Here is a 72089-nt window from a genome sequence, read left to right on the forward strand (position 1 = left end):
AAGGGAATAATGAACATGCAATAGAAATAACAAGCGAAGAACTCAGGAGCATACCCAATGAGCTTCTAAAATATGGAATATAAATAATAATTGAAAATATTGCTGTACGTTTCAGGAAATTTTAGATATCAAACGAGTACCAAACCAATGAAAAAAAAAATGTTTTCTATGCTTATTTTCCATACCAATACACAAAACAGGAAATAAAAAGGATCCTAGCACCTATCGTATGATCACCTTGATTAACACAACACTAAAATTGCGCTCACGAAGATAGTCGCCAATGATATCACTAAATAATATATAACAAGTGGAGAACAACCAGACTTCCGGCAAAACACGTCAACAACAGATGCAATTTTCATAGTCAGACAAGTTGTTCAGAGAGGAATTGAATATAACAATCCTTCTTGCTTCGTATACCTGACTAAAGCCTTTGATCGCGTTAGATTAGGAGATCTGCTAAAACTACATAAAGAAGAAAACCAGGCAGTTCAGTAGAGGTAACAAGAGACATGAACACAGCAAACAAAACTAAAATTAAAGTCGAAGGATGAATTGACATCGGAAATAAACATTAAGTCTGGAATACGGCATGGAGGTAGCCTAATTCCACTATTATTGAATTTATTAATGGACAAAATTATAGGAGAAACAACATAGGTAGGACGTGGATGGGGGCTTGGAGAAAAAGATATAAGCATTATTTGTTATGCGGACGACTCAATTCGGCTCTCGCATAATGAAAATAACCTACAGCGCTTGGTGCAAACCTTTAAAACGTCGGAATAAGCTGCAATATACAGATATCACCATATAAGACGCTGGTATCAACGGAACCCAGACGTTGCAAAATCATAATAAACGAAGAAATGGTCGAACAAGTTTCTAAGTTCGAATATCTTAAGAAAGAAATATCCGGCCTGAGAAACTGAAACCGCAGAAACAAAAATCACACTCTGCACATAAATGAACACATTACGATCAATAACGGGCAAAATATTGAGAGACAGAGTCTCGAACATTCAAATAAGAGAGCTATGTGGGACACAGGAAATCGTATGATGGGGAAGACAGAGAATACCATAGTGGAACCCTCATGTCTTCAACTAGCCGGAATATCAAGGGATTTAAAACCAAAGGGCACCAGACCACCAGAATGGCCCTTTAAAAGGTCTCAAGATAGCTGGCAGTCCACGTCGCAAATACCACTGCAGCAGTAGGGAAAAGAAATCGGAAGAGAACATACTAATGCCTAATATAAGAAAAAGAAGAAGAGGAAAGTACCAGGATACCTCAAAGACACTATTTGAAAGAACAAATATCTCGCTAGGCATGTTAAGAGTCACATACTTAAAGACAATTGTAATGCCAAAAATAACGTACACTGCAGATACAAGACCAGACACTGGAAGAACAGAAAAGATGATGGAAAAAATGAATCATTGCGAGAGAGTGCCACAAGTGAAGTCATAAAGGTCGCATGCAAAGTCACAAATATCAATGAGTAAATAAGAATAATCACATATCTAGAATGCCAAGGAACATGGTGATCAGAATTGCTAGAGACAAATCCCCAGCGGGAAGATCAGTAGGACGTCCAAGAAAAAGGTAGAACGGCAAGCTACTCGAGACGCACTTAAGATTGACATAAATAAGAAGAAATAGTAATATTATAATAACGCATTTCTGGTTCAAGTTTTGGTATCTTTGGACTTGTGCAAGAATGTGGAAATCGACAAAGACCACATATTTATTTTCAAAACTGAGAGCTCTCGCTCTGCTTAAAGCAGGCAGATTTTCAACTTTATCGCAAATTAAAATATATTCTTCTAGAAACTTATTATTTACATAAACACAGATAAAACATGAAATAATACACTGAATTTCCAAAAAATGCACTATTGGAGAAACCAAAAGAACCAAAAATCATCATTAGAGAAACCTCAACCTTGCAGATTAAAAAATAATTTCAAAGTTATTCCTATTTCATTACCAGAACTTGGAATTTAGGATACAAAACTCAAAATAGATTATTTTTCTACCTAACACGCATCTCACCGCAACTCTTGGCGTTTATTCCATCTCTAGACCTGGGTAAAAATAATAAGGTTGATTATTAGGCAGCTCACGATGTGATATTTCCTTAAAAAAAGTAAACTTATATATATTCATCATATTGAGTTTGCTTTATAAAGAAGCTTTTATCTTCTAAAATAAAATATCTCTAAAATAAAGTCGTAATTAGTGTCTTTAGAACAATCCGTTTTTTCGTCAATCAATAGCATTCTTGCTAATTGCATATGGTGTTGTGCAACAGCTACTTGAACCTGCGGGTTTGAAATAATGTACATAACTTTGAATATAATGGAAACCACAACCTAAGTTGTTGGATATTACTTGTATAATAATCCAAAGGATAACATAACATAACATTCCGCTTCTGGAGTTACTCAGGTGGTCTAAGTTAGGGATTTTTTTAGTGAGGATGATGTTCTGAATATTGTATCTTGCCGTGCAATACAGGATCAAAACTATACGTTAAAAAATCCTAGAAAATTTCCGTTTTCGTAGATAATAGAAAGTTGTATTACGTATTTGTAAAACATTTATTGACTCGATGATTGGGTTTTGTATATTTGAATCGCATTTTTTATCAAAGTCCAGTTAAGTGAAGGACCTGGTTCGTTGGCAAGCATTCAGTTAGTTGCAAGATTCTCCGATTTTCAATTACAGATTGTGACGCGTCACTAAAACACTAAAACTTAATTTGGCTTTACCGAACTCAAATAAAACACTATCTAATTTCCTGGTGAGCCAAATCGAAAACAGACCAGTTTTGCGCAATTACTTCAATCGTTTGTGCCTCAAATAAGGAGCGGGTTTGAACGTTCGATAGCTGCCTTTATGTCGTAGTCATCCGTTTTATCTAGGATTTGGTTTTCTTTTTCGCGAAACGGTTTAAGCCCGCCTCGGATAACCAGGCCGAGCTTTCGGGTCTCGCGAATCCATCTTCGAAATTGGGATGTAAAATGGGTGCAATAGTCAGTGATTTATCTATTCAGGCTCTTTACCTACTTCAACATATTTATTCAATAAACGTATATTAATGATCGTCGGTATTTTAAAACCAATAATATATTACCTGGAGATTAGCGGTTAAGATTAATTAAATATTATACTGCCAATAAAGAGCTTCAGAATAATAAATTAATCAGTTAACTCCAAGGCAACTTTCAACTGAAATCAGAACATTAACTAATATACTTAGTTGCTGTAAAATAGAAAGCAGATTCAAGAACTTATTTCAAGAGATTTCCAATATTAACCCTTGCAATAACAATATGCAAGAAAACCTTGAAAAGGAGCATTATATTAACCATACATATGAAAAAAACAGCAGAAAGATTAACTGTCTTTCTAAAGCACATGGAGATTTTGTACCATTTTATGACGGCCAATGGATGCTGAATTATGATACTTAAAAAACATGGTAAAGCACAAAATACTCGGGAACTTGTCCAGACTTGTGTTCATTTTGCAATGTTTAACCATTTACTTTTTCGTAGATATTTTTGACAAAGATCCCAAAATTGTTATTAAAACGCTATAGTATCTTTTTAGTGAATTTATTTAGTAATTATAATTTTCTTTTGTAGCTTTAGTCTAAATGGGTAAATTCCTTCTAGGTCATAGTTTCTGGATAAAATTTGGAAAAACAATTTGCCCTTTAGAAATAAAAACATGAACTCTATCAACTCGTATTAAAAGATACGAAGAAATTGTCTTTTTTAAAAATTAAAAATATTTGAAGCAAAATAACCACCAACAAATAAGGTTTGAAATCATTAAAATTAATGCATATGTATGCAAGCGAATGACAAAATTTATTCTTACTAATATCCAGTAAACATACAAAAGTTTCAACAAATATATCCTGTTTGGCTTCGAAGCGGCAGAACGCCCTCAATATTAAGTGTAACACACCGACGAAAAGGCTCATTTCATATTCATGAGATTACGACACTGCCATATAATATTTTAGTTCAAATGTATGAAAGTTTTGTACTGGAAAATGTCGGCAATAATTTTGTTAAATTTAGTGTTTGTTGATTCGAAGAAATAGGAAACTCAACTAGATGCCGCATTTAAATTCACATCTAAATATAAATGTAAGTTTCATCTACGATTTGCACAATAGAACTTTATTGCACTGCAAGACTTTCATGCACTAGTTTAGGATTTGTTAACGATGGTATTGTAAATTTGTCCAAAGGAAGTTAAGTCATTTCACAGCAGTGAAATACGTTTCCCGGGAATTGTTGAAAACTATTCCCAACTATGCACATTGGAATAATCACGACTAATCTTAAAGTGTCAATAATAAAACAATCAACAAGGAATTTCGTAAAATGGCAAAGCGAGAAGGTAAAACTACATCCAAGACAAAGTGGAAAATCTCAAAAGAACATCAAAGCAGCTATCGGGAACTGATTTGCTATTTGAAACCCGACAGCTACAACGCTATTGAACGCGAGAAATTATTTTCGAGCTAGCTCAGGGAGATGGAACAGATAGAATGGCTCTTAAAACTTGACTTCTTTTCAGCGCTTGGTTAACTAATAAAGGCAGGCAGAAATTTTGTGTTGACACAAAAAGTTTACTGGTTACTAAGAATTTGGAAACAACAAACAATAAAATTGTAACAAGCAGATTTATAGATGGAAGAAATACGAAATATTTCATACTCCCAGCATAATTGATAGGATCAAACAGCAAATATCGTATACATTAATTTAAAAAATCATATTAATTAATGAATTATTACACAATACAGTGGCGTACCATTTTTTTCTTTCACCAATTCGGTAGCGTGCAGATATCCACCCTACTGGCAGAAACTAACAAACTTATTTTATTGCTAAACATGTGTTTTCCCTATGTATTGATCGCTGGAAATGTTTGATAAAATATCACTATTCGCCTTCAAAAAAAAATTTAATTCTGCATTTTTTTATTTTTATTTCAACACCCTCTAAATATGTAGCATTTTGGAGCAATCGTCTATATGGCAAACAAGGGAAGATACATTTTCGGACCTAGAATACATAGTTCAAGCAATGTCCCTTCCTCATGAAACACCTTGTATAAGTGCCAAGATTCTATGGAAGTTGCTCTGCAAAAATATTATTCGTATTGGAGTCGATGGTGAATTATCAACTATGGGTTATTATATTGTTAACAATTTACTGTTTTCTTTGAGTCCCCTTAAACTTATTAGTTTTAGATGAGCTTAGTAATTTTCTAGTTTTAAGATAATAATTGATATTAGATACATTTAAAAAAATATATTGTTAAAGGTAAAAATCTTTATTCGAATCAAACGAGATTTACTTTTCCCCTCCGTTTCTAAAAATGTTTAGTAAGTAAATAAATAATAAAGTAAATTAATTTTATGGTGACTACTAAAAAGTGGGGGGTAATTGAATCAAATCAGTGAAATCTTTTGATCTTCTGATCTAAAATAAAACTCTTGGCACCTTCATAAACTTTTTAGGAAATGGCAAAGTTTTTTAACATTTGATGGAGTTATAAAAAAATATGTATTAAATCAGAAGATTACCTATTGAGAAATTAAAATATTCATATAATTAAATATTGCCCTTCACGCCTACTGTCCATTATGTAGTTATTTTCATGAACATTCTTCTCTGTACAAACGTTAATATATGAGTGTACCTATGCTTTCTAACTATGCATTGTGCAGATTTTTTCAAAGCTTCACAAAGTGTTAAAGTCACGTTTGACAAATAGGTGCCCGAATTCAATGAAAACTGTATACAAAAACAACACAAACAGAATTATTTAACTTAAATATTACCGTTTATAAAACTAATTACATACTTACAAGTTACGTAAAGTAATCCGCCTTTATAACGTTAAATGCTACAGTTCATTTTTAGAAGTGTGTGAGTTTTTAAGCAGCAGTGGCTCAAGATAATTTAAAACATAGTAGAACGAAGTTGTGTGTGATGTTTCTTCCAAGCAAAATAATTGTTGTCGGCGCACGTATCAATGAAAAATTTGCCAAATTAATCAGCAGCAAAAAAATCTTTTCCTCAATTTATTAATATAATCGACTTAGTTTTATCGGGCTAGTTGATTTAAAACGATTCTTCAGATTTTATTGTGAAATTGTAAAATATACAAAATCAAAATTTTTTTTTAGACTAATGTATAGATTCTGGTGGGAGTGTTATTAAGTTACCCATGAAGCAATCGCTATATTATTTACGCAATGTTAAGAAAAAACCCTTTTTGCTAATTTTCCCAGTTAGTTTTTTTAAAAACCTGTAAATTTTTTGTGAGACTGCTTGCTTGAATTAGACCTTGAATAAAGCCTTCACTTTTTTCACTCACCAATTTTGACAGAAAAATTGCGTGATTGGTTTCATTTGATTTAAAACTGTTTCTGCAAATAACATATTTTAGCGAAACATCTCGCATATAATTCACAGGACTTTAGTAGTTTTTGTCCAGTGATTAATAGTTAAAGACTGAAAGTCTACATTTATTCGTTCACGATCAATTTGCTGCGAGAATCATTATAACCACGTCATTACCCAGGAAATTTTGCAATGTTAACTATTTGAAGTGCAATCAAGCTTTGAGTTCGTAACCCTACATACAAAATGTTTTGCCAATTAATTAAAATGTTACAAATCCTCTGACTTGAATCAAAGAAGCAATACAAGTAACGTTTTGCCAAGCATTTCGCTTCAAAGCATTATCGCATTTTAATGTGTATTGTGCAAACCGGTGCAAACACACTCTAATTTCGAGTGCTTATCTGAGCAGAAATTAGCATTTTCACCCAAACAACATTTACAATTGTAATTGCAGTAGAGTGGACGACGTAGCGATTAGATAGGACGAAGTAGGCACTCTTGCAAGTTTCGCTTTGGACCGAAGCAAAAATACATTTCCGGGTCAGAAACTTTCCCTGTTATTCGTTATAGTTCGTACTCAACAAATCGCACTCGCTATTAAACCGCTGGAAGCAAATCAAATATATTAACGACCTGAGCCAAACTGCATTCTTAATTGTATGATAGCTCGTTTGTTTTGTGTCAAGAGAACTGCTAATTTGATCAGTGAAGTTTTGAAGTACATTAAATAGCTATGGACGAGTTTGAAAAGTCCATGTTAGTGAGATGATTCAGATTAACTACCAACGACGCCAAAAGCAATTTCGAGAGATACAATATCTCGTAGATAACATTTCCATTTGACTATAAGACAGCTGTAATCCTCTCCTATGTACATCCATCTTTATGTTAATTCAGTCGTTTGGAAAATTGCTTCATCCCTGTCGCTACTGAAATATCAAATCGGTTTTCCATAGCCGTGTTCAAATGTTTTTCAAATTTGTTTATGTACCTTGAATTCAAATGTGTTCCTGTTTTGAAATGGGTATATCGATCGGTTCAAGATTTCAAGGATCTCGATGTCTATTATTTCAGCATTTGGCAAGTTTTCTAGGCTTATTATTGTATGCCCGTAAACCGCGATACAGAGAAAAATAGAAATTCACCGCCGAAATCAAGTTGAAATATTATTTTCTCAATAACTTAAATAGTGGTGTATAAAAAGACTGGCTGACCAGACCTAATTTGCTTAAAAGAACAGAAAGTATTTATACTTGTAGGCATTTGCTCTATTGGCAACTTGTAAAGTTCTAAGTGTATGAAAAAGTGATATTAGTATTAAAAACTTGGCCACACTTCAAGATTCTTTAATTTATGAACTTGTATTTACACAATTATTTTGTTAAAATAGTTGCTATAGTTTGGACGTATTTGTGAACAGCTTATCTTTGCCTATCGGTTAAAAGATTAGTTACTTACGTAACCTATTAAAGAATCTAATTAAAAGTACCAAAGAAACATAGATGACTAACGTATGATTAGTGCTTTTGTAATTTTGGAAAAAAAATTCGGTCTATAAAACCGTCCATACGCATAACGTAAATTCAAAATCACCCTCTATTATTCTTGCTCAAAACTACATGTCGCATGGGCGATAAAACTCTGAACTTATCTGAAGTTCACTTTATATTTTCGAAAGGAAAATTCATCTGACCATATTATATTTATGTCAGGTTTCAAATAACGAATGAAACTGAGCTCTCGATTTCCTTCAGCAATTTCTCACTTGGCCAGGAATACTATTTGGGTGCTCTATTTGAGAGATTTGGAAATATGTCAAGTTATCGAAGCATTCCTTCTGGGAAGTTATGCTGATTGTCTTCGGTTTCAGCAAATAACCACAGGGAAAATGTTAGTTGGTCAGAAGCTTCACAAAATATGAATTTAGACGTCGAAATTATAAGTAAAATCCTGGTAATTTTTTAAAGAAATTTAGAAAATTGCAAATTCCAGTATACCTATAAGTTAATGAATTCACATGAGCTGAACAGACAAGCTTGATTAGTATTCGATTTAAGCGCTGATTCGCAATTTAGAAAATTTTCATCAAACACGCTGGTTGCAGGAAACCATATCTCATTATCTTGTGAACAGTCCATGAAAATAAAGAACATAACCGAATCTACTCGGGAACTCGTAAGCAAATCCCAGAACGGTCCACTTCATGCTCTTAGTAATAGGAAGGGTTTGTCGATGAATAATGCATGGTCTCCGGATTACCTGCTCTAAACTCCTCTCCTGGGCATTGTTAGCTGATCGAAGAAGAACCTTAAAGGTTTTGTGCAACTAAAGTAAAATTAAAATTTTTCGGTTGATGTGGGTTCTATTAGTAATAGCCATTTCCAGTCGAAAATTGTCCTGGCAAAATTGAAACAAATTGCACCGTGCAAAAAATCTTCTTTTAATATCCATGCATTGGAATATTCCGATCATCAAGCAATTAACGGATAATTTTTTTAAGACAGGAAATGTATTTACATCAAAATTTAAATCAAGCCTTTTAACTGAAACTCGCCACCAAAGGCGAGCAGATTAGTGAACTAGTAAGTTTAACGTGATATTAGGAATAATCGAAAACTTTAATCACAAATAAAGTAAAATTTTGATACTATTTAAAAAATATAAAATGGAATTTTTTTATATATATAGAATTTTCTTTATTGCATATCAAATATGAAAAAATATTAAATCAAAAAAATAAGTCGAACGCAATAAAAAGTGCCAGCCGAAATTACAGAATTGCAGACGACAATATAAAATTATCTAGTATGTAATATACATACATGTGCAAAACTGGGACTCAAATATAATGAATAATCTAAATAATAATCAAATGTTGTCATCTGAAGCACTAAACCTCCCCTTTTCGTTTTTCGAATTATTTAAGTTTTAAAGGAGTTAGGGATGTTGCCTATCTTAATACGAATAAAGTCCTTTATTATTGTTATTATTATTGTTATTGTTACCATTATTATAAAATGAATAATTTTCACAAATAGCTCTATTGAAACGATTTCTAGCTTCTCTAATTTCAGAAAATAAATAGATTGAATCCCGATTTCTACAAGTATTACTTCTAGCTGAAATTTTACTGGTGTGTCTCATAAAACATAAAATACTTCTCTATATGTAATTACAAACATAAATGCATCATATTCAGAAAKATTTCCAAATTGTAAATTATGTTAAATTTTKAATACTAGTTGGAACTAAAAAAMCACACAAAGTTASTAAAAAAATATATAATTACAGGTCTAACATATTTTTCATTTGATCCTCTGCTGGTAAAAWCSCAAGTTTTCRTCASAATTTCGAAACTGACTAGAAATAAAATTTTAAACGTTTACACACTTTTTTAAAATGGCATGACGATAAATTCSAAGATTTTRAACGTRYAWCAAGTTACTTACTACATTTAACGGACCCTTTRAAATTTATTTGTTAAAGCATTTTTGATAAAAAGATTTTCAAAARTTTAGTGATCCCCATAAMAGTGATCACATTRAATTTCATTAAATGTTTCAAAACTTGACTTATTTTGAAWTGCGTTTTTTTTTTATTTTTTTACATTTCCTCAGAAGAACACGGTTAAAGTCGTACGTTTTCAATCATTTGAACTTCAACTGAAAGTTCAGCTGTTTGAAAATAAACAAYCATCACACATCTGAAATTCGATACTCAAYTGTTATTTCTTGTCAAAAATTATCCAAATAAGTTATCTACAAACTTCTGGTACTGTTTTCCGTACTATTCGCATGTCAGAGAGTCCTAATTAATCYTTGACAAAATCATGCTCTAGATTTTTTTGCTCCAAGGGTACCAAAGCACAGAGTCCTACTACTAAATGTCTCCTTACATTTCCATTCCAAATATTTATTTATAAACGTAGGAAACTGCTAGGAGAATTGTGGAGCGTTTCAATTCAATTGCTGCACGTTCCAACTAGATCCATTATTTTGGAGAGTCTTACAAAAACATGATACAAGAACTGTCCTTTACGAATGGCATAAATTATTCATTAACAAACCCATCGTTTTAGCAGATAAGAAACAGGTTGGACAGTTACGTCCTTTCCATTTGCTTGGAAAAGGAACTAGATAATTTACTTCGGACTGGATGGTTTTTTTCAGCTGCTCTGCCGCTTGCCGCATCATTAGTAAAACAAACATTTATCGATTAAAACTCATCGATGCGTCTATTTTATAAACGTGTTATTTTTTAAGGGAACAATGGCGATATTAATTGCTAAAAAAATGCTTCAAGAGAGGCATTACTGCTCTGAAAATTACTTTAGAAATACAGCAATATATTTGTCACCTGATTATTATTATACACTTTTATACGCTCTAACATTGCATCATTTCATACTAAATGGAAAACATCAATTTTTAATATTGTAAGCAAATCAAATAAGAATTGATCTTATTTAATTTTGGAAGTTTTAAATAACTATGTAGGGACAGTTGAGCTACTAGCGTCCACAAAGCATGAATGCCTTCCAAAGCTCAACTGAAATTTCCGTTCGCTGTTCAATACTGCTTTGACTTGTCAGATTCGTATTACCTTCCGTAATTGTCTTTAAGGAATCATTAATGTTGATCGAATTCTCCTCAGTAAAGCTACATTAAACGAGCGATGTGGAAGTGACTTGGTTAAACGTAAATAAGCGGATTTCAAGGGTCCACATCCAGATTGACGGGGCCTCTTGTTATGATAATAGATTTCCTGTTTAAGCTTATCCCGTGGATCATTCAGGATAAATTGCCGTACATACAAAATTTGAGTAAATTTCCCCGGAATGCGAGCTGCATAGCGACGTTGTATCGCATATAAATTAGCAACGTGCATTAAGTTAAACATAAAGTTTGTTTGAAGAACTACCATTTAATACTATGCGAGATCTAGAAAATATTGATATACACATAAATAGGGCCCCGATACGAGTTATTAGAAAAATCAGACGTAAGGCGATGGTCTAGATACACCAAACTGTTACTTTTCTGTCTAAAAATGCATTAAAATGTAAATTTTATTTAATTGAATAATGAGGCACAGATCATCTCATCCGCACGGCATTAAATATTGCTAAAATATGTAGAGCACGCAAAGTGTAAACCATTCAATTTGAAAATCAACAATTAAGTAGAAATTTGCACAATTTATATTTAAAAAAATGTTATCTATATATTTATGAAAATGTATGTAGCTTTTTTCAAACAATTTTTATTAACGCCGGAACACAATGTTTCAATTTTAGATTGGGGTGATTTGACCTAGGTTATTAAACTTTATATCACATAAATTATTTTTTAAATGATTTCAATGCTTAAATTTGTATATATTTTCCCTTTTACGCACGTATAAACATTCAGGCGGAATGAGATGGCACCGTTTTATTTTTTTATCAGCCTTATTAAATTTCCGTTTATTATTTTAAAATGCTGTTGGTTTAAAAATATTTACATTAGTATCTATTAGGTCTACAAATTTATAGTGAATAATTTAAAGTGCACATTTGGATTTGATTTCAAAAATATTATTCAGTGTGATGAAATTTAGAAGTGCTGAAGAGTAGGAAACAGATAGTTGTATCTAATTAAAGCAAACTAATAATAATAATAATAATAAATAACAAAGTATTTTAAATAAAGCCAAAGCGTATAAACGTTTTATCATCTTAATATTTCTTTAATAAGATACAGCAAGTTATAGTATCTACTATTCTATTCAGTCTGGTAGTAAGGCATACGCATTTAAGCCAAATACAGAAAAAACTAAAACTTTTAAATCTAAAACATAAAAATGACACTTTCTCGACTACCATATTCAGGTAGAAAATATTTTTTTGTACATTTTTTATTTATTTTTTTATCAAATAAAATAATTTGTTGGTTCCCAAACTGCCAACAATGATAGGATGTGTGGATTTTAATGCGTGTTTAAGTTCGTGAACCGGTTGCGATCTTAGATGCTCCAGTATCGAATGTTGATTGTTTATTTATTAACTTTGCGCTGATGATATAAATAAAAATTGAATAATTGAATGTATTTAACATGTATTTAAGCAGCCAAAACTGCAAGTAAATTTTACAAAAGCCATCCTTTTGTTACTTGAATGAATCGATCCATTTCAGCTTCGGAGCATATAGATAACAATGGACGTTTAACAAAGTTCGCCAAACTATTTCGCATACTGATATTGGTGAAATCAATTAGTTTACTTTGAATTAAATTGTTATTAACTATTAGTCAGCTTTTAACAGCGCCAGAACGGTAAAGTTTTAACTCAGACTTTCAACAAGTAATACAAAATTAAAAGACAAACATACTCGTAATATTAAGCTAACATTTAACTGCATAATTAATAGTGGCTAATTTCCGTATCGATTGACTGACTCGACGAAAATTTGAAGCAGTATTAGTGCAGTTGCTATGAATTTCTGTTAATACATGAAGTACCTCATGCGGCTAATAGTGCTGAATCAAATATTTATAAATGGGCACTTAGTTACATAAATTTCAAATTACCAGTCAGAAATTGCTTAATGGCAATAAAAGTAGATGAGCTGCGCTTTTCTCTGGATCGCCGTTAATTAAGAAGATGTAAAACTCGGAGCAGTCACGATATATGAAACAGGCACCAAACGTTGGAACAAATTATAATAAAAACATGTTTTAGAATTTTCCAATGAAAAAACAATGACGAAATAATATATATCAATGGAGTTAATGAAAACGACATTACGTACTATCAATGTTTATTATTGTTTGTGCATTTGCACTGTGAGCCATTGCAGTACATAAATTAGATGTAGTTTTTACCAAGAAAACTGACTGACTGAAAAGACAGTTGCTTATAATAACGTGTTAATTCCTCTACAAAATGAAAATTTCAAAAAACTTCAAAAGATTCACGACAAAAGAAAAAACGAAAAGGCTTATGAGATACAATGAAAGTATCTGATGGCCTAGAAACAAGAGTTTTGTGACACTATTGCTTAAACAATGTTAAATAAATTAAATACAATAATGAGCAATAAACTAAATATGCATGCATAAATGGATTTAACTGAATAAGTCTTAAGGTTTTTTTTTCAAGTTTTTATTTAATCTCAACCCGACATACAAACTGTAAGTTTCAACATTTTGAACATGGAGAAATTGGAAAGAGGATAAGTATTTTGAACCATGATATCGACCATAGCTGATTGAATTCAATTATTTCTTTTGGTTTCAAAGTAGGTACCCTCATATGTATATAGAAAAACTTAAAAAAAGACTTACGCAAATTTGAGTTGAAAAAGTCGGACAAAATTGAGTTACATTGCGATTCGTTAGACTCGAGACTAAAAGTCTTTAAGGAAGTAGTTCAAACCCCTTAATTTCTTGACCAAATACCAAATTTTGCCAAATAATTAATTAGTTTATTTAACCACTAACTCGTTAGCTTTTATCTTGAAGTTAAAAAAAAATTGCAAAATCAGCTCTTTGATTGGATTTTAGGTAAAAAAGCATTGACATAAGCAACTAAGGACAAGTTTCAACAACAGCACACAATCTCTAATTTGACGCCATAGCTATAGGTATAAATTGTACTGAGAGAAAATTGAAAGAAACGGAAATTATATTAAATGCAAGCCGTTCCAAAAAAGTCACTTTCAATAACTAAAAAGCGTTTTACAACGCTGTTAATATTTTTAACTGAACGTTTTATAAATTAGACTCCTTTTAAGAGTCGATGAAATTTATACTACAGCACCACATTACATTAGGTACGTACCTGAGTACCTACTTAATGGAGAAATGGAGTAATTGTCTCTCATCTTATATCTTGTCATTAAGATTAAAATACGTTTTTCAAGTGTTTTCATTGTTCTTTGGAATACTAGCGGTAAACTGTACTTCTCACTACGTAGGTATTTACTAGATAAAATACAAAAATACCTAACGAACATAAATGATATTTCACATATGCTCTTATTTCAGACATGAAACATGTGTATTGTTTGACTCATATTACAGAAAGAAATATTGTATTTAAAGAGTTCCGAAATGTGTCGCATTTTACAGATGTAACAAGAAGCATCCTATAATTAGAACCGACCACCGAGTCAACATCTGTATAAAATCAAAAAATACCAACTTAGGACCTTTCCATTGAAGACATGTGTTGCATCGATTGCTTGTAGTTACGATTTTACTTTAAGAAGGAAACTATCCCGAAAATTTAAAAAGTCAATCCCAACCGGAATGAGCAAATAGCGTGAAAAGGAAAATCATTGAAAAATTACTCAGTGTGACCTCTATGGCTCTTTTGAAGTTGACCTTTTTCAAGCCTTCACAGATAACAGACACGTGATGAAAGCAGTCCAACTCCCCCAATTCAATCTGGCATTACGATTGATTGCCTTTACACTATGACATCGCACTGGAACAAATGAATCCAGCTGTGGATAAGTAGCAAATATCGATTAGTTTCTTGCAAAAAAATCTTATTCAAAGAAGTTATTGATGAAAGTAAAGACTTACTGCTTGATTGAAGGATTATTATAGTAATTGAGAAAACAAGGCCTTTTTCTTCTTGCAATTCAATTACGAATACCGAAATTCTAATCAAAGAAATCAAGATCATATAAGGTGCCAAGTAGTGAATATGCTGTATTTGTATCTCTATTTGTACACCAGGTTTTAAAAATCAATGCAGTTCATGCATAAGAATTTAGTACAAATAATTTAATGCTAATTTTCTAGTTTTAAAAACGTATTCATTCCGAACTAAGGACAAGTAAAAATAATTTTAATTTACTGATAAAATAATCGACTTTTCAATTAAATAACTAAAGACTGCATCTAAAATCAGTTCTAGACATTAGAATCAAATTTAACAACATCGAGCAAATAATGTTCACACAAATACTCACATGATGTACATATCTATGATAAATTGTGGATATGATTATTTATGTGACATATTTAATAATATTTTTAAGGTACTTTAATGCAACTTTTTCCCTGGCTATTTATATGTTTGGGGCACTAAGGAGCTTTCAAATACCATCAACAGTTTAATTACGAAACCTCAATTTGCATACAGCTTAAACTCACTTTTGAGGCTTGCAAAAATATGCCCGGACGATCCGTTTAGAGCTTGTAAATTAATTTGTACTCAAAGTAGTTTCCTCACTAATTAAACTGCGCTTTAACATAAAGAGATACTTAAATTCGGATTAGAGCGTGGCAAAACACAATATTGATTACACAAACATGACCAAATGATTTCATGTGGAGTAATGGATTGATTTAATGATTTTCGCTGGTCAATTCGGCGCTGGCTGATGTTTGTTGTTTACCAACTGAATGCAGGGTCTGTTGTAGCTCTATTTGAGCATCCAAACATATGCGGTAAAAATTATACTAAATACTTCAAGTAGATAAATATGTTGGTGGCGCGCTTAGAAGTTGCTAGAAATTCCTGACAGAAAAATGAATTTAATCTAAAAATATCGTTAAAAATTGCAACATATGACTCTCTGATGACAGTCAAAAAATAATCTGGCTCAGAATTGTCTATGAAAACAGCTATTAAAGTAACATTTATACAGCAGTAGGACAACTTCGGAAAACAGGCAAAAATTGTTTAAAGTATTCGCAAATGTTTGTTAAATTCTATACATTTTTGTTACTAACGGTTTGCAAAATTGTTAACAGAACAGCTAAGTACGCAAAGGATGCAAAAAACCCTAAGTTCCTCAAAAAGGAAAACATAAATGATTATTTCAATATTTTAACACACCGAAGCTTGATCAAAGCAGTAAACTGACCACTTTATAAACAACCGAATATAACAAACCGAACTATGAGTTTGTATAGATTTTAAATCTGATTATGGCGCTGTTGTCTCGCCGAAACGTCATGAAATAAACGATATAAAAATTTTTATTTCACACTTTGACTGGAACCCAGGAAGAAAAAGAATATAATAACCTATAAGATACGTTAATGTGGGAGACCAAAGATTCCTAATGGAACGTCTTGAAAAAGGGGGCCGCCAAATGCTTACCACCACTACGAGTCCAAAATAATTCAGGTTACTCGAGATAAACTATCGATCATTTATGAATTACACGAAGTAAACAGATCAAAATATGCGTTCTAAAAGAAGTTATTAACGAAATTTCTCCGTAAAGAATATTCAGATTATATTTTACCAAGTTCCCAGAAAAGGAGATATCTAATGTTAAATCGAGTTTTGTGTGGTAAAATAGCAATAACTAACAAAGGACTGTAACGGACACTTTTTACTAAAGAAACGTTCTCATAGAAATAACTGATGTGTTAAATATAGGAAATGTGCTACAAAATTTTCTAGTAAACAGATAGTGCAAATATCGAAGTGCTAGGATAATTTATAAAAACCCTTTGAGTTTTCAGCCCGTGATAAATAGATGGTATTTCTTACAACAACGAAGGCTCAAAATCATTCAGTATTTTCAAGCAATACATGTTTTCAATTGTGTCTAAAAAAATATTAAATTAAGAAAGTGAAATTTCAACTTTTAAACACAGCAAAAGTATGTGTATATTATAATCAGATACTTAGATATAATGAAAAACGAGAGACAATTATTGGTCAAGGAGCTTACTGATCAAATAGTCCGAAGTAAGTAGACATGGACACAGTACAACAAGAATTATAAATTTATGAATGTGTAGTATGTAAAGTTATTTTATGGGATGTGCCATTTATTGACCAGTAATGAAAGAACTATTTGAAAATTTGCAAAAAACTTTGATTCATAGCATATATTTCCTAAACTATTAACAGTTAAACTGACTGCATATGTTTATAACAATTTTAATTTATAAATTTCCAGATTAAAACTTCATGTATAACATTAAATACATTTTCATAATTTTATGTTTGGAATGAACATATAGCAAATAGAATTCGCGCACGAGATATAAAATTTGTAGAATTTGCTAGATTTAATTTTCAAACTGAATTTGCCAACTTAATTTATCAACTAAACTAATAGGTACACAATGTTAATTGGATGAAATTATTGATATTACGTTCTTTTTCCTAGATTTACCAAAAACTTTAATATTAAAGGTAAAACTTTCGGGTCCAGTAGCCTTAATCGACTTATTATTTTTTCTAACAGAAACTACTTTCAGCCACAAAACAAAATTCGCTAGCACATAGAACGAAGCGATATTATGACGAGGCTGAAACAAGATAAATAAATGCAGCGTCTAAATAAGCTATTAAGATTTATATTATTCGATAGCGTAGGTCATCACTGAAACAATTGCAATATAATGGCTGTGCTTCTCTCAATTTTCATCCATCATTTTATCTATGACAGGCACTTTTGGAGGTAATAGACTTAACTAATAATTCGTACTTAAACACAATTTCTGTGATTCTAAAGCTGCTATCTAAATAGAGGGGGGACATTTCGCGGCATCCACTTAAAATAAACTTAGGGCTGATGCTTTCTTATAACTAAGTGAACATAAACGCACTATATTAACTATCCCATAGCGAGACTGCTCAATAAAAACTAATCTCAATGCAACATTTAATTAAATATCTGCTAAGTATATAGCGAAAACAATTCAATCGAGTTTTTAATCTTGATCTAATTAACCCCATATCGCTGACCTCTGTAAAGCCTTAAAACACTTTAATCTAGTTACTCGACGCCAATTTTCATTAAATTTTCCACAACGCTTTTTCCAATAACCTTACCGAATCGAAAAAAGTGGCTTAAATGTGTACCAGGCACGTAAACCAGGTTGGAAGAGATTAGAGCTGATATTTATAGATATTGGTTGTCTGCAGTTGAACGAAGGGAAGTGCAACGCTCTAATCTTCAGTATAAATCGCTCGGTTTAATCCAAAACGGAATCCATGTTTGTGCCCTTTGGAGTTCGATGTTTAGTGCAGAGATTAAAGCGCAGAATAAAATCTATTGCGTTCTTATTTTACAGAATTGAGAATTGAACTGTTCCTGAGAATTGAATTTAAGTCGAATTAATTAATTTGCAGATAGTTTGATCTGATGATTATTCTTTATTAAATTACAAACATATTTTCAATTAAATAAAAAAAAACAATATGAGCCAGTGAATATGTAAGATCACATATACCTATTATTATTGACTGAATACTGGCAATGGAATTTGGGTGTCTAAAATTTGCGATGAACTTAAAACATAATTTTTTGCATATTATTTTTTGTGATTATCAATTAATTGCAAACTGACGGAAATTCTGGAGCATAAAATGAAAATGAGAGACTTTTCTCGCAATTTTCACTTATAGTGCGAGTCCTTGGGTACTTTCACCCAATTATATATTTTATGACACAATTCTTTAACACAAAAAAATATAATATATTGAGACTAAACATAGCAAGACTGGATACTACATGTAAAAATAGCGTAATTAGATTAAAAATGCTCGATTTATTAAAAAAAAGTTGACCGAAATAAGAAAGATATTAATTATTAAAAGATTTAATTATCGAAATAGTACAATAATTAAATGCTTGCTAAATTCCATTGCTCATCATTTAATTGATTAAATTTAATTGTGGAAATATGCTACTGCTATCAGGATCTTCGTGATAAGTGATAATTGAACGAATGCTGCAAAGCAACCTTGCAAGTTTTAAACTGAAAATACTGGGAGCGCCAGATAATAACAGAAACGTTGATGATGAACTTGTGGTAAATTGCTGTTAGAAACTGCGAGAAAATAAAACTTACAATAAGTTCAAAAGCAGTTGAGATTTTTGAAACCAGAAATAAATTTCGGGAAAGTTGATTGTTTTAGCTATAGACTTATAGAAAAGGTCTTTTAGTCTAAATATCAATTTGGCTTTTGCTGTTGCGAACACAAAGGGGGCTTTACTCAATAAATTTTCCCAAACTGCGGTGTTGTTTTCCTGCAGTATAATATACAAAATTTATTTCCTAATTATGGTTTATTTTGAATAGTAGCGTGCAAAACAGCTCCAAATTCTTAAGCAAATTATACAACTTTACCCCAATTAAAGGACCGCCAAAACAAGTTAAAACATAATTAATCCTTAATCTATAGCGTAATCATTATACAATTGCTCTCAGTTCAGGCCTCATTAAAAAGTCGATAGCAAAAATTACTCTGTTTTTAGTTAGTTAATTTTTGTACCTTAATACAGCTGATTATGATTGATTTTCGGGACACATTGTATAGTTTCTACATATTTCTGTACGGGTAAAAAACCCAGAGAACGCGAAATCACTCATATTGATCTTCCAATATTTGTTCAATTGATTTAAGTACCAATGTTATTGTCGATGTGCAGAGGTGTAGTTCACATATTTTATAAACTCAAAATTAGGCGTAATTCGGATCTGAATAAAACTGAAAAACCTGCATTTCGACAGTATATGGAGCACCGTCAATTTGAGTGCCCAATACACATTTAGAGCAAATTGAGATAAACTGACTTTCAAAAGAAAAATTCTTAAAAGGCAAATTAATAGTGTCCGTCCACTGGACTGGTAAATATTTACAAATTTTTAGTAATGATTTGCTACTTGCTAATTGACTCAAAATGCGTTTTTTTCGGAATCAATAAACTATTTTCAGAATTTTCACCAAAATACTAGACGGATTATTTAAAACCGAAAGTAGTTAAATATTGCGTGTATATGCGATTTAGGAATATTGCTATAAAAAGTCACACAACAAAGGATTTTATAACAGTGACAAGTTTTGTGCAACAAAATAAGGAAGGTGACGTAGTGTTGAAGTAATAATGGCTCAGAGCAATAAGGTAACTGATAAAACTAATTTATTAGAATATTGTTGATATTGAGAAGTTGGCCATTTAATCGAAAGTGATTAGTGCACTTATTTGATAATATTTCGATCATACAGTGTTATAAGGCATCTTTTAGGTGTTCGTACATTATACTCAATAGAGTCTACAAGCCAAAAGAAGTTTAAACTGCAATAAATTTTACTGTTAAAAGACACTTTCATTTTGCTAGGATTTTGAATGTTAATGAAAAACAAATTTTCTAAAATTACATTTACAAAACATCTCTTAAGAACTTGAATCGTTATACTGTTTCTAATCGTTTGCTTAGCAACTTAGCGTCTTCTTTCCTTTTGTAGCTTTAAAGCTTAATATTATTTCAAACATTTTTTTCTCCCCAATTTAATATATACCACTTTTTTCCAGAACTACATGCTCTTAGCATGTCTGATCCTCTGCATTATATCCGCAATTAATGCACTTCCCCAATTTGGCAATAGCGGCTTTGGACAAGGAGGTGGCGGTTTTGGTCAAAGCGGTCAAGGCGGTCAAGGAGGATTTGGAGGTCAAGGTTACTAATATTCATTTAAACAATCAACAACAAACCAAAAATGTTGATACATCGTTATGAAAATTATAAATTACTATAAAGAATTTTAACAAACTTTGTTTTTAGGAAGTAGTCAAGGAGGTTTTGGCGGTCAGAGTGGAGGAGGATTTGGCGGTCAAAGCGGGGGCGGTTTTGGACGACAAAGCGGTGGTGGACAAGGTGGCGGATTTGGAGGCCAAAGTGGAGGTTTTGGAGGTCAAAGTGGTTTCGGAAGACAAGGAGGATTTGGGCGATAAATTATTATCATGTCGGAGATTTCAACCTATGCTATAATGTTTAAAAAATAAAAAGGCAGAATATTTGTTAAGAAATACATGTATCATTGAAAGTTGTTTTTTCAGTTGTTGAATTTCCAACATGCGCATATAAAACTATCCGCACATTTCCAAATTTAGAGTTCGGATGGAAGAGGAGTCAAAAGAACGTTACCCACTTTACAGCTTAAAACAGCCCAAGTATTGTGAACGATTTAAGGTTTGCTGCAGCATTCTTACGTATTTACGAGTACAATTAGAGAGAACAGTCTTCTTGAAACTCAAGTCGCCTTAAATGCTGTTTATTGAAAGCTAAGCGACGCTTTCGAAATAGAAATTACGTAAACAAGAAACTAAAAAATCGGGTTTAATCGGAATCACTTAATAGATAACAATGTCGCTACATTTGTAGTGATAAATTGAATGTTCAAGTCAAAGAAAGCATTTTTTGAAATGTTGAACCAAAACTTCACAATAGTCCAAAATATCAAAGCGATTAAATAGAAATAAATAAGCAAAACCACACTGCAGAACAAATTAATTAAAAAGTTATTCTGCCTAATCCAAACATATTTTCATCCAACAATTGGATTTTAAGATAGGACGATCGGAACTTTAAAGTTAAAAACCGTAATAAAAGAAAAATAATATTTTTGGAACATTGAACAATCCATACAAACAAATAAAGAATGAAATTTGATTATTAAAAGCATTTTTATTTTGTATGATCTACAGAACAGTAGATTAAATCGTGATGGTATGCGAATAGACTTCGAAATATATGAGCACATGGGGACCAAAAAGCGTCTGTGAAGCACATATTAGCCGAAATAAAGTGGATAATAATATTGCAAAAAATTCCTTCGGAATATAAACCATCGCCTCAGTATAACAGGTGGAAATAAGTCGAACCAAAACCAGCGAACTGTAAATTTAAATTCCGACAAGTAGCAGTCATTCGCTAGATTTCTAATAGAATGAACAAGCATCAATCCTAAAGCTTTATTAAAAACCATGTTTCCCCATTTTAATAGATATATGTAATTCGAACTTCAAATTGCAAGTATGAATAATTAATAAAAATACCTGAATGCACATCCATAACTAATACGATGGGAAATTATATTGAATTTGTTTTCCCTGCTTGAATGCTCGTATAATACTAATCACATAAGAAGCAGCGCAGCAAAAGGAAACGAGAATAATCACACAAATAACACGACACAAAGTGTTGCATTATTACAGTTGTTCGAAACCAACTTAGATGTATCAATACCGCTCTCTAGGCTATAATTTTATAGGAAAGACATGGTTTTGGTGAAACAGAGTCGTTTTCAATTAATTACAAACTGCAGAGTTTATAGCGTACATGTGGGAAGGAAACTGAGATCGCGAATTGAACAAAAAGACAAATGGGGACGTTCTTTTATGGAGGAAGAGCGGTTATAGGGCCGGTTTATAGTATGTGAAGGAACGACGTAAACGTGATGAAATTTTTAAATGGAAAAACAAAAGTGTTTTTTATACTCTCTTTAATTGCACTAGTTTATGTTTAATTCCAGTGTAATTTACCTACAAGCAATAATAATCTAACAAACCGCTCACAGGAAATAGCAATGCTGGAATAAGGCCAGCGGAAAAAAAATTGCAATAAAACGAGTAATGAGGAAAACCATAACGAATAAACCGCAAAGGACCACAAACTGCAAAATTAGATGAAATAAAAAGCAAGCTAAACAGAAAAATAGATTTGAAATATTATTACCCATCATAACTGAAATAGGGCAGAATAATATAAAACCATATAATGCTYAGTCTGACGCTGAACCCAAGAAARCCAATTTACAATATGAAAGTTTAATGGAGCTACTTTAAGAAATGGGTCATTCTGGCTCTGGGCTGTTAAGTTAGWCCACACCTTTAAAGCATTGCATGCAGAGCAGTTTTCAAAGAGTAGCGTGTTTCAGCGAATTTTAAAGCGGTTCTTATAGTAGAACATATTTAATCYAATTAATAAAATTTGTCAGGKAAAAGAYCTTACATAATTTCAAGCCAACAAAAAACCCTTTAGGAATTAAAAAAGGAACTAAAGTCTGGCTTTGGCGGAAAAGAAAGTCATTTTGCACCATACGGTTCTGAAATAGCAACGCCCACACCAAGAACTTTTTTGTTTGTTGTTCGAAAATAAAATTTCATTCAAGAACCTCCTAATAAAATACTAAATATACATAGTTGTCTTCACAGTAAACACCACAAAAAACTAATCATCATTAACAGCCTTAAACCGTTGCAAAAACAAAAAGCTCTACACCTCTGATAAACTGAACATCACTAACCCTCTATCGGGTCTGCATAAAACAAGGCGGAAAGTTCTAAAAACAACAATAGAGCTTCTAATGTGGATAAATTCCTGCGGGGATATTCAACCAGGTTTTGTAGTTTAGTTGCCTCGTTTCACTTTACTAAGAATAGTTCTTAATTGGTAAAGGCTAGTGATGGATAGAGGGCATAAATAAAGCTGCTCTATGCTATTATTTAATGAAGTCTCCATGCCTTTTGTTCGGATTATCCAAGCCTTTGTCACTCTTGTTTCAGATTATTTTTGAATAGCCTTTAAACGGTAGGGAGGGCAGTTTCTTTATGTGTTGGATTCCAACTCAGTATGCGGAAATCTTGCTCTAAAATTGTCACGGCTTGAGCAGGTTTTTCTGTTGACTTTATAAGGCCTTGAACTAGAAAGATGGGTTTTGCAAGTGAGTTTTGCCATGCAATGCACCACTATTAAGTAATTTATTTTAGTAGTGCTTTAAAATTAATGACGCAGGTAATGCAGATCCATTAGCGAAAGGACGGACTACAATACAGATTAAGATCTGTCTGGCTTGTATTAAAAAGCTAGTACCAAGCAAATCGAAAACCGACCGCTGAAGCCTGCTGAAAATAGCATACACATACAATTTTAGATTCACTCCGAAAAAGGCAGCGTCAAACCGGAATTGTGAAAAAATACCTTTGTGGGTCTGGCAGTTCGAAATGTTTTCATGACGCGATAGTTATCTGTTGAAAAATCCAATTTACCATGGAAATGGAGTTTTATCCAGAATCCAAAACTGATTTATGAAAGCGAAATTAGTAGGAATGCAAATATCTAAAGCAATTTCATATTACACGTGCTTGAAAATGTGGAAAATATACTTCATTTTATTTATGAGCGCTTCAATTCTTGTTTGAAAACGATTCAAACTGAAATGATAATGAAACGGATTAAGGCGACATGCGAATATTAGTCACATTTGCTGTAATTAAAGGAAATTTTGTTTGAATCAGTGTCACACAAGCTTAACGAGCTATTAACGTATTATTAAATTTGATAATCAGTGCTTTACGAAATAGTCGGAACAATGATTTCAAAATCAAGTATAGTGAAAAGGGATTCAAATTAATTTGTTAGTATATAATTGAAGTGAGTGGTTTTCCAAAAAAAATTACGCCACGGTCTTCAGTGGATGAGTCCCTTACACATAAAATCCAGTAAACAAAGCCAAAATTTAAAAATTATTCAGAATTGAATGTTAAGATGTTCTATTCTTAGTTCTGATTTTAAAATAATTTCCTTACTCAAAAAATAATAGTAATTTTGGTTGGTGTCAGTAGTTAGCAGGGTTTGCTCTCTATATTCCAGATCTAATTTTCCATTAGTTTTGCTTTAAGCTGTTTTATTCCACGAACCAAAATCAATTTCAATTCACGAAGGTTTTTTCAAATAAATTGATTTGTTCAATTCAATCCCGATTTCTTGTGAAAAATGTTATTGTTAGAGTTTGAAAAACTACTGTAAAAAGACAGAGTGAATTGTGAGTTACGATACTTCTTCAGAATCAAATATCAATTATGGCAGTGAAAAAAAAGTATTTGTTGTCGATTCTTGCACAAAAACATTTTCTATTTGACAATATACATTTCATGGATATCAATAAATGTTGCTCGTACGGTACATAAAATGGTAAACAGTTATTCAGTTCAAAAGTTTCCGTTTTCATTGAATACTGATTTTAATGCTATATAATTTTTTACGTTTAGGCACTTGAGAATAAGACTAGAAGTTACCTAAGTTGTAGAGTTGTACCTAAATTTATAGTTAATTTTCTAGAGAAGATCGAAACCATCTCCAAAAATCATCACCACAAAGAGAACTAGTTTTTACGATATATAAACCCACCGTGGAATGATACAACATTAGCTTCCTGTTGCATATTTGGTAAACATTAGCAAATGTGATTCATCCTGAACCACATTAGACGTCTACTTAAAATAGGAATGTTTATTAGACAACATTAATTAACAATTAAATAACCTATAAATAAGACTCCCAGCAATGGGTCCACATTCTGATTTTGTACTTTGTATAGGCAATATCACATTAGCCTTTAGTTAGTTTACGTATTAAACGATACTTCTATTCGAAATAAAAAGCTTTTAAAAGTCTCATTGATGGACGTATCATTTAATTAGTTGCATAGCACTGCCATCAATACCTAATGCAAATTTAAAATGTTGAAAACGCCTAAAAAAGAAATGAGTCCATTTGGTTATGTAGAAAATTATCGCAAGATTCAAGAAAAATTTGCGCCAAAGTTGTTCGATTTGTCTAGTTCTATATTGCTTCAGCAATGGCAGGGAATGTCGACGAAACGCAGAACAAAAACCAGGTTTGTATTATAACGTAACGTTGTTTTATTTCCAATATTTCCAAAACTGAACATCACATCGGGCGATTTTACCGATAGGTGAGATTGTATGTCTGGGATGAATCGTTACGGTTATTTGACATTTATTTTCAAGATACGACTTTGTTCTTTTGAACTTATTACGGTTTATGAACATATCAAAGCATCAATCCATATTAATAAGTGAGCCAAGTTGCCATCGTTCGTTATCCTCTAATATTAAATTTTTTAATTGAAAAATATTATTAGCTTAGACAATAAATGTTGATTTACGGTAATTTTTGCAAATATTACTAGCACATCTAAGATCATTGTGCGACCGACCGCACTTTGAAAATGAAACCGGATTAAACCTTAAAATATTCTAAACTGGGCAGAAAGACCGATTGGGTCGATAGCCTTTTTCTGTAAGAAATAAAGATTATTTATAAATATATATATTCTAAACTTTTCATATTAGTATTTGCAGCCTACATGGATACTTTCCTTGTGAGATATTTCGCGTATTCTAAAAGAAGAAAATAATAAAATCTTAAACGATAATAAACTTTCTCATTTTAGAAACACCGCAAGCTATATTTTTTGAAATATTTGTTTCAATTGAATAATCATTATAAACTGTAATGTATATGGCCAAAACTTATCCTGGAGCGGACAAAGATATCTCATCATATACTAGCAGAATGTAGGCTACAATAAAAGAAACTGAATGCAAAACAAAGCGCACAACCACTTATGGTAGAAGGAAGATCAATAAACGAGAGGTAAGAACTCAGGCCATGAACCTAATAAGTAACGCCTTGCGAAATGTAAAAAACAGCGCAGAGCTAGAGGAAAAATTAGAGAAAATAGTCAGAGTCTAATAAAAATACTAATAGCAAATATAGACAAGAGGACACCCTGGATGAATAAAGAGATACTGAAGTTGATGGAAGAAAGAAGGAAGTTTAAAATAAATAATAACACGAATATATATAGATTTATCAACAACCAGATTAGAAAAGACATCAGAGAAGCAAAAAGACAATAACCCAAAGCCAAGTGCAAAGAGATTGAAATAGCACATTCAAAGCACGACACATTTGGTGTATATAAGAAGATCAGGGAAATAACAGGAAAATTCAAGAAGAAATGAATAGGTAAAATGGGAAATGAGCAAGGCGATACAACTGTAGATGTCGAAAAAATAAATTTAACATGGAAGGATTACGTGAAAGAATTGTTCTCAGGCACAAGAACAGAACAACAAATAACAAACGCCATAGCCGGACCGAACATCCATCTGGTCCAGATGAGGTACAGTCAGAGATTGCCAAACTTTTTGATAAGGATTGCAGAAGAGAACTAACTATCATATTCAATGAAATATACAACCGTGGAAAAATACCCAAAGAATTGCTGAGATCGAGATCACTTATTGAAATTATTTTTAAAAATCATACATTGGAGACTGTACAAACTGTGAAGAACAGATACCGTCAACACAGTGTTTGGCTTTATGAAAGCTCTTGGACCAAGAGATGCCCTTTTCAGTGTACAGGTGCTCTTCTAGCGTTGCAGGGATATGAATTTTGAAGTGTATGCTTGTTTCATTGATTATGAAAAATAGTTTGATAAATTTTAACACAACAAAATGACGGACGTCCTGCAAGATAGTGGACTTGACAGCAAAGATCTACGCATAATTAAGAACTTATACTGGAATCAAGCAGCTTCCGTTAGAATTAACCATGCCAAAATAAAGGAAGTGCAAATCTTAAGACGAGTACGCCAGGGATGTATATTATCACCTCTCATATTCAACATGTACTCAGAGGCAATTTTGCAAGTAGCCCTAGAATACACAAAATCAGGCGTACTAGTAAATGGCGAAAGAATAAAGAATTTCAGATATACCGATGACACAGTCATATTTGCACACGCTGCACAGGGACTGCAGCTTTAATTGGACAGAGTACTTGAGGTAACTAAGAAATATGGTCTGGAAGTCAACGACAGTAAAACAAAATTCATGGTAATTAGTAAAGAAATAATTGGAGTAGTGAAGCTTGCCATCAATGAGAAAGCGGTAGAACGAGTGCCAACATACACATGTATCGGCACAGTACTAAATGATCAATGGGACCACTACCAAGAAATAAAAACAGGAATTGAAAAGGCAAGAACAGCCTTCAATCAAAAGTCCAAATTATTCAAGACACATAATTTGAATTTAGAACTGAAACTCAGACTGCTACGTATTCTCCATCTTGTTGTACGGAGTAGAGTATTGGACCTTAACGCAGGCAACAACAAAGAGGCTGGAGGCGTTTGAGTGGTGGACATATAGACGAATCCTCAAAATATCATGGGCGGAATAAATATCAAACACCCGAATACTCCAAAACTAAATAAATAACATACACAGTAAAGCTGAAGAAAATTGGAATATCTGGGGCACATCATGAGAAACGAAACCAAAAGAAGCGTTGAAAGAAATCGAATATCCGAGCTGAAGAACTTGAAAACCTGGTTTGAAACATCCACCACGCGACTATTCAGAGCAGCAACAAATAAAATTATCATTGCTGGAATGATTGCCAACATTCGGCAACGGATTGGCACTAGAAGAAGAAGAATATGTATAATAAATGTTGCTTAAATGTGCTTATAGTAACTTAAAACGTGCCTGAAGCTAGTCGACGAGATATATTCAACTAGAAGTAATTATTATTACTGGGTATATCTATATAAACAGAGTTCTGAAGATAATTGCTAATTTATCCAAAACGAAGTTAATTAAGGACATACCGTAATATATGGTTGAACTACCAATAGGGTTATTTTTTTAGAAACAGAGCAACATATTATAAAAAATCTCAACTTATCCATTTGAAAAGAACCAAATGACTCTTGGGCGATGGTTTTTTTTTCATATTTCGATAAATGGTTTTTGAGATCAGAGATCAAAGAATGAAGTTTTATAAAAGATGAACAAAATCTATCATGAGTCCTTTTACTAATTTTATCTCAGGGACAAACACTATTAATGATTAAAGTGCATCTGCCTTAATGTTTAATGAATTACGAATACTCGGATGTTTAATGAAGGTCCTCGTTTGCATAAGTCGAATCCCTTGGCTCCTAGTAATGGATACACTTTGCATGTTGTGAGCTCATTTGGGGCGACTGGTGAATAGAATTCAACAGATGTAGTTCCACATTGAATTACAAAAAAGCATCCAATTCATCCTCGTTCAATATATGTGTTTTGTTAAATCTACTTCTACTGTCGGTCATAAGAAGTATAATGTGTTCATTAACGTAAAGTATTTCTATCTTTTCTTTCCCACCACATTTGCTGCTAATACTAACTAACCGATTCTAACTGGCAACAAAACTGGTCAATTTGGTAGTTATTTCCTGGAAATTAAGCAATCATTATATCTACGATTATCTCACGAGAACCGTAAGGCACAAAATGGTGCAACCATTTTACGTAATGGGTATTTCAGGTTTAGCATCTCTTGACTTTCCCTAAGCAAATTTTCCATTCTGTCGCGAAATATAAAATTGCTCGTAACGATGGCTAATGCCTTTTAAATTGGCAATCAAATGCTATTCAACAAGATAAAAGACACGTTTTTTACTGTTTCCCACAATAAATAAATACCCGAAAGGAATATTGTATTAGAATCAGTCCAGTACAAAATGATGTTGTAATCTTGCTACACCCATATTCTAGCGACATCAAATTAAACCAATGAAATGTATTATTTTGTCTTACCAATTTATTGTCTTGATCTCATCCGCATGTTGTTGCAATACATTTAAAATTCACTTACCTGAAAACAAAATGAATAAAATAAGTTTGTGTATGTAGTTTTATAAATAAAAATTAATATAATAATGTATTTTAACATAGACCTTAGCGAAGATGACGCAATAGAGTATGCTTTAATTCGTTAATCAAGTGGAATTCGACACAGTTTCTCGTGTTTCTAAAACGAAGGTTCAGAAGAAGTTCATCGCAGCTCTACTTCAAATGTATCACAGTATTTTGACGCAAAAATGCACAAAAATATTAGATAAAATCATGCTTCAATAAATGTTTTTATCTCAACTGATCACTCTAATTAAGATGTTTAGCTTGGTAAAAATATTTGTTAATTTTTATTAATCTTTTAATTAATTTAATGAATTAAAGATACAAAATTGCGTGGTAATATTACAAGGCTATAAAAAAACCACAGCATTTTGCAAATGCATTGTTTAGAATTAACAATGTATAAGTCTTCACTAATATTCTACGCAATATTTTTGAAAATTTTTAAATAATCTGTGAGAAATAGATAAGAGAAAAATTTTAAAATATGTTGGATCTTAAAATTTTTCAACTTTGTTCACTTGCACAATATGTATGAACTTTTGAAAATGTAGTCAATCACAGAAAATCCCAGTATTATTCACATACAATTTCGTATTAGTAGATCGGAAAAATAATATCTAGTTAAAGTAAAATAGTTCTGTATTATTGTAGCCACAGTTTTGTTTTACTGTAGTTGAATTATAAATGATGAATATAATATAAAAAGTGATTAGTGTAAACACACACACTTAATTAAGTTTCTGACGAAATTACAAGTTGCGGAATATTAACATACAATTATTTATTACCACTAAACCCAAATGGAGTAATTGAACATATGAAATAATTCAACTCAATGGGGTAATAGAGCTATTGAAAATGACAGGAATTAATGAACAGCTCGTATGAATTACTTTATGGATGACTACCAGGAGACTAAATGTTTTAATCCAACATAACAGTCAAAGAAATTCCATATTCAATTAATCATCTTCCCAGTTCTTCACTGCTAGCTAATCTGAGCTTTAGGGCACATTGTCTATCTTCGCTCAAATTGAACATGTAATTAGATCTATGTCTAGTAATAAATCTGTACAAATGTATAAATATTACATCCTCGTAGAAATAACATAATTGCCTTTGGTTTTTAATTTAAAAGTTATCTAAAAATCGATTTAATGAAAATGTAGAACCAATCAAATCATGATCTAGTATAACTTCTGTATTCGATTTTTTTTTCGTGATTTTTTTGAATTTTTTTTCAATTTATTGCCGTTAGTTTTGAATCAAAAATATATTAGCAAAAACACATTGGAATGTGGTATTCGCTCTTTCATCGAGCTTCTCTTCATTTAAAATGATAACCTTAACAGTAAATGAACGGTATCTAAAATAAGTTGAATCTTAAAAATTACGAAACAATATAATTAATATAACTTAATAATTCATTAATATGACTCATTTCTGAATAAAAAGTAGATGATATTGTCAACACTATGATCTAAATATTTTACGGTATTTGTGAGTTAAGTTAAACTCTTTTCAGGAAGGAAAATGTGCCTTTACCTTCTGCAATTCGCCAATCCCGTTATCTTCTTAGAAAGTAAAGCAATCAATTTGACAGTAAAAAAACAACAATTCCATCTCCAGCAATTCTTGTGACATTTTATAGTTGCGAAGGAACCATGGGTGACTTTTACACCAAATTTAATAATATAAATATGATGATAAAATCATAAATGTCTGATATGTGTATCAGACAATATTTACGAATGCAATTCAGTATACAGTGCTGTTACTTATTCTTTAAAAGGGGATCAACTTTGTAAAATATGCAAAAATTAATTGGCGTATTTTCAGTATTTATGTCTACTATTCGTTATCTCCTTTATTATCTTTGGATTTACTTCTCGCTCTAAAATGAGTTGCAGTAAAGCAATTAAATATAATATTGCACAACAGAGCAATGTGGACTTGCGGCTCAAGTTAATTAATTAGATAACAACAATAAAAAACAATTTTTAATTCGCACTTCAGCCACAATCCAGATTACAACGCAAAAATATGAATAAGAAAACGCATTTAAAGAAAATAAACGAGAAGTGCGCTTTTACTTTCGAAATCAACTTACATTTTTTGTCATTGAAATGATAATTGGAAACGCGTCAGAAGACTGTTAAATTATATCGTGGCAATATTCCATATCGACCGAATGTGTTTGAAGCTACATTTTCAATCCAAATTACTTCCTTTTGTGAAAATAATTTCCGAGAGCTTTTTAGCATATAAATAGCATACCGGTACATGTAATTTCCTTGAGTGTTGCTAAAAGGAAATTTGGGTATGCAAATGGTTTGGGTAAAAATTACGGACTATTTTTATTCCCAAACCAGTCTGTTCTGATAACATACATATGCACAATAGAGTTTTTCTTGTTTGAATTTGAAGAGCTCGAGATCGATTTGAATAAAAATACTCAGTACAGATCCCTCCACAGAACGAATCAACTCTAGTGCACTAAACCTGTTCGCGTGGGTATTATTAATAACTAGCTATGAAATCATGTACAAATGTAAAAAATCTGCCATCTTAAAAGAACTGTTGAAATATTAAATGCATTTGGCGATTGAAAATTGTCAATCATCTCTCACAATTGTTATCATGTCTTGGTCTAATTCCTTCGCTCGGAGAACAGTTCATTTTTGTTTCCGCAAGATGTGAAATAATTTTGTCATTAAGCAATATTCAAACTGGCTTCCAATTAAGTGGTAGTAAAAATTATCGCTCAATAAATGTCCGATAAAAAACAGACCGGCACCCGTGAATCCAGCGGATGGTTTCTAACAAGCAAATCGATGTAACATTTGTGGTTAGTTATTAATTTGTGCCATTTCAAACTTATAATATTTAACTTAATTAATGTCGCCTGTTTGGAGAAGCCTTTAAACAGATCATTGCTTTTACATGAAAAGCGAATTTCTAGATGCTGAACACAAGTGTAAAAATAAAGAGGAATTTTAAGGTTGATACAGTAAATAAAAAAAACATTTAATTTAATTCCGTTAGGCGTCAATTACAAAAATACATTACGAAAAGTTGAATTATTCTCAAGTGATATGTAGTTCCATCGGTAAAATAAATACTATTTCTATACTTTCACGTTATCTTTGTTGATTGAAGCATTTAAACATAACGTTTTWAATGACTAATGTTAATCAGATCAAATTCGTTTTTATTTTGAGCAATCTAACCGGTGATATTCGGTCAATYCAATATGAAAGTGACAATTTTTGTTAAATAASMGTCTGTTAACTTTTCTTSTTTACAGYATCGTTATCAACTGAACTTGTCTTTAATGAGGAACATTCMACTGCGACTCAGTCAACCATAGAGTCATCRAACKTCAGRACTTTCTCAGTYRAAAGTAATTATTAACTAAATTATAATAAATTGCTAATAATAAAACAACATAAATTSAAAAAAGTSTAAAATATGAAAACAGTGACTCTGACCGTTTAGTTGCCAGTGCGCCGATAGATATTTTTTTGTTCTAACCCCGGATGCTCTTCTTAAATTATTRTCGCTCTTACTTGTTCATWCTTGAAAATAATTGGTCTTAAAAATGGGCACATTTTTTAAGAAGAATATTTGCTGCTTGTTATAAAAYTAATATGACATACYGAAAGTCATCAATTTCAGTCATTTCATATAAGAACTAGATTTCCTTTGCTTCTGAACAAGCATAATCTGGTTTGCTTAAATTACTAATGGTAGTTTGGCATWAGCGATAAAATAAGGCTCAAGCTTTCTAATCACCGCATTGAACGCCAACAAAAAATACATTWAATGCCCAGACCGCTTTACAGTCGATACAACCCCAGAGATTTGAAAAGAGATAAGCAACCCGTCCATAGGCTCTTTAACAAAAAGGGGTGAACCAAGGCTTGACTTAATTCTCTATCAGAGGCAAGATAAATAAGTCGTTCTGGTTAAACATGCGAAATAAAGGCCCGTTGGGGATTTGAGTTTCGGATCATTATACAAGAAGTTAATTTCTGTGTTAACATTGAGATTTTCAGGTGAACCAAAACTATTCACTATAGCCAATTGGGTATACTTTCCACATTTAATTGAAGTTCAATTAAATTCGATTGTAAATGCTTTGATTTCTAAATTATGTTCTTTCAAGCTAAATAATCTTTAACCAAGAACGTAAAAATGTAATTCTTATATATCCTGCTGTAAAAGGAACTTTAATTACGGTCAATTATACACTTAGTTTGCGTTTCCTCACATGATACATATATCCGTGGTCTTGCAGAGCCCTACATATGGCTTAGTACATTTTTGTGGCGGTTTTTGTACTTATTCTTTGTCATTATTAGTTAAAGTTCTGAAGGGTTTTTTACTTTGGTTTACTTTCATTCTTACATTTTATKCTCGTCTAGTGAATTTTGCTTTTTATCTAATATCATACCTAGTTATAAGTGCGTTCGGACARCGKGTTTGGGACTSGACTAAAAACGCCTTTTAYTTTATAAAAATGACCGGGATATTGGAGAGTATGAGAAAAATATTGASARAAATCTTTTAAAACTCTGTTTTTAAGTATTTAAGTCTATGGTTACTGGAGGTTTCGATATTTATGAAGCAACAGGTATTTACGTAAAACAATGTCGCCGTCCTATMTGGGCTATCTCTATCTATCGATCTAGCTTTTTGCAAATTTCTCACTTTTTGATATGWACTATTTTTCCATTCCATTGTCAGTTTTTCGATCAAGTTTTCATAAAACATTGTAGTATTTGTTTCATACTAAAATAACTTTGATGCATTCTCATATTGCTTAACAAGGTTTTGACCTATAGTTTTTCATGATCTTTTATTCATTTCTTAGAATTGAGTTGTATGAATTGAGCAATGTATATCTGAAGAAGGTGGTTTGGTAAACCAGTAGGTTTTAAGTCGAGTTTATTACGTTTTATTATTAGAATGTAGTGCGACGAGGTAATTTGAATTATAATTCTGTTTCGGCCTTGAAATGTGAATTTATTTTCTTTTGATTCCACTTAAAACCTTTTTCGTCCATTATTAGGGTAAACAATAAAATGGCATTATTGAAATCGCTACAAACAATATAAATTCAATACAAATATAAATTGAACATAAAAAACAATCACAAACACTGCATAGTGTCGCATCGCTTCTTTAAAGTATCACATCGTTTGTTCTATGTCAGCGGGAAATTCCTTAAAATTTAAATAGAATCTTATTGGAAGGACCCGAGGCAAATCTTTTGATCGTGACAAAATGCCGCTACAAACAAATTTGCATAGTTTCAAAGGATTCGCTTCACTGCTTCGTTATTATGTCGGCTTTGCATTCCTCGAAAATGGAACGGTGATTAAGTAAAACCTACCATGGTGACAATGACGAATCCAATTTTAATGACAAATGTGAGGCAGATTATTGCGATTTGATGATGATCAAAACAAATATTGGATTGACGCAGTGTGTTCATTAATGCACGCAAATATTTTTTCCGCTTTTTTTCCAACGACCTAAATCTGCTCTGATATAGGTTGATTATGTTTTATGTTATTTAGAACGTGTGTATACTAACTATTTCGAATTACATTCAGCGGTGGAAAAGCGAATTGCGTTTCTGTCCGCCCTAAGAGCATCACAAGGACATACGCTGTAGAAAACTCAAACTCAAGTTGTGTACTCAATTAAAACCGCTAGACTGTTTTCTGCATACTTTATAAAGCCTAAATATTTGGTCAAAGTAAATGGCGGAAAAGTCGCGTAGCGACTGTTGAATAGGGTAAGAAGAAAGGATGTTTGTGGTTAGTTGCTCTGCCGACCGACGAGTCTGACAAACAAGCTATAATATTAGTTCGTCCTTTATTTCCATCAGGACTAGTAACCTCACACATTGTTGATAGAATCACTGCACAGTTTATAACTGTTGCAGTTTTATCAACAGAACTATCAAGTTATGAAGTAAAGTTACTAAGAATTGTCCCGCAATGTATAAAACGTTTAGACATTTTTATCAGTCGAAGCTCACAAAACACGCTCTTAGAAGGCAATAAAATTACAATTCCTGACGACCGTCAGAACTTGTTAAATACGGACATTTTTATTACATTTGCTGTTGTTCCTTGTTGTCCTTCAGATGTAAGAAGATTCTGAAAGATTTATAGAATCGCGAAATGTAAAAAATCCTTACAACTGCTAAGATGCACTAGCAGTTTTTAAGATTTCGATTAAAAAAATGTTAAGCTTTTGATAAATTTGGCATCTATTCATCTAAATGTAAAAACTTGAAAATGGCTCACAGGTTTGCAACTGTCTACTAAATGTTAATTTGTTTATCGCTAAAATTTTCATTAAATTGTCCATCTACTTCTTTAGAGGCGAGTTTCCGACAAAATTTAATAAAGGAATGATTCAACATTCAAAATCATTGGAACAAGTTCTGGAACTTTCTTGGAGAGTACGCAAAAACGGTTTTTTTTTTTATTTGGGTTTATATCTTGGACATATTTTCTATAGTACTTCAATGGAAATTTTCTAAACTATTAGTATAATAGTTTTGACATTGCAGAAGTAAAATTGAGAAGTTTGCCTAAGTTTGCTCAACACTCTTTTTCGACGTGACACGATTTAAATTATTTTAATTAAAAATCAAATCAACGGCCACGATGCATCCGGACTTGAAACGCTCACGGTGTGCTCATGGTGTGCTCTTCAAAGAAAACTGATTATTTTCTGCGAATAAGAGATAAAGTAAAAATGAATATTTCCCAGAAAAATGCTGACTGGTGTGTTCCAGTATCCGAACAAGATAGTTTTTTACTTACTACATAAGAATAATCTTATTTGTCTTCCTATCTGTCTTGGGGTTTTATTTCTCTGATTTTGTGTTCGAAGGGCATTTGGCTACAATTAAAAACCGATGATGGGTTTTGCCATCTATCTTAGAGATACAGTTAAAAAGGACATTTCTTACAGTCAATTTCCTATATCAGCCTATAAATTTAACAGAAACAAGCACCAAGAATAAAAACCAGTACAAGATATCGCTTCTTTTCTTTTACATTTCGTCAAGCTGTTTTAACAACTTTTTTCTCCAGAATAGCATTTTTTAGCATCAAGCTGCGATAGGAAAACAAAACTATCTCGGAAACCATGAAAACTGATGTAGCGAAGTGCAGTTGAGCAATTTCTCCATACATTTTTCCATTTTAAGATAAAACTACTATAGTCATTTATTGAAAAATTCGAGGAATTAGGAGCCCAAGAAAAGAACTAAATTTTGATTCATTGAATCATTCTCGAGGCTTCAGAATGGCGAATTTGGACTTCCATGAATAAAATGGGCGTTGTTACTAGGTGCCTTTTACTTTCACCTAACTATGATTGTACATAACGTTATCTTAATACATGTGTAGTTTATTAAGTTAATATTTTTCTATAAATTTCTCAATTTCCAGACAAGTTCTCCAGAGGGAAACGACAATTTTCAATAACAGTGTATAATGAAAGCAAAAGTTAAAATCATGGCGCGCTAATTTTATAGGAACGGTGCGTCATACTCTCTTAAATTATGTGAAATCTCTACACTCGGTTGAAAAATTCGGATAAAATTTAAAAACAAGCATTAAAATGTAGATCTCAAAATATTTTCAGATCAATATCAAAATTAAATGAATCGTTTTTGCTTTTATTTGCAATTCCGCACATTCATCTACTTAATATTTATGGAATAAATTCTGATTAAAGCCATATGGGCTGCTCTTCTGCTTTAGCACATTTTCATTAGCATTCATAAACAAGATTAGAATAGATTTAGTCTGTCCTCGTTCGGCCAGTAAATCACCGGAAAGCCTTTCGGCCCGTCTCATAACAAATCTTTAATTAAAATTATGTTAATTGCTCCAGCGGGAATATTATCGCAATTTAAATAGGGTCGTCATTTATCAATCCTTAGCGGGACATATTTTATCGGTCAGAATGATGGGTAGAATTTTATTTTCAGAACTTAAAAACGCTGGACGAATATTGAAGAAATATTGCCTTAGGGATTTCATTATTCGCAATTTTCGAACGCTCTTTTATTATTTTTGGTTGATTAATTCATACTTTTCGGGTAAATTGTGTAGATATGTTAAGTTAAATGTATCTTCCCCTTGTTTCATTTTACATGATCAATTATTAGGAAAATTTACAAATATTGTAACTTGAAGCGCTGCATATGCACCGTAAATTGTTTTTTTCTTACTTGCGACGTTGGCAGATTATCGCAATTTTAGTAAAATTTTGCTTAAAAACATTTTTATAGAAAACTTTATTGTAGAAGGAAAAGGAAGCAGTTAAAGATACGAATAATGCGTCTTTCCAATCACCACAGTTCCGTTAAGAATTCCAACATATCAATACATTGTACAGGGTGTTAACAATGTGAACAACTAAACTAAAGCAGATTTTTTTAAATTTTCAAATTATTATTATTTTTTTATTTTGAATTTTTCCACAACTTATTAAAATTGGTATATAGTCTTATGGCGATTTTGTTCTGTCTTTCGGTTAGTTTCATATATATAACCAAAAATGAGCCGACAACACATAAAATATTTAAGTTAAAGGTTACAATACAACAGCGGGTGCAAAGAGAATCAATTTGAAATTTTCACAAAAACTTCAGTTTACAAGTTTGATTAGATGTATTTTTGCAGATCAAAAAGATCAAGATTGATGTCAACTTTTCGAGTGAAAAATGCAATTTAATGCATTTAACAACAAGCCATGATATTCAGTACGTTTTCGCTTTAAAATGATTAATAAACATTTTACAACAATGTGTTGCATAAACCATGTTTGAAGTCCCATATATTTAATGATAGCGAGTTTGAAGCATGCAGCAAAAGTAATTAAAAGTGCACTTATTAATTATAAATTTTCCTGTCGTTTCGAAGGATGCGTGATCGTTATCTATTTGTGTAAAAATCGACCAGGTATATCCAAAAAAGACGGTATCAATTGCATGGAACGGAAAATTTACTTAGCCGCTAGATAAATGCCTTTCCTGGTTCCTTACTTGTGGGAAGGGAGCAAAAATTTGCAGCATTTCATTTATTAATGTTAAAAATCAAACTTGGCGACAAACAAAGAAACAACTTTCGTACAGGTTTCTTGTACAGGCCCGCCTTGGCATTAACTAAAACTTGAAATTTGTTCTCTAATTGCAGTTGCCGAAAACTGTTGTAAAGCCAAGTTTAATGTGCCTAGAAATAAATCCGACTAAGAAAATTTCCGAGTTCATATATCAGTTCCGAATCTAATCATGTCAACGTTGGCAAATTTGTAAAATAAATTCCCCGAGTGCCTGGGGCTGCGCCGACACCTTCATATAACTTTCTCCAAGTTAAACTTTCATAATTTGGAACTTGTTTGAAATCGTTTTCGTTCGACGACAAAGAAATAAGATTTAAGAGTCTTTACCTTCAAGTGTCTAAGAAGGGACCGTTTTAATGAAGGCATTAAGTATTCATTGAATTGGTAGATAGATAAAGGCATCGGAAACCCGTGGCAAAGTGAACAAGAAAACTCGGCAATTAAGACACTAAATCACTAACAAAATATTTTCTCAGCAATAGACTTTTGCAGCAAGAAAGCGCAGAAGATGGCTGAAAGTTAAAAAGGAACTCAATTTATATGTGAAACGTAGGTGCCAAAGCTATTAAGGCTTCAATGCTATTGAGTATTTTTATGTATCAATATCTAGTTCCATAATTCATATTTTATAAGATTTCATGTTTTTTTACAACTGCTTGAAAATACAATTTATTTTTTCAAATGACGATCGCTTATTAAGAAGGCCAAATCAAATCCATGTATTTAATGTTGGTATATGCAGACACCTTCGTTTGAGCGCTAGAAGCACTCAACAAGTTTTGAATATATTACTTCTCCTATTTTCTTCCCTAGAAATGTTGGAAAATGTGCGACAATTGTTGCGATGAAGTAATTCTTCCGACGAAAGCGAGTTAGAAAATGTTCGATAAGGTTAATTAACTCCTAAATAAATTTATCATTACTTAGTTGCTTACTAAAGTAATAAAATTTATTCTGGAATTATAATAAATCGCCAGTTTAGGAGTCCTAGATTATTTTGTGAAATAACCACATTAAGTATCATGAATAATAAATAGTTGAAGTTCAATCATTTAAATAAAGCAAATTTCGAGAAAACGTTTATTATAAATATCTAGATATGATGGCATTCATTAGACAACGTTAAGGATAATTTTTTGCATAGGAAAAATGTCAAAAATCTACGTAATTTTTTTAATTCAGATTAACGACTCTCCATGCATGCCACCCCAAGTGAATGCAATAAGACCAACTTCAATATCCAAATGGTGTCAAGTAGAGCGAACGAAAGCTACTATTGATTGACACTGAAAAACCTGAAAAGCGAAATAAGCCAACGACTTTCGAACAGAAGCCGAATAAATAGCTGGGATAAGGTGATTGATACAGTATTTATATTAAACGTTGGCATTCTCTATTCAATTTCCTTTATATTTGGGGATAATATTTTACTCGGATGTGGTCTCGTAAATAATGCCTTTCGCATCATTAGTTATCTCTATAAACGCTTCTTCAGCGGTATATAATTTTTGAATTTTATGTTACGGTATCTCTCATAAATTTCCATTTTACGATGCAGCTCTTCTTGGTCAAAAAATAGAGAAATACATTTCACGCACTAAACAAATCAATGTTACCAGGTGCTATTTAGAATTATGACTTTATAACGCAGTTATTATGTGAAGAGAGATTTGGTCGCTGCTGGAAATATTTGTCTTGATAATTAGGTCTTTTACACTTCTGCCGAAATGAGTGTTTTAAATCCCATATTAGAAACATCTATTATTCTGTCAAATATTGGCAATTAATAACTAATTACAACTTATGTAATGCAGATGAAGTATAGAAAATGCAAGGCAAGAAAGTGCAAGGAAATGAGGCGAAGATGAACATCATAGATAATTTTTGCTAAGTAACTTACAGTTACAACCAACATATAATTTAATGACATACGAACCGAACCGTTACTGTGCAGAAATAGAAAAGTATTGATAACAATTTTTTTTAGAAACGCCTCTAAACTTGCATTCGAGAAAATGGCAATAGTCGAGTAGTCGTTTTTTACTACCACTTCAAACAATAAGAAAATTATATATTTTTGAACGTATTTAGTATTAAAGTTATTTATTATTCGTTTATTATTAATATTGTAAAATATTTATAGCATCAACAAAATAGTAAAATATGGTATTAAACTTAATTAGCCAGCACTAAACATTAAATGCACGAAAGAAGCAATCACAAACCAAAATTCAAAAGTGCGTTCTCAATCCAAAACATTTTTTTTCTAAATATACGTTAAAGATTTGAAGCACCACTCAATCATGGTTGACAACATGTGATTAAAAATTGTGAGCTGTAACATTTACTTAGACATATTTTTACGGAAATTACATTTTGAGGAAAAGAACATACATTAATAATATAAACTAATAATTAAAGATTTAAATTGGAGACGGGAAATACGTAATTTTCATCGATATATAAAATTAATATGAAAAAAGCATGGTAATTTGTTGTGCATGAAAAATCATTCAAGCTGTTCCATATAAAAACTGCTTTAAATGTTACATACAGACTGAATTTTGATAAATTCTTATTTTGTATGGATTAATGCATTGAAAACAAAACAAACATTCGTTTTCATTTAAAAATGTACAACGAGCTCAAAGTGGCGGCCTAGCTTTACTTTTTTATTATAACAATCCTCATTAAAAAAAAATTATTTTGGTTCAAAACTGTCTTTAACAACCTGCCTTCATAAAAATTGTCTTCTTTATTTTACTTTGTTTGGTTTTACATCAAATATGTAGCAAATATCAAACAGTATCACTATCAGGCTTGCTATTCTATTGCTTTTAACAAAAAATATAATAAATATATAACAATATTCAATAACGTATGATTTTTATTTCACGACATCATCTTTAGATTAAAAACCTTCCTTCAGACTATTGCAACTTTGTTCTTCTGTAGAGAATGAAACATGGAAAGACGTTTAATGTAGTTGGCACTTCCTACTAAGAAAACTTCACTTAGATATAAAGGAAGAAACAAACAGAATTACAAACTAATTAAATAAGAACCGTAATTCTACGGTTTTTTTGTTATATTATATTATACATTAAAACTTTTTTTATTCAAAAAAAGTTCCATATCTCAGTTTAATTCAAAATGTCCCACAACTCACACATAATCGACAGCGAGACGAAATGGAACGAATGTATTCTAAGCTTGAATAAAAATGTTTACCAAAGTACATACAAATGCGATGTGAATGAAAGCTTTTTAAATCGATTTATACGCTAGGCAAAATAAATATATGTTTTTTCGACATCTAAATCAAGACGGATCAACCATAAAACTTGCAGACGTTATATATTTGTGCAAATATTGAAGGAAAATAAGAACTCCTATGCCGACGTACTTTGCCGGCTCATTTCATTACGTTGCGCTTAGGGAAAATGCACCGTTGTCTGTCTTTATTTGATATTCATTCGACGAAATTTGAAAGTAGTCTCTACCGATTGCAATGTATATTGGAACTCCATCAATGCAAATACGTATTTTCATAGAGTCGTTCTGCAGAATTCCGCCAAGGCATACAGAGAATTGCAAATAACATTCAATGTTCGTGTAATTTTGAACCTAGTAAACAACACATATTTCCGGCAACAAATATAAATGCATTACTAGCTACGTTAATTTACTAGCTTCTGGCACTTTACCCATAGGATTATAAAGTTTAAAATAAAAATTAATTTGATAAATGTGTTTCTTCATTATACTCATTTGTCGTGAATTGTATACCTATGCGTTAATTGCACCGAGATTTGTTATATTCTCAAGCAGCCTACCTGAAGTCTTTCTTTCAACTGCAAGATGTATCTAAACATAGATTTCTAGGAAAAACAAAATTTAATTTATTTCACTTTGTTTCCGATGTAGGCCAGCAGAAATGTTGACATATGAAATAGGAATGATTTAACAAATAAATTGGTCATGGAAACTTTATGGTTTACGTGACCTTTCACCCATACATAATATACTATATAATCCGTTTTCTATAAGAAAAAAGTGGCATCGAATAAATTTAAAAGTCATGCACTTGAAAAACCGCACAACTCTGACGGTTCAATCAATTTTTTATGGACGGAGACCTTTTCGTAGTCACTGGCTTGGATAAGTTTAGTGAAAAAGCACGTAACTTCCGGAAGGTAGAGCCCGGAAGCTTCCTTTTTAAATACTATAGAATATGTTTTCGGAAAAGGTTTTAGGAGGTTGTACACAAAATTGATTCACTTTTAAAAGTCCTTTTATAAGGTATAATTTATGCTTTTGCCACTATTTTAAGCAAAGCAAATTAAATATTTCATGCCCGCATGATTTATACCAGAAAATGTAATAGAAATTTTTCAGAAATGAATTTGTAATAATAAGTTAAATAGGGGATGAATTCTTGACCGACTGTCTTGCGAATTCGGTATGAAAATTTACAGACCGAATCCGCAAAACAACGTTTTGAATGAATTTAACAATATTACAGCTCACTTCGCACTTAATTTAATGGGTCAATGTGTTTAAGGAATTAAAGAAAAGTTCTAATAAAAATATAATGTCTGCTCATTACTTGGAGTTAATACTTCCAAGACGTTCGAAAATACATTTTAAATATCGTAAGCCTTATTTTCATTTGATATACGGATGGAAACAATTTTGTTCCAAAGACATTATAGGAATCGTGTTTCGAACATCATATTTAAACACACAACTGTTATTGGTGCTCTTGCCGCCAATTGCGTCTACTTTCTGTTATATTTACATGTTGAAGCAAATTTAATTTGGTTATAACTCTTTTTTAAAGTACACTTTTTATTTTCCTTCTTTCATTTGAAAATTGCTTTATTATCGCTTTTTTCCTTGCTTCTTAATGTTCACTAACCTTTAGATTTTTAACATTACCTGTTTCCAAAGTTTGGATTCAGTTGATTGAGTTGGATTGGTTAAATTTTCCAAACATGATCATGTTTGGCAAAATGTTAAAAATTACTAAAGTTATTTTAAACAGAAAAATTGTTTAATTACAGGAATGATTGCCACAGATTAGAACAATTTCAAAGCCAAAATGAGAACAAATATATTAAATTACACTTAATAAATGCAAGCAGAAAGTTTAAAAATCAACTAATATCCGTTACTTGTGGATATTTAGATAGTAATGTAAAGTTACTTTCTAAAATTTCGACTATTATCATAAAGCTAGAAAATTGCTCGTAAAAATGTCGACTGTTTAATCAAAAAATCTAAACTGCACCAAATAGGGAGTACTTATAAAAGAAAAAATTAAAGGTACAAAGTTTTGAAAAATAAATTCATGAACAAAAACGCATAAAATGGAGCTAAACCGCTTATTGTTGCAAAAGGAATTAACAATTAAAAATCAAAGTTAAATAAGTTACTTTACCGATTACCACAATGAAATGAGAAGTATGAACAGTAAACGGGAAAAAATAAACACATTGGGTCAAAGAAAGTTTAGTTTAGTAAACAATACTTAAAACTAGTCGTTAATATTTTACAGTAGGCTGACCAAATGCATTATTTCACAATAGTCAAAAAAATTGACTGTTGTTAATGAAATATTTAATATTTACCTTTGCTTTTCTATTGCTTTCTATTAAAGATACATTTTAAATGAATTGAAGTCTAAGCGAACCAATATTTCGACGAATTAAAAATGTTGATTAGTATAAGAAAAACTAACGGCATTAATACGAATTCTTTTTTTTATTTATTTTCCTGACTGTGTGTAATTGTCATTTTTTTTCTCTCCTCAGAATATCAAATAAATGATTGTTATTCTGACTGCTGACGGAAAACTTTTTTCACTCTGGTTTGGATCCATTTTGGAATTTTTGTCTTTAGAATGTTCGTATTAATATTATATTTTTTTTCCTGAGTTTCAGTCAAAGTGTGAAATAAAAATGTTCATATCGTTTATTTCATATAACGTTTCGGCGAGACAACAGCGCCATCATCAGATTTAAGATTCAACACAAATCCATAATTGTGAAACATTAGATTATTTTAGGTCTTGCCTGTCTTGAAACCTTACATTTGTTTTSCATGTGTGGAACTTTTTAACCCCATTCACACCATGAGTTGTTCTCTCGCCGAAACGTTATATGAAATAAACGARAAGAAAATTTTTATTTTACACTTTGACTGAAACTCAGGAAAAAAAATATAATATTAATACGAACATTCTAAAGACAAAAATTCCAAACATTCCAAAATGGATCCAAACCAGAGTGAAAAMAGTTTTCCGTCAKCAGTCAGAATAACAATCAATTAYTTTAAAGATCTCTTGCTGAAAAATGACAAAATTGAAATACAGGATTTTCAAATCCTGTGGCCTAACAATGTATTTTATTSAATACAACATCAATTAGTAGGTTGTGTGTCATGCAGCACTGTTTGCCATTGAAGWATTRATAAATAAAATTTAATTTAATTTGAAAATGATCAGCAATAACAAAAGAGAACAAAAGCCCCATATTGACATATTCGATAACCAACCTGAAGAATTCGTGCTGATTCATGATACCGCCGGATTGTATGTACGCCCGTTTTTCTATAATTTATTAGCAGGCCATAATACCCGAATTTATCCGTAATGACGTAAAATAAACCGGGAAAGCGGCGCGTGAGAAATGTTTGACAAAAGTAACTAATGCGACCAGAAGTATTATTTATGGGAGGCAGAAAAAGCACGTAACAAAGCAAACCGGTAAAAGGTGAGAGTAAATACACAGATAAAGTTAAGATAAACGAGAACATTGCATGCCAAAGATTTGCTTGATGTTGGTCATTTAACTTAACGCGAAAGTAAATGTCATTTGTATGAAACAAAAACAATGTTCACAGGAAGGTTAAATTCAATTTTTTCAGCCGCAGTAGCTTCGTATTTAAACTGCAAAATCTTAAATTACTTAGAAAAAAATAGAAAGAGATTCAAGGGGCTGTCAGATTTAAATGCAATAAAATATCCAGTACTAGTATTTAGTCATCGACATAAAAATAACAGGGAATTTGCAAGACCAAAAACCTGAAGGAATAAGCAATAATTTTTTTAAAACCTTTCGCATTCCAAATTATGTGTGAAGGGTCTTAAAACGAATTTCTCAGCAAATTCAATTTTGATTCATTGTACCGCATTTTTTACTTGAATGTTATTATCAGGTTTAGATTAGTTATGAAGCAAACAAACAAAATTACTAGGTTTACTTGAAGAGATGGAGCTTGGAGGCCAATACTGTGAAACAAAATCTACTTTTTCTCAAAATAGGATAGCAGCACAAACTTAGAAGAAAATTAACAAATTTTCTAGCGACATTTGTTGGGTGGAAAATCGCATCCGAGGTTGAACTGAACTGAACCAATATTAGATCTTCAAAAATAAAACTAGTTAAATAAACACAGAATCAAAAAAAGACCAAGCTTAATCATGGCATTAAACACATTTTTTTCTGAAAAACCACGTATTTTGTTTTTAGCGAGTTTTCCATACAAAAAGTAGGTCAGTACTATATACTATATATATATTATATTGTATATACAGGGTAATTCACAACCTTATGGACACAGAGCAGGGCCGTGTAGAGCACATCAAAAGAAGTCGAGTTTCCATTTAAGTTTTTTTTTCTCGTGCCCATGGTTAACGAGATACAGTTAAGAGGGTGTTAAAGTTTCAAAAAAATTTTGGTAAATTCTTAAATTGAACAACAAATTTAAAAATGTATTTGGTCAAAATCAGTAGCGCAGCACAAAAAAGTTCGGGGAGGTAAAATGGGATACGCCTAAGAACACCCTGCAGATTTTCCCAATCAATCGCCTTATCTACGGGTAAAGGGTCTAAACGTTAGCCTACTTAAAAAATTTGAGCAAAATATCTAATAACCTGTAGGAGTTAAAGAGAAAATASCAAAATTGTTTTGAAACTTTAACACCCTGTATCCTGTTAACCATGGGCCTGAGAAAAAAACTTAAATGGAAACTCGATTTGTTTAGAGATCCTCTATACACCCCTACTCTGTGTCTGTCTATAAGGTTGTGAATCACTCTGTAGATCAAATGTCCACCTTTGAAGTTATAACAGCTATCGGAAAAAAACCAAGATCATTTTAATGTGCAATATAGAAACCTAATAAATATTATAGCTTACTTCACAGCCCAAACTCTTAGTGATAGTTAAAAATGATATGATTCGTACTTAAAATTAAAAAAAAAACAAAAGCAAGACATTGTTAAACTGCAACAGTATTGTTTGGATCCCTTCAGAAAATCAGATGCCCAGTCACAGGCAAAGTAACGAAGAACGGCATTTTCAACATAATAAATACAACCCTCACAATTGGACCTTGCTGAAGTCTTCCTGCTTAATWCGACCCACCACACAAACACGTGTCGTCTTTCCAACCTGAAGCTTACTGGAACATTTTCACTTATAAATTATATATTTTTCCCACCATCAATTTCCAAATTAAAATTGTTCTGTGACAATTTCTAGCTGGTGTTATTTTTGTCATAGTTTATAATTCTCCACATAAACCATAGGTAATTCCCGGCAGAAGTGCTGAAGTAGGTCTATACTAAATACATATAGACTTTTTGTGTAACAAATAGAGATTTTTTTAACTACAACTAATCTTGGCAATGTTTACCTAAACTTCTAATCCATTCCCATAGTCATATTTTCAAAGCTAATATGGCGTGTCTTCTGCGTCAAAAAAAAAATTAAGAACAATCAATATCGACAAACTTATGACCAGAAAAAATAACTTTTATGAACAAAATTATCCGATATTTTTGTGCAAAAGATTTTCCTTTTAAAAGTTTTCAGAGCGCACTGGATCCCGACTGATTTATTACCAAGAAATTCGCGTGTAACTTGTCATGAAGATTTTGATTTATTTGCAGAATTTCACTTGTTCAGATCATTTGTTATTAAACTATAATACCCTATAGATGTCAGTATAGTATTGTAATCGAATGATTATCAGATATTTCCACCTTGAATGTAAAATTGCAAATGACGCTTTGAAACTCAAATTCTATTGGAAACGTAACAAAACTGAACCGGCAATATATTTCAAATAAGCTTTGCAAACACATTAAATCGTACATTCAAAACCGGAAAACTGAACAAATTAACTATCATTCCGGTTTTCGGTAAATTAAATGAAAGAGCGTAACAATTCTAAGAAACCATGGAATGGATAATGACTGTCTTCTATCCCTCTCTCGTGTTTGATACTTCAAAGAAAACTCCTCTGAATATAATGCGGGATTACGTGATAATTCGCAATTGGCCTGAACACGCCTTTCCATCAACAGCATCTCGCAAAATCTCAATTATCAAGGGAAAGCAGAACGAAACGGGGAAATATCGCGAAACACCCTTTTCTTTAGTTTGTTGGCGGGATTTACGTTGACATCCTCAAGTAGCAGAACAAAAGCATTGTTTCTCTGGAAAAACAAAAAGGCAAATTTATAGTTCCCGAAGCTCGCAAATAAAGCTTCTTAATGAGAGTAATGAACGAAGCWAGGGATTTGAAAGCACTTTGTATGTATTGCTCTTTTGTATGTACCGATTGCATGGCAATGTATCTMAAATTTAACTAGAATTCTGTTATCGCTGTAGTAAACGGGCTGCAATTATTTTGTTTTTCTGTACCATAATAGCCTTTTGTAAAGYATGATTRTAMATGTTCAAGATGCAAGTRAAATTMATGGGAAAACAGCAGATACTCGTGTAATGTCGGTATGCAAGGAGCYAAGCAGTTTGTTTTATTTTTCCTGCTGTTAAAGGTGCTTTATTATTTCAGATCACTTTATTCGCTRTATGGACAGCAGTATAGAAAAATGCTGCTATTATAAAAYTCAAGATCRCGCTCAGCAGGAACTAACTTTACCATTTGTCTCMGGAACTGAAAAAATCTYTTTCGTACAAACCCACTAGAATCAAAAGCGGAAATAAACGACGTTCCTTAAATTTGAAGTGTYTATCATTTTCGGAAAGAATGGCAACGCTTATTGTTCGTTGGTATTAAGCAAAATTAAATATGAAATARCAAATCCGAAAAATACCTACACCAAGAAGGAAACACGATGTCAAATTTCCCCTTTGTTTTATTCGCGAGAAATGTGCTCATATAAACAACAGCAGTGTTGTCTAAAACGCCCTTGCGGATTAGGCTCCCAAAAAGGGTCAAAGCATAAAAATATGAAGGAATACATGAAAATGCGGAAACAGAATTCGAGAGAGAATTATTCGAGTTTTGGGGCAAAAACGGCGATAATCCAGAAGCGTAGTAGCGGCGCTCAAGTTCCAGGAGATTGGGGTCAATGTAAATAAAAGTAAATAGGCGGGTAATTTTGCTCAATTGAACTTCAGTTTTCGCTTTAAAATAAACGTTCAGGTGTCGAGCGACGCAGTAGACATAACTGTGTTAGAGCAAGTTTATTTGAGAGCTATGAAGTAGCATTTTAACTTTAAAAAAATTTAATACGTTATTTCAATTGTGCATCTGAAAATGTATCAATTGGAGTTAAAGTTAAAACAGTGATACACCAATAACAGCGTACATTTTTTATTCTATTTAATATTGTCGCAAGTTTTAAATATTTGATTTTGCGAAAAATATGAATGAGTAATCAGTGACAATTTAACTAATTTCAAAGTCTACTTAAAATGTTTTATTTCCACTAAACACGTTATGTACAAACATGAAATGAATTTACAATAACTCAGTCATACAGATCACAGAATACGATTTGCTTACCCACAGATTTAAAAAGGTCCAGTCAAAAATATTGCAGATGTTTTATATGAAGCATGACATAACATAAGAAAAATAATTACGAAAGACCAATAGCAACATAAACATCAACCAGCAATTAGACGGTGAGATTTTAGAATTCCTAATATTCAAGCTAAATATTCGTATGACTTTTCAGACTTGTGCATGTACATTAAATCTTCTCTTCTAGCTTTTCTGAAAATTGCATGTGATATTTGATGTGAGTATCTAACGTCATGCGGCTTAAAATACCATTACTTTTTACCAATAATTAGTGAGGCATTTAAAAAGTCAATGTTTCATTATGCATTTTACAAGGTAGTTAATCTGGATTAGTTGGAGTTTGGAGCGCTCTGGAGAGTTTTCATTCATTCTTAATGATTTTCCCATGCGGTTAGGACTAAATGTAAATGTTTATTCTCAGGTACATTTTGTAATTGTAATTTACAAACTAAGAAAAAATTATTGCACAGTTGGTCACAAATTTTCACAATCGTCACCTCCCACGATTCGATACCTTTATTTGCGAGTATATAAAGCTTTTATTAGCGAGGTGTGCTATATATAAAAATAGGTGCATACATTGTACAGGGTGATTCAAAATTGGCGTCATTCTTTTTAAGAGGTAATAGGGGCTCACTTGGAAGGTACGAGAAAAATATTGAAATTTTTTTTCGATAATTTCCAGAAGTTGAAAATCGAATTTCAAGTTTGTTATTAAGCATTATTTTGAAAGTGTTTCATGTTTAATTGGGAGCATATTGGAATACTTAAGCATTCTAAAAGAATTTGCACAACCACTTACACTTTCACAGGCACCAAATAAATACCGGATACATTCCTACCACGTATATAAGATCACATTAAACCAATGGATTACTGAACTCGGGTATAAATTGAGCAGGAGTTAATTAACGGAATACTAAAAGCTGTAATTTGTAAACAAATTAATAATTCGAAGTTAAGAGTTTTGAAATAGGTTCCGACATTCAACGATTCCTGTTGAATTTACCGTTTATCCTTGTCTATCTTATTGTCACTTTCCTTATTTATCCATGGTTACCGGAGTTTTAAATAATTACGAAGCAACACTTATTTACGTAACGTTAGTTAGGCACATTACCTTGAAAAACATTGTTGCCGCTTTTCTAATATAGTGTTTTGCAAATTTCTCAGTATTTAGTAACAATTAAATGTTTTTAATATTTTTTCCGTACTCCTAAAACACCGCCAGACAACCAGAGGAATGACGCCAATTTTGAATCACCCTGTATCACATATATAGATATTTTGATGTGAATTACATGGATTTAGAATCTTTGTTCATTTCTTTAACATTTCTGTGTCTCTATATTCCTTGCAATTTGCCATTATACTGATTTTACTAAGGCCTTATTAACACCAAACTGACATTGAAAAGTATGTTCTTGCGCATCATGAGGAAATAACTCCCACCATTGATAATTATTGTGACAATTGTTAATTCCATCTGCAGTAAATCAACATTCCTCTGTAGAAACAGTGCTTTTTGAAAATCGCGAAAAAAATACCGTAAATAACACAATTTAACAAACATTTTTTTATAAATTCCCGCTGAATCATCCCGTACAAAACAAACAAAAAACAGCGAAATGTCATATCTAATGTTCAAAAGACAATAATTGAATATTTTGATCACTTAAATGGTGATTCACTTAAACGAGTACTCCAAATCGACCCCAAAAGACAGAATAATCGGATAAAAAATGGGGTATAATAATATCAGAATCAACGGTAAATTAATTAACTTTTGTCAGGACCTTTCAGGCGATATCTGTTTTTTTTTACTTAAAAAACTAACTGATTAGACCGGAAGAATTTATAAGGGCGGTTTGAGTATTTCAGCAATATATTTTGTGAACAGTTCATGAACGATTTCATTGCATTCATAAACATTGCAACGAAAATATCAACAGTAATTCAAATACACAGATATTTACTCTCCTCCTTGAGATGTAAACTCCTTGCAATCTAAACCTTCTATCGTCAATTAATTATCGATCACAAACGAGTTTTGTCCTGCTCGTAGCAGTAAGCCCTTTGATATTCTTCCTATATTGCAGCATTCATTTAATCAAAATACGTGGAACATTTTTAAAGTTGAAAGCATTTAGAAGCTTTTTCTTTAGGATGAACATGCCCAGTGAGTATATGAAATCTAATTCTGGGTTCAAAAGAAAACATCGGTGTTGAACAACAATCGGTCAAACGTGATCTCGTTCGTTTGAGGAAGCACGTAATCGAACTATTTTCTCTCGTGGAAAGGGCTTTTCTATATTGACACCTCGCTCTTTAGATCGCAACTTGCACACAATATGAGCATTACAGTTGCATCCGCTCCACTGATTGTCTTGTTTGTAGCCATATCGCTCCACATAGTTCAGAGCATCAAAGAATTTATATTTAAAATTCTACTCGTACATGTTGTAACATATGCAATTCCCTTTAGATTTGCAGTTCTGGGAAACAATGCTTGTTCAAAGTGCAATTTGTTCAGAAGGTTTAAAGTTTAATTTAACATCAAGCTTTCAGATTTGGATCATTTTTTTTAAATAACATCAGTAACATTAGATTAAATAAAAAAGCCATCTGAACTTTCGGTTCTAAGCGAAATAGTAAATGGTTTTCAGGCAAAGTCTTTGGTCTGATAAAGAACGATAATTAATAGTTTATATAGCCAACATTTATTTCAGAAATGCTGATAACAAAAAATAGAAATAAGCTATCCGCTATGGTGCTGTTCATTTTTGAAATCGGACGAAAAACTTAGAAATTTCCCAGATAAATTTCAGAAACATGGAAATCTTGAAAAATATAGTAATGCGTACATAATGTAATTAAAAAAACTTATTCACAGCTCGAAAGATTTTCCTTGCAGTTAGATTGTGTGCAATTTTATATATCTGATCTGACAATGACGAATAATCTTAAAACCAGAACAAAAGGACCAAATTCTTGCATTCAGGAAAAGTCTGAAGTCAGTAAGTATACATTTGAAAAGTTCTAAAACGTACACTATATATTTTAGATTATCAAAGATAATTTCCATTTTAATTTCCCTAAGTAATTTGTTAATAAATCCGAATATAATCCCGAATAAATTGAGGCCATGGTTTCTCTTCTCTCAGTGTACGATCATTAGGAGAARATATTAAGTAATTTTGTGAAGAAGTCAATTGTAGTGTAGGAGGTTTTTTGACAAATCTTTCTATAAAGCGGACACATTTTTATCCCTACTTGGATGTTTTCTCAAAACTCAAACTCAACTCAAAAATCTTAGATCATCATTACACTTTAACTCAAAATACTTATTAAAGACATCCCGAAATTCCAAGTTAAAAGCTATAAAGATAAATTAAGTTTCGTTTCGTTCCAGGATTTTAACTATAACCAAGATTTAAGTGGATTATTAGCTTCATCTTCTATTATCAGCCACCGAGAGGCTTATTTCCCAAAATCTGCTGGTGCATCATTTTCTGTATTTTTGTTGATTCGATTATCGTCTTAAGTTATACCATTCGTATTCATGTCGGTTATGAAAGCAGACCTAACGGTCGCTTTCAAACGACTCTTTCTGAACTACCATCCATTTATGTAACTTCCGTCTAAGATTCCAACTTTGAGATTTTAAGCTCGGTTAGCCTTAAGCTCTAAGAGTGTGATAACAAAGGAACAGACATTTAAATCTTTGTAATACCTTCAGGCGGTCCGGCAACTACATAATGCTGGCAGAGTTTCAAAAATTATAATAATAATAACATACAGCATTTAAGAAAGGATTTATTCAGAAATAAGCTCATAAAGCTAATATGCTGAAAAGATAAGAAACATTTTCAAAGGGCTCAGTGTAATTATTGCTCTATTTGGACATGTGGAACATCAAACTTGTGAATATTGAAACCCAATATGTAAAACATAAATTAAATCACGCGCCTGTTATCTAAAGAAATTAGAATATCATCTAAAGCTAAGGCTGATTAGAGATTAAAGGTTTGTATTAATATTTGAATGCCTATTTTTAAAAGATGGCTAAACATTCCAGACCCCTAGGCAAAGGAGATCTGAATATTAAAAGCTAGAATGTAATACCGGAAATTAAAAGCAAGGTCTCGCTCGACAATTTTAAATTCAAATTAATTAAAAACGTCTGAGCCCTTTGCAGTGTGATTTATACTTTTCCATGTTTAACTAAAATGAGACACCTGTAAAGACTATAAAGTGAGAACGCATTAATAATTACATTTAGACAACTGCAAAACTCTGCAGTAAAAATTTTAATAGAAAAGCTGTTTTTAGTTAGGGTTTTTAATTTGAAACAAACTCCTTTAATTGTAAATTTAAATTACATTTTCTTTCTCCGTTATGTTCTAAATTCTTTCATAAAATGTAAACGTTAAATGTGAAAAACATTCATCTATCTCTCTATTGGCACCAATCATAAAGAATTTGTTCAAGGTAGAAAATTCTGACTATTTGCCTTTTGTATTTTGCGTCGATTTCCTTGACTTTACAGCTGCTTGCACACGCCATAAGCAAAACATCGGTTTTAAAAGTCTTACACAATAAAAGAGACAACAATCAAAGATGCAACAGCTTTCTTAATCTCATAAAACTTAAAAAGCAAGTAAATTAGGTGTTTCGAGTTCGTAAAGATTTCAATCATTTGTATAAATTGGAGTTTTATTTAAAAATCAAGCGTATGTTAACTCTCGTAAAATTATATGCAAGCAAATACACCGTGATTATTCTAGAATATATATTTTTTTACTTTTGCTTTTAATGGTATGTTGATTCCTTCACATCTCAGACTTTTATGAGCAATTTTGTGTAATGCCGCCAATTTATGAAACAGCTGGTTCCAAATTTGACGAAAACATACAGAACTTGAACACAATTAACATATTTGCGTAAATGTAATTTTAAAATCTAAAAAAAAATGGTCTACTAAAGAAATCATTAAACAAGTTAATTTGTTTTTGCACTCTTAAATTTATAAATATACAAATTCTTCCACAAAGTTCGCTTTAACTACATTTAATCAGCAAAGAACTGCATGTTTTACTTGAAATTTCCAGCTGTTCTTAAAGTAAAAAAAGCTATAATTTCCGTGTGCCTTAACGATTTCGATCATAAATCCTAATTAGGTCTTAACTCCTTGAGTAAGGGGTATAATCTTTTAGCATGGCAATTAAAAATTTAGTTTATACCCGCTTAATTGCTGCTGTTAAAAGTTCCGAGCTGTTTACAGTAATTTAATGGAAGTGCATTGATATTAATGGACAGTACCATTTAAGAGCAATTAAAATATATTGTTGAGGCTTTCAGTGCTTAGTGAAAAAAAATGTGCATTAGTTGAAATTTACACTTGCTTCATTATTTCTGTTCAAAGTGAACTCAGTTTGCCAGACATTTTCGACATTCAAACTTGTCCTCGCATGGGTTAGATTTTCAAACGAGGTGGAAACAATTGTTACTACTTACTCTACTATCTTTGAGAAATGAATGCCAAAAACCTTACAAATGATCCTACAACTCATATTTACAACTGAAAATTTAGCTGCAAATTAATGGAACAAAAATGCCTTTACACCAACAAGATAAATGTTATGCTTATGCTGCAATCGTTGAGTGCTTAACATGTACTGGAACAAATTAAAACATTGTTCAGTTATGTTTTTATATTCATTGACGACGATGATTCGCTTCGTGGAATTAATTTGTCAAAATATTTCTCAGTAAATTTCTCAGTGTAATAGGAAATTTTGGCAAGGGAGCAAACCTAGACAAAAAGACGATGCCTTTAAAACTGCACTGTTGACTAAATCTGTATTTTGTTTAACAAGTTTTGGGGATAAAAGTGATAAACATATCAGTGTGGTGGAAATATTTGATACTTCAATATCCAAACGGCGTGGTTTACTGAAAACAGTTTCAAGTGGCACAGTTGCAATTGCTAACAAATATGCAATGCAATTTTTGTTAATTAACTTGCTGGATTAAATTGGTTATTTGGTTTTTTTAATGTATTACAAAAAGCTGTAAATTCGACAATTTGGTACTAATAATTGCGACTTTAATGTCCAACAGCAAAAAATTTCGTCTATGCCTAAACTGTCTGAAACTTGGATTTTATCAGTTATTACTTGCAGCCGGTAAATTTAAATTTTACTACCAAACGTATGTTGAAGGCGCAGCCGTCGTTTTAGCACCACTTTAGATGGGGTCTGCATATAGCTTTATTTATTTTTCTATAAGCTGTGAAACGAATTTAGGATTATACTAATGATAACAAAGGGATTATTGTCAAAATCTCGATGTTTAGCCTATCGAATTTGGTTTATCCATTAAAATATGAGTAGTTTAAATAGTCCTCTTTTATGTAACGGAAAGTGTCAATAAGTAATTGTTTATGTCACCTCGATACAAATACAAAACATAAACTCGGACCCGAAAGTTAACATATTTTTCTCGAAATAGCGCTCATATTTGCCAGGGCAAAAGTAATTTGAGTTTGGAATATATGCCACAACCCTACAGCATGTAATTATATTGTTACCTTTGTTAAAATAATTGCGAATTTTGCTTTCTTAATTTATCGCATTTAGCCGAACTATTATTAATATAGTTCTGTTATTAGTGTTTTTTCTGTGGTAGTTTGGTTTCAGTGGTGGTAGTGGGATTCTAAAACATCTTCACACTTTCGGGAGCAAATAATTCATATGCAAATTGTTATAGGGAACATGCTTGCTCAAATCTGAATGAATTTTGTATACAGGGTGAGTCCGAGTAAGCGAGACCCCCGAAATAACCGGTTTCTGTTACTTTGAGAATGCAGGGTAGCTCAAAATAAAATTATGACAGTCAACTTTATGAAAAAAAATGTTTATCATAAAAGTAAATGTGAGGTTTCAAGACAGTCAAGACCTAAAGAAATCTAATGTTTCCCAATTATGGGCTTGTGTTGAATTTTAAATCTGATGATGGCGCTGTTGTCTCGCCGAAAGGTTATATGAAATAAACGATATGAAAATTATTTTAATTTTTTTTAATGGAATAGCCTACTTTTTGATCCAGAATTATGTTCTATATTGAATTCAAAGTATTTTTTGTATAACATACTATGTGATTGAATTCAATAGTTTAGGACATAGCAGCGTTTAAAATATGGGAACGCAACAAAAGTAAACTCTATGATCATTTTTTTTATTTAATAATAATTTTAATAAGTGATATAATTGAAAAGGAATATTAAAGCAAATGTTCCGTTTTTTGTTTAGCTCTGCTCTCAAATTATATCGTTTATTTTATTTAAAAAAATAATAAAAAAGATTACTTTTGTTGCGTTCCCATATTTAAATGTCGTTATCTCCAAAACTATTGAATTAATTCACATAGTATGTTCTACATAAAATACTTCGAATTCAATATAGAACCTGAATCTGAATTAAAAAGCAAACTGTTCAATTAAAAAAATTAACTTGATTGTCATAACTTTATTTTGAGCTACCCTGTATAGTTCAAAGTAACGAAAACAAATACTTTGGCGACAACCACATCACTTTTATATGAACGTTTTTTTAGTCCCTATTTCTGACCGATCGAAGAGAATGTTTTCGCTCCGCTCACTCACCCTGTAGAAGTAAAATGTTCCTCAAAACTCTTAGAACGTTAACTAAATCCAATAAATGTTTCAGAAAAGTCTTCAGTTTTTAAATTCTCCCACCAAAAGTGATAAATAAGTCAGTATAGTGGGAATAATTGTCACGTTAATCTCCAATAACTAATTGTTGCGCCAACGGAAATATTGTAGAAAAACGGATTTTTTTTATGTAGGTATGTAAAAAAACTTGTCGGCTTGGCTTTTCTCCAATTTTCTCCAAATTTCCTGAAAAGTTTCAGCTGTTTTCCAATTACTCTTCCGCAAGATTATGTTACAACTTCAATCCTTTTACAAATAATTTTCTTCCTTGCTCTACATTGGTTTTAAACATTTTTCTTTAAACTAACTATAGATGAATTCAAAATGTTATAACATCAAAATAGTTTGATAAATAATGATCACAATTAACTAGTTCAGTATGCAAGAAATGTTACTGCATTATGGCAAAATGCACTTATAGAGAGCCAGATGGGTTTTAGCACATAACAGTCTGATATAATAGACTAATAGACAAAGTATACTTTACATAAAACTTATTTTCAGTAATTCGTTAAAATTATCACGCACGCTTATAGAGGGTTAAGGTGCATTACACACGCACATATAAATAAGGTGTTATCTACTAAGTCATAGATGTATTCAAATATCCAATTTAATCAGCTAAATTTTATGACAAAAGACGGTTTTATCAATTCGTTTTCACCTGCTTTAATAAGGCCTTTAGTATCATTCTAATTTACATGATGTAAATCAACCCATAGCCATTTCATCTTCACAATGCTGAATATATCTTCAATTTCCAGATCGCGTGACTTGTATATTAAAATATCAATGGAAGTCGAACAGAGCAATATGCCCTGCAAAGTAGAAAGCAGAAGCAGCTTAAAACAATATATTATATGTAAAAGAACTTTTCGTGGGTTCTTTATATGCCTCCATTGTCGGAAAAAAATAAAAAAACACATTACTGTGTTTGATGTAAGCAGTCGTAAAGGGCATAGTAACACTTGAATGAACCTTGTTTTTCTAAGAGAATATTGAACATCCCCATAAATGTGTACATGTATTCATTCATTATTTTAATAATAATGTATTGTCATTGATTTAGATAAGGTGTGGCATTCTAAATTGATATTATAACATCACTCATTATATTGCACCACTAACACCAATGGCTCACCGAATTATGCTCCATAATGACGGTAAAACCGCTTTGAATAATAACTATTGGTTACTAATATCGATCCACTTGTTTGATTGAAATTTGCAATATTCGGATATTCGCCAAGGAGTGCTTCTGGCAATAGACGCATTAATTACCCGTACAACTGCAACGCTAATATATTGATGTTAGAGCTCCGAGTTATTGATGATAGTTATTTTAGACTGTCAGCAATTAAATCTAGTAAGCTTTGTTGTTTCGTTTAAAGTTCCTGAAACTTACGTTTTATGGCTTGGTTAATATGGCAAGTTTCTGTCGCTTTTAATGTAATGAGGAAACGTGTTTCCAGTTTGTGCTGTTGCATCGTTTTGCACACACTTTCTATATCAGTCTTCATTTAAAAGCATCCTTTCAACCTATTCTTGTCTGGTCTAAATGTAGTTTTTAATGGACTTTTCAATATCCTGCCTGGTGGGTGTAAATTTTACTTGGGTAACAACATTGTGCTCTTTAAATGTGATACAAATGTATTATTCGAATCTACTCTGTACAGGGGGTGAGCCAGATTTTCATCTTGCAACAGAAAATGTCGATAACGTAAGAAATACTTTTGGTTTCCATAGACAAATTCAAATGGGTTGGTTACTGTCGTTTGTTTTCAGTAAAAATCACTTTTGTAGTCTACAGACATTAAATTATATTCAATTTTGATTTAGTTTTGTGTGTGGAAAAAGAAAAGTTCAAGTTCCAAGTTCAAGTTCCCGTTTTTCAAGGGAGTAAAAGTTGTTTGCCAAGTTTTCAATTCGCATGTAAATTAGATATTTAGATGTGTGTTTAAGGATTAAAAATATGCGATCAATTTTCGATTTTTCATACCGACTAGGTGATGATAGAATCCGTTTATTTCTTTAAAAAAAATGTTTGGGTTTTTCCATTATTCCTCTGGACTCTAGGGATGTAGAAAGTACAGAAAAAATCGTACAAGACACACTGCTCATACAAAAATTACCTGCTGTTTTCTGCGTAAATCAACAAAGCTAATAGAAAAGATTAAAATACGATTTAAAATAATAGGACCGTTTTACTAATTATAAATTTGTTTCTCCTTTAATCGGCCGGGAAAAACTCAGAGTTTTTAAATTCAGTTTTTCAGTTAAGTACCCAAAGCAATGATGTAAATATCTGCGTATCTTGAGTTTTATTCATTAGCACCTTTGAAGTGAATACTTCACTATCACATTCTTCTAAGTATCAATGCGCTTGTAATAAAGAACACGCCGTGGATTTCGCGAATTCGGATATTCTAGATTCGACCAAAATGCACAAGATATGTGAACTTTATGTATTTTCCTCATTGTTTTACATTTAGGTTTTGAAGAGCGTAATGGAAGAACTAATCACAAACACGAGGTAACGCTAAGGAGCTTTTCAACAAATTAGTGCTTGCTTGCCGATACGATTTTTACCAAAAAAAAACTCCCAAGAAGAATTTCGAATCTATACGATTTTTCATTTTATGATTTAGATATTACAAAAAATTAGTAGGAGTTTTATCACCCTTAGTTAATATGAATACCTCCGCCGCCAGTTTTTGAAATGTCCATGTCTTTAATAGTCCTTTCTTAAAAAAACCCTCTGCATTTACCTGAGGCTGCAGAAACATATGTGTTTTTCACCAATAACCTAAATATAATTTGAGCACATACATAAAACGTTATTGATTAATTTGAAAGTTTGCTTTTTAAAAACGATTTATTTCCAAATTAATACAAACAATAGACTTTAGTTCCAACTGAACCTTAACTACTTAGGACTCGTATATCTTAAGACTGTCTTCAGACTGACTAAGGCCCGGTTGCACAAAAGCAAGATCAACGGACCGGAGTTCAATTTTCACGGGTTGTACCACGCCGATCCGAGCTCGGTTCAGTTGAACTCGACTATTCAATTTTTTCCTAGGGTTGGCACTTCCCAATGTCGGTAAAATGTGGTATATTTGGTTTTCTTTGATTGGCAACTATGTTGTCAGTCCAGCATATTTGAACACCACAACCACATCCACATGGTCTGATACTGAATTGATTGAAGCATTAAAATATATTTTTCTTTAGTTCAGTAGATTCAGTGAAACATTTTAATTATGGAAGCCATTGCGAAATCCGCCCGGTCTACGAATTTTACGTCGAAAGAAGAAAATATTTTGCCGATTTCAGTCGTTCAGCTGAACTGGGATTTGATCTGCCGTTCAGGCTTGAATGCAACTGGGACAACCGAAAATTTACGTTGAACCACGTTCACCGCTGAACTGTCAGTAAACTTGGATTGTGCAACCGGCCCTTAGATTGACTGTAGACTATCTGAGACTGAATTCTCGTTTCTGCTGTGGCTTCTTTGATGGTTAAATTATGCTGATCCTAGCAGATATGATACTACGTCTTATTTTATAAGAATAGTCGGCATAAGTGGCCATATAACTATAGGGAAATTTTGCGATAACCCTTACATGACATGAAACATACAGGAGCACATTCCAGTTTTTGGTTTAAATTTGCAAATGCAGATTGAAAAACGCAGTGAGTTTCTTAAATCGTTGTTACAGTTATCACTTGGGCAATTACAATTCTGGAACGCAACAATTCCGCAAAATCTATACCTAACTATTAAAATACATGTAAATCGCACTTTCCCATGTCATGACTYCTTTTGACYCAACAAATTCCCCCATATACATATCTCAGGCACTTGAAAAGCAATTTGGGCATAATGAGATGGTGAAGTTTAAAATATCTCGAAATTYGCTACGATCTGGGCTCGAAAAGGTTCAGATTATGAGCTCATTCGCTCGCTCTCTTCSTGCCAATAAGAACCGCATATTGAGTCATTTRCAAAATTAATTAATTTTTACTTTTCTAKAAAATCGACTCATTTCGTATTCCAAACGAAGTAATCTACTTGCCTATTAAAATATTTATTGATACGCATTTTTTTTTTGAATATACAGCAATATAGTGGAAATGCACCCAAAAAAAATAGCCTGAGATTATGCACGAGGAAAGTTCACATAAATAGTAGTTTTCCGAAACCTTAAAAATAACAAAGCTGCAGGGCTGTAATCGGGGCGCAGCTTTTAAAAATATTTGTCATCAAATATTTTGTGTTTGTTCATCGATTATTTTTAAAGTTAGAATTATTTCTGCTAATATTTGAGTCAATGATTGAAATTTATGTGCCAGCTAAAAAAATGTTTACTAATAAACATTCAGAAGCCGAAAAAACTATAAAATTTACAAAAAAGGGATACTTTTTTACAGTTCCTTCCAAAACAAGTTCATTTTTGAGAAAAATATGCAATTTTCCACACCAGTAAATTTATGTTTTACAATGTTGTCAAAAAAGTTCAGTAAAAGTTCAATGGTTTACTGTTGACAWCAAAATCCTGGAACACATCTATTTTCTATATCTGCTACGGTTTTTCGCATAGGTATACAAAATAATAACTCAACAGCAACTTACAACCATTCCTACGTCAATTTTGAATGTTTTTCACAGGCACCCACTTTTCGTTTAATGTTTAAAATCTGGAGCGAATTGTGAACWACTTTGAGGGTATGTGTTTTTTGAGCCACTCTGTWAAGTTTGTTCCAACCTACTTGKTTGCGCCGTATATTAAYTAAACCAGTTAATGTTGGATAATTTCAAAAGTTGAGCTATACGACTTTGAGTTTGCATAAKGAGTGGCTGAACGTTACGAGTTCAATATGATATAGACAAGGATGTATCCATTTTTAATTAGAAACTTTGCAACACAATATTAATATCCACCGATTGACTTAATCAAATAATGCTGGCGCTGCAAGGGGTTTGCCGTTAGACTCGTTAAAGTTTCAATCTGATTTAAGTGAATTATAGTTCACTTCCTTGTGTTTATACCAACAACATTATACGGATTATAATTATTTTATAGGGTCACTGAAAGGCTTAACGTCAAGCTGCTTGAGCTTTCAGCAGAAATGTTAATTAAGCGTTGAGAATTTTTAAAGACTTTAAATAAAGTTAGTAAAGTTATTGTGTTTAAAATTTCAGAAAAATAAAATGCACATTATTATTAATCCCACGCTATAAATTATATGAAATATGTCGTGTTAATTTTAATGCTGCAAACTTTAGGCGGCAGTTTTATAAAACATACATATTTCAGCATTTCAATTTCCATTAAACATGTTACATATTCAAATATTTGCAAATATTAATTTGTCAAAATTACATTTTTCGCATATGGGAATAAATCCAAATATATGCACAATTTAAACATGGCGTAATGAAAAATTTGTATTCATTTTACAAAGAAAAATATTCAAATCGAATTATTTACCAAATACATTCCAAAGTTAATAAATTAGCTTTATGGAATTTCAGTAAATCGAAAGATTGTAATAATTTAATTGATGGGCGAGCTTATTATTCGTGGTGTAGAATATTGACCCAAGMCATTCAATAAAATATATTTACATTAAGTATTGATTGAACTCTATCCCCATAGTTTGGCATGAAGACAAGAGATGTGAGTTCAAACTAAMAACAATCACAATATTTATGTYCTACAATATAAAATAAAAAACATAAACAATTACCCTCAACTTAGCTTTTGAAAACTCAAAAATTACTACAGYTTCGAATTTCTGCTGCTGATACAAAACTGTGGTACTGTGACCTAAAAATAATTTTGCTTGTACAAGATGAACCAAAAAGTATGATATGAAAACTTGGTAGTTAAAAAATTAATAGCATAACACTGTAATTTAAAAGATAACAGCTTAGCTTGTTAACAAAGCTAAGAAATATAAGGTTAGAAGTGAAAAGTACAGCTTTTATAATTTTTAATATAAATAAATAGTTTTTTTTTAATCGTACTGTAAACTGAATGTTCGCATTTAATTTACAAAAACAGGTCCTTCCAAAAATTTTCTTTCTAACGTTCGTATCTGCTAATGATCTAATCTTGTGTAAAAGTATGCCAGGAGAGGCAAAATTGAAAGTCATGTCTACCATAGATTCACAGCTTAACACATTAACCCCTATTAGTTCAATACGTTTTAAATTTATACAGAAATGCAAGCGTATAAAATACGAATTCAGCAGGAATTATACGATGATGATCCATATTTATACTTTTAAACAAAAACTGAATGTGTGGGCCGGAATCATTGAAGATGCATTATAGGACGTTTTGATTAATGGTAACTCGGATCAAACGCGTTTTAAAAAAATTATATTGTAAGATTGAGAATTGATCAGCTACCGACTCAAGAGGACGAGATTGGCTAATTACACCTGAGCCAAAATTTACTGAAATTTCAACAGCTGGAAGTACCGCCCCATTTTTACAATTATCCAACGGAATCAATTTAAAGAAGAGAAGCAATGAATGGCCCTCGGAGTCTCCCGATCTTATCCTGTTCGATTTCGTTTTGTGAGAGGAAATGTATTTTTTGTATTTGATTAAAAGCTTAAAAATTCGATAGATGCTATTCTCCAGAATATCAGAAAGTCATTTTGGTTTTATAAAACTTCATTTGAGTTTTGTTAAACTGAGCAATAATGGTTCATAAATTTTAGATTTTTTTCAGATTACATTTATACATGGTTGCAATTGTTTTTTCACATTTAAATTAACTTTCTGACAACCTCTAAACCTTCTAGTTTAGAATCATCGACCAGCATTCCGTGCCAAAATAATAACCCATTTTGGGGACATTCTTTCGTAAAATTCTAGCTCGATTTGAATGCTGTCTCCCTCGTTTGTTTTTACTCTGGGATTGCACCCGTGAGATTTTGTTACAAAAAATCCGACAAAACGCAAATCAACGTCACGAGTTTCTTTAAATTATACAAAATCAATTATACCTCGGTCTTCTTTTTACTTCTATCAAATAATGGGTCTTTTTCGTATTGAAGTGTGTAATTAACGGTCATTTTTAAGCCTTCAAAGGTAGGTACATTCAGCCTAGCGCTTTCGCCTTATTCAGTCCTCTAATCCTCTACATTACAGAAAATAAAACGCTTAGTGTACTAATAGGTGATACAAAGTATATGGAAAATAACTCACTCGTCAGTCAATGCACAATTGACACCATTGTGAGCATCATCAACTCCATAAGTTAAAATAAAATAACAGCACGAACAGATTAAATGAGTTTAAAATTGTCTAAAATTGTGTAAAATAATGTAAAATGGTGTAAACCGTTTAACGTTTAAAAAAACCGAGCTCTCTTGCTTCGTCAAGTTCAATGAATGATTTGAATATCGAACGGAAATGTCAAGCATTTTTTTTCGTTTTCGATTTTTTTTTTTAATTTTTTTCAGAATTTGTTTTTACTTTTACTTTACAGGCATTTTATTCGATTTTCCAATATCGATACAAATTGTTAAAAAGTCGCAATCGAAAAAATAAAACCATTTACTAGGCATTGAGTAGAAAAAAGGCAATACAACTGATCAATAAATGTTTATGTTTTGCAATTCTAGATCAACGCTCACAGTGCAAAATACATAATTTTAAAATTCAATTTCCTGGGTTTTCATTAAAACGCAACTGCGAAAGGCATTGCTTTATTAAGCATAGTTTAACTTTCACCGTTAGATAAAACCAATCAGAATTAACTGAATAGTTAGAAAAAACCCTGGATTGCTTTATAAACGATAGCCCAAGAATGCTTGGATGTACAGGGTATTATTTACTATTAAATTTTATTAGAAAATACAAAATATGTAGTAAATTTCTTCAAAACGCATAGAGCTATTATACTGAAATTTTCCAGAGATCAACAGTTGGGGAAGACGCATGTTTTTCAAAAAAATAATGTTAATTTCTGCCAATGACGCGCTTCCCTGCACGTTACCGAATTCGTTAAAGAAACAATTTATGAAACTTCCTTGAAACACTTTGTATAGATTTCTGATGATTTGTTTCAAATAACAAATAACTGGCTCAAACAAATTTGCTAAACTCCTACAATTTTAATTTAAATTACGACTACAATATACCACCATTAACTATATGCGAAATACGTTGATAAGTAAGCGAATGATGAACCAGCCCAATCACTTAGAAGCAAATGAAGCATTGCACTGAGCACATGAAAATGCATTCGCTAAGTGGAAAACTTTTGTCGCCAACTGAGGTGGAACTTTCAGTGGTGGAATTGTGTCATTGAAATGTATTCGTTCCCAGGCACAATCATATTTGGACTTAATTCAACTTCAAGTAATTGAGTTGAAAAGAAAAGGAAATAAATTAATTCAATTAAGAAATGTGTTGTCCAAAAATCCTACTAGAAGCTGGAGCATCGCAAACAGATTTTGACCTGAGAGCCATTGCAATTAATTGGCTTACTCAAACATTATTACAGTTTGGAAGGGCTCACGCTTTAAGCCGTTATATTCTCAAGTAGGTTGTATGGGACGTTACCCTGTATAATAAAGCCTGGCGTGAACAGGACTAAGTAATATGGCTTTTAAATGCATTTACAGATTTTTTAACAGCAAATTTTCTTCAGCAGTTTTGTCGCTATTTTTGCTCGATATCAGAAAATGCCAGCATAATAAAAATCAACTAGATACAAATTTAATTGCTATGATGATTAATTGAATGTAAAATACATAACATTCAGAGCTGCAAGCATTCATGTAAACCACCGGTAATTTTTCAGCATGTTTAGTTCACTTCCAAATAGTTCACTCGTGTAATCTAATGATTCCATAAGGGAAGTTAAATTATTCCAAAAATTACAATGGATATAAATCGACTTATCCAATAAATCTCATATACATTATTTATTACCATTAATAAATGTTATTTATGGGTTCCGCAGTAAATGTAAATGTTATTTATTGAATAAGTAGACAGAATTATCTAAAATTTTTCATGAAAATTAACGATAATTTCTTAAGCGCTCCCTGATATTAGCACCGAAATTGCAACCAAAACTAGAAAAAAAACTATCTAAAACCATTTTTTTTTTATTTAGAGCATAATACTGTTGAAATCTGAATATAAGAAGTTATTCCAACGCAACCAGAACTGCATGAAAAAACGTCTAGTGAAAGATATGTCTGTAACGGTTTGAATTAGTTTTAATCGACCGTTGAAAATAAATCCAATAAAAGTCATAATATTTTTTTCTATAAAAGTGTTATATCAATATGTAGACAAAGAACACCGATTTATACTGCAGGAGATAATTTTAGGGATCCCTATTTAAAGACATGAAAAGAACAAGAGAAGCAAACAGCAATTAAATTATTAAAATAAACAAATAATAATAGAAGAAGACAGAGCAAACAATGTTAGTTGAAAGTTGATCTATTTTTGCTGACATAAAACTAAATTACCAAAGCTCAAGAGCTCCAAGCTCAATCTTAGTAGCTTTTCAATGTAATAAATTGTATGATAACCAACTCATTTGAAACTTATCTGCCCAATTGACAAATATACCACGAACTATCGGAAATGGTCAATAAGATTAATCACGACAAGCAAAACTAATGTAGGTGCTTTACAAAACTTTGCATTTAATTCATGTAAATCCACCGTTATGCAAAGCAACTATCCATAAATTCCGATAATGCCAGACTAAATCAAATTTAACAGCCATCTTCACCTTTTGGCTCCATAAAGAATCCACTGATCTACCTCTATTACACCCGTCCCAGGGCCTCAATTTATCGGTGCTTCGACTAGATATGGCCGATTAAATTTGGAAAAGTAGCCGATAATCGGCCATAACGACCCGGGAAATCTACCGAACTGTAATTCAAATAAGTAAACCGTTAGTGAATTTAGATCGGAAAGGGATTAAGGTCGCTCGGGGTTATTTTATTACAGCTATAAACACTACTTGTTTCTTCTCGGCTACCTTGTGTAAAGGGAATCACAGATTCGAATGTTCAGCGATTTGTTCAGATGATTTAATTATCCTAATCAAACATTTCCTTTTGATTACATATTTATATAAATTATGCGATTCCATAAGATTAAATTAAAACGCGATTAATAAATTGTACTGTGATCTACAGCTTCTATCGGTTTCTTATATCTAACGAGTTTTCATTTAGACTCAAATATTTCCAACTTGAAACTTCAAAAGTGGGCCCAAAACAATAATTAAAGCACCACCGTTAATTTAGCATAATATTATGTTTAATTGTTCTGTTTTATATTAAGTTATTCATTTTGATTTTTACATTGGGTTTGACATAGTTTTATAAATGTTTCCTGCATAGGCAAAGTGTGATTTTCCATTTAAATTAGACTTTAAAAAACAATCCGTTTCTAAAAGGCTGTTAAGAATTGCTGGGATCATACTAAAACTATTGTAAAGATATCGCAATGTAAAAATGTAAAAAATTCTATAAAAATTGATCGAATAATTACGAAAATAGCTTACGAAAACTGCGTTTGGAATTATATTAGTTGTTATATTTGATCAGCATCCATTATAAGGATTGCATTAGACCAAAAATATGTTTCTTAAATAATAGGTACATGTGCAAATCCTGCTCAGCTTTGAATAAATAAATTATTGATGGCTACTTTTGACAAATTTTCGCTTCAATTATGCGTTCTAATCAACCAAGAAAAAATTAAGAAAAAGAACGAGTTGCAAAAGCTGCAAAGCAACAGGTACAAGCAAACAGATAAAATAGATATAGAAGACTAAAACTAACAAATCTACGAAATAAAATATGATTGAGACGAAGGACTATTTGAAAGTTTTAAGCAAATCATTTAAATTAACAATAAATCAGTGAGTTTTGTAGGAGAGGTACCTAACAACTTGTTAAAAGTAATAATAAGAACGTTGAGTTAAAAAATAGAGAACATACAATAGTTTCTGTAAAAAGACTGTATTATAAATTGAGTAATAGATGAGTCATTGGCTCTTTCTTGAATTGCAATTTCCGTTAGTGAGTTTTACCAAAACTTGAAGTTAATTGAAAAGCTTCCGGCTGATATCAGAAAAGTAGAATCTTGATAATATCTAAGCCGACATCGCTCAAAATCCATTAGCGAATTTACTTTAGGAACAGTCAAACATACACACGATACATAAAGTTAAATGTTTGTTCAAAGATTTGCAAACATGGAAAAGTAATGAAATGGGAAACATGAATACCTTTTTACAATGTCTCTCTTGCGAAAGCAGCACTTTCTCATTTGCATCCTTATTACCTGAAAATGAAGAATAAGAATCGTCAGATAATGTTAGAAAAATCCTCGATTGTAAAAGTACAGTAAACATTTCAATGATTCATTGATAGCAAAATTTAAAAGTGTCCCTTCAATTAAATACATAAAATAGTTAGCAATAATCAAATTGGCATTAAATACATAGTGGAAAACACAACTTCGAATTTGCAAAGTTTACACAAAAACAAAAGCAATTTGTCTTACAATAAAAACCATTGTCAATTGGGAATTGTGGAAATTGTATTGTTATTCAAACGTTTCATAAATATTTCTGACAATTCGAGCCAACTTTTTAAGATTAAATAACCATCAAAACATATGCGTCAAGTTATTTAATATAATCTGAAAAACAGAATTAAAAACAAAATCAGGAAGTCAAAAATGTAATTACAAATTATGATCACATGGTAAATTTTACTTATAGAATTTACCACCAAAACTTGTAAAATTCAACTCATTGCGATTTATACAGCGATTGCAATTAAAATAAATTTATCACATTCTCGAATGCCAAAGTGGATAACAAAAATATCTAAACAAGTTGACTAAGTTAAAGTAGGAGCAAACGAATATAAAAACGCTTCAAAATTAAAATAACAAAGCCTAGTGGACATATTTTTCTGTATGTGATAATATGTTCAACGTTTGCATTTAACATGTTGACTTGTGCTCCACTAATTAGTTCAGCCCAACAATTATATTGGAACGGTATTATTCAACATGAAACTATTGTATGTAACTTAAAAATAACTATGCGACCCGACAATACCAGCAGTTGAATCTTGGATTATTCAACAAAAAAATACCTTGTAAAAATTGTGATTAAGACGAGTTATTCAATATGTCAGTATCGCAATAAATATAATGGATCAATCCAAAATTTAAATTGCAAAGAAAAATCCATTAAATCCGCCATTGTGTTGCCCTAAATCACTCCTGAAAACCCAGTCTGCTTATCCTCAGAAATAAATCTTTGAAAGCCGTTTGTTCTCGGTGAGGCCGTTGCTCTTTATCAGCTAACAATAAATGGTTGTGTTTATTTTCGATTTTGATGTTGTGCGAAAGAAAGTGATAAACAATGCTCTTCGTGTCTATATTTCTGTTTCCTGTCTATGTTTACATCTCGTGCTTAAATCCTCGTTTACTGTCTTTATATTATTTCTGGGAATTGGGAGTGACGGTAAAAGCCGAAAGTTTACTTAGCTGAGAGTACTATTTCAGTGTTTCAAAGGAAGCTTTTATTTTTTCTAGCACATATCTAGCATCTTATCTTATACTGCTGAAAGCTTAACTGAAGAAGAACATAAAAAATATAATTAAGCTACCTTGTTTCCATATTAATAAAAAATTTAAAAATTACAAAAAACAAACATATCATGAAAAAAGCAATTTAATCTGTAGAGAAAGAAAGAAATACACTACAAAGGCCAAGATCTCATCGTTCGATGTACGGGAATGTTTTCAACAGCCTCAAGCATCGACAGTTTTCCCGAGTTCTATACTGAAAAAATAATTGAGAATTGATGCTTTTCACATGTGCACTGAAAAGATGCAGCAACACATGGACATTTCGCGATTGGAAACAAGTCGAAACGCAACTAGAAACGGCAAATTGGTGCATCACGTAGTTAAAACGGGGCAATTAAAAATAAAACTAATGCCTAAATAAATATAATTCTTTTAAAGTTACTAAAATGATAATAACTATCATAAATATTGGAGTAAATCAGATATTTCGATTGCGGCTTGCAAATTCAATAAGCGTAATTAAATCTCGAGGACCAAATAAGCTACTCAGCAGAAATCGGCAATTTTATTCCCGAAATTTAACAAAACTCGAGTTTGACTTCTCGGTGATATTCTTGGGAGACTCGGTCCTTTATAAAAATCCCGCATTTACCCCGGAGAAGTTTTAAATTGATATGAATTGCCAGGGGACCGACATTCTTAGAAATTCGTCTTGCGGAATGGCTAGTCGTGTGTAAATAGGAAAATTCCTTTTTTTATTTACTCAATTTATGTTTTTGGAATAAAAACTAGCTACTTGCTGGTACGGTCAAATTGAGAATAAAATACGCAAATAACATAAAAACAGTAATAAAAGACGCTACCCCAGCTTGAATGCGTAAATCTTCAGTTCAAAAACTTCCCGTTACTCCACTAGTTATAATTTCGAAAGTTGTTCGTTAATGCCTATTGTTATCCCAGTTGAAAGCTCCAACTATTTCTTCTGAGCAAGATTTCGATAGTTAAGCTTGAATACAGAGTCTAAACAACTTTAAACTGTTCCAGCTCCTAATATAAATGAGATTTACTTGAAATATGCCTCGTTTATCACCTTTGTTTGCGTTGCAAGTTGCGGATTCCATTTTACGGTTAATGCTTTAAGCTGCTCCTTGACTATTAGAAAGTTGGCGTTTTAGTCAGCTGTGAAAAGTATAATAGAAGTGAAAAGTTTTCCGAATTAAGTAACAATTGATATCACAAACAGCACAATCAGTCTGTATAGCTGTTACTGAAAATATTACAATCAAAGCTTCAAATTAAGCAATCCTTGGTATGTTCATAGAAGTGAAGCCAAAAAACGAACGCAATTGTAATTTTTGAATACCGAGTGTTTTGTTTACGATGGGCCATGTGTCTATTTGATGGATAAATTGTACAAAATTTTCAATTGCAATTAATGGAATTAGTGTCTTTGCAATATACCAAGAAACTTGTTAAGCTCTAGTTAAGAACGTGCTTCTTCTTTGAGTTGCAAAAAAGTAGATTCAAAGAAGCTGAACATTTCATACAAGAAGCATCAGGAGTCTAAAATATTGAAAAACTACGGTCGTCTATTGATTTCAGTCGCCATGTAGAGTCACTGATAAAAATGTTTAAGTCAATTATCTCAGTTTAAATTGGTTATAATTTATTCCACTTTTTCAACATCGACCAACACAATTTAGAATAAAACGTCGCAAGATTGTACATTGGCTTAATTTGGATGCAGAAATTAAAGCCCAGTGTAACATTTCCGAAACATTTTCGCTCACGTAAGTACAAATGTTTTAAAATTTTATTGGAGTTTTGAAGTTGTTTATGGCAGAGTTACACCACTTGTTTTGTCTCACAGTCAGTGTGCTCTTACAAAATACCAGCATCTGGAACATGACTCTTTATTCGAAAAAAACAAAACAATCGGAAAAATTCTACATTTTAACATTGAT

General features: G+C 31.8%; 1 protein-coding gene across 2 annotated transcripts; it reads left to right on the forward strand.

The window, feature by feature from the left end:
- The first annotated feature begins 20138 nt into the window (after window positions 1-20138).
- Window positions 20139-21243, forward strand: LOC125503608 (glycine-rich protein 5-like). Of its 2 annotated transcripts, none has more exons than XM_048664324.1 (3): window positions 20139-20320; window positions 20732-20870; window positions 20982-21243. In XM_048664324.1, the coding sequence occupies exons 1-3, from the start codon at window positions 20303-20305 to the stop codon at window positions 21149-21151; spliced, it is 327 nt and encodes a 108-aa protein (XP_048520281.1). In that variant the 5' UTR covers window positions 20139-20302; the 3' UTR covers window positions 21152-21243. The 2 variants fall into 2 exon arrangements, with proteins under 2 accessions (XP_048520281.1, XP_048520280.1); XM_048664323.1 differs by having other exon boundaries at window positions 20144-20320; window positions 20732-20876.
- Window positions 21244-72089: the final 50846 nt, after the last annotated feature.

This window comes from Dendroctonus ponderosae, unplaced genomic scaffold (assembly GCF_020466585.1).
Source record: "Dendroctonus ponderosae isolate FM_Combo_2020 unplaced genomic scaffold, Dpon_F_20191213v2 Dpon_F_20191213_20, whole genome shotgun sequence".
Classification (NCBI taxonomy): Eukaryota; Metazoa; Arthropoda; class Insecta; order Coleoptera; family Curculionidae; genus Dendroctonus; species Dendroctonus ponderosae.

Coding starts and splice junctions, on each gene's coding strand:
- LOC125503608 (XM_048664323.1), top strand. Junction 20,877..20,981: donor AGGAGGATTTGGAGGTCAAG/GTTACTAATATT, acceptor CTTTGTTTTTAG/GAAGTAGTCAAGGAGGTTTT.